Source organism: Apostichopus japonicus, chromosome 16 (assembly GCF_037975245.1).
Source record: "Apostichopus japonicus isolate 1M-3 chromosome 16, ASM3797524v1, whole genome shotgun sequence".
Classification (NCBI taxonomy): Eukaryota; Metazoa; Echinodermata; class Holothuroidea; order Aspidochirotida; family Stichopodidae; genus Apostichopus; species Apostichopus japonicus.
Genome location: NC_092576.1, coordinates 4,605,812 through 4,667,791, shown reverse-complemented (window position 1 = coordinate 4,667,791; position 61,980 = coordinate 4,605,812). Strand labels below are relative to the sequence as shown.

Here is a 61,980-nt window from a genome sequence, read left to right as displayed (position 1 = left end):
TTTTGATATCAAGGCATTAGACAACAGTGGTAAATAGAAAACAGTAAGCACCCTCGATTTACTGTCACAGAGTCACAAAATTGACTGTTTTTGTTTTTTTCTCCTTGCCTGCACAATAGTTTTACTCCAAAATAATGAATATCAAGTCTTCACATAGATACCAAAAGGATTACTGAATTTTCCTTTTCAGAAGATATTCAAATTTTGCAGAAAATCACCCTTTACGAATGTCACGCGAGTCACGTCACGCGAGTCACGTCAAATCAAGATAGTGTTTCTACCTATTTACTGTGTGAAAATTATAGGGATGTTATATTTTGATGAATGAATCACTGATTAAAGATATCATATATGCTTTCCCCTTTAATTAGGCAACTTGAATAATATGGGCACACATAATGCAACTAATCATTTGAAATATCAGAATTTAAAATCATGAATATTTATTCGCAATATAATGCCTATTTTATCACCAAATTTGGAAAGTTAGCACATGTCATTGATATTTTAGTATTATACTAAAACATAATCTCTATTTGTATCTGGCAATGCCATGTGCTATGACTTGACAACCTTAAGGTCTTAACTGCTCAATCATTCCCAAAATCCTATGAGCGAATGTATCTTCTCAAATATTACAATTTTGGTTTATTCAAATATGACAAATGAGAATGGTAATTTGAATCACATTTTGATAGATCTGTTTCTTCTATAACTTTCAAATGAGTGACTTCAACAGACTAAATATTGTTATAAATATTAATTGACAAAATATATTGCCTGAACAACTGTACTACCCATACAGTTTATTACCTACTGTCTGCAGTCATGAAGGAAACTCGGGGACATTAATATCATCTGGACATTCCCAAGGGAAGTACCTTTTGGACACTTTCTAGACCAATGAATCTTATATTTCACTATGCAAGATCTGTACCTTCAATTCACTACTGCATTTGGTCTAGAACTATCCGAAAAGTGAACTTGTCACGCGAGTCACGTTTTCTTGTCACACGAGTCACAATACATCTTCATCGTTATTTTCATGCGTTACAACTTTTTTTCAAAGTTGCATAGCAATTGAGGTAGAGGTATTTTTCAACTTCGGTATGATTATAAAAAGTGATTGGAAAAATTTTAATAAGACATAAGAAATCAAACATTTGTGTGTGCATTCTGATTTTTGCTAATGGTAACTGTGACGCGAGTCACGTTTACTTTTTCGCCAATTTCACCCCCAATACTTGAGGTATAAATATTTTTTCTCTACTGTTGTAAGCATTAAGGCGTACATTCACTGCTACATTAATGCTTTTCTCCCAGGTAATTTCTTTATTTGTTTAATGATATCAAATAGAGAGGAATTTTAGTAAAAATGTCACGCGAGTCACCATGGAATTGACCATATATATATATATATATATATATATATATATATATATATATATATATATATATATATATGTGTGTGTATATATATATATATATATATATATATATATATATATATATATATATATATATATATATATATATATATTCAAGGTTTGTCAGCTTAAAATTGAAGTGGATATTACTTGAAAAGTGCAGCTGATATTTTGACTTTTCAACGACCGTCTTATTCAGAATTTCATACTCTTCTTTATGAATGGGACCTGTCTGTATACCTTTAAATTCCCACTTTTTTCTATTCTTCATCAACAAGTTTGATAGTTTTAAGAAGCAAGTGAAGGCTTCTTGTATTCATTAAGTACTGCTATGTTGGTATTTAAAAGGTTTAAATTAAACTGTAATGGATGATTCATTCTTGATATAGGATTATTCAATAGCATATTATTGACTCGAAATTTAAACCACTTGACTTACTTTCTATTTTAATATATATTTTTCATTTATCATTATTACTTTACATGGTCCCAATTATTTTGAACTCATTAAACTCTCTTATGAGAACCCTATAGTACGAAATTTGTTTAGGAGGGTATTGTTTTGAGGGTCTGATCAGATTACAAGTTAGTTTGGTGTGCCACAGGAATCTGTATTGGGTCCGGTCTTATTTAACATCTATATTCGTTCACGTTACGATGAAGTTTCTAGACTGGGTTTTAATACTCATGGTTTCGCAGATGATCACCAGGTTTATAAACACTTCAGGCACCGTAATCAAGGATCAGTTCTGGTTGACTCTCTGCAATCCTCCTTTGGTTGTATCCAACGTTGAATGCGCAAATATTATTTGCAACTCAACCCTGCCAAGACCCAAATAATTGTAGTTGGTCTCCCTTCTATACTTAAACTGATTCACATCAAGGGTGTTATTCTTAACTCTGTTGATTGTGTAGGTTTTGACCAAATTGTTCGTAACCTTGAAGTTCATTTTGACGATTTCATGTCGTTTCGCCAGGTGCTTTCAGAATCTTAGAAAAAATTTTAAAACGCGGTTCTATCTTACTAAGTCCATGGTAATTTCGCATATTGATTATTGTAACTCACGTTATTTTGGCATCAACCAACATTTATATGATCAACTCCAATCTGTTCAAAATGCTGCTGCAAGAATGATATATGGTAGAAGTAGATATGCTCATGTGACTGATCTATTCCATCATCTTCATTGGCTTATAATCAAGGAGAGGGTGTACTTTAAAATAATATTGATTGCGTTTAAGTCTGTAAAAGGTCTGGGTCCTAAATATATTCATGATATGTTGGTTACCTCTGGCCGTAGCAGAAATACGTTATTGATAGAGCCTCGAGTGAAATCCTCGTATGGGTATCGCTCGTTTGCAAATCTGCTACTTTTAAGAGGCAATTAAAACACTACTTATTTGTCAATGGTTCTGATTTCAGCCAGAATCTCGACCAGGTTTAACTTTTGTATCGTTACTTTGAGATTTATTTAGTTGTTTTCCAGCACAGCAGTGCACACAGTTTTCTGTAGTAGTTGTGCTTATAAGCCTTTCTTATTATTATTATTATTATTATTGTTAGCGAAATCAAATTGAATTGCTCTGATCCAATTCACATAGTTAAAAATATTTAAAAAAAATACATATATATACTAGTGCTTTAATATGTACTGAGGGAATTTCCTTTCAAATGTTTGCATAAATTACTACTTTCAAACTTAATTGTTTTGCCATCCAGAGGGTTGACCGGTTTAGATGTACATAGGATGGAGCGTTTAATTTCTATCTGCCAGTAATTTACCATTTTAATGTTATATATCTGTTTCACTTCATTGTTTATAGCAAATTGAAATTGTAATATTGGGTTATTTGCAAAATCATTTTTAAGGTATTGCCAGCACACTCTGATACATGTTTCATGAACATAACTAGAACAATTTTTAATTATTAGAGAATCACATTTGTATGAGGGGAACATACAAGGGGGGTGAATTAATCATTCATTGCATATTTTTGTGCCTTTAGTTTGTAATTTTTAGTGTTGCTACGATAATCGTTTTCAATATCGGTATCGGCCGATATTTGCAATATCGGCAGCATATCGGTATCGGTAAAATTTTGCCTAATTGCCGATAACAGCAAACCGATATTGAACTTTTCTTTTTAACAGCAGAACTACTTCTTTATACTTGCAATGATCTGTTAATCTGCCCAAGACGATCCATTTCTTTAGCGTCAGTTAAACTCAGATTCATTTTCGATTAATATCCATGGAAATCTGACCCTCCGTAACCTCTAAAAACATGTCTACGGCGCGCGAATATAACCAATGACCTTCGTGAACCTTGGCCTACACACAGCTTTAGTGCAGCATATATTCACTGTACTAACCATTCATTTTCTCAAAGGCCTCCGTGAAAACCTTGAACATGATGTATAACTGCACAGTTCAGCAGTGTTGGAAAACCTTGTTCAATTTCCCACGAACACAAAATACTGAAAACTTTTTTAATTTAAATTTTCACGAAACTGATAAATTTTAAAATGACAAGTTAGAGTACCTATATAATTTTATAAAACAAAAAGAGATTTAATCTGTCTTTCAATCTTTAAAAAGTGCAACTTGCAAAACTTCCGATATTATGAAACAAACAACGTTCAGCAAAGCCCTGTTTCTAGACTGCCTAACAATGAATAACGTGCACTATGCGTACATTTTTACAACTGCAGTGTTTAACCCTGTACCCAACTACCACGGTGCATGTGCTGCGAATTTGCCCAGGTACCTTCCCAAAGTAACTGTCAGCTCACCCCCTGTGTAACACCTGCTTGTTAACATTTTTTGGCACGTTGCCAGGGAACTTTTTAGTTACGTGAGATCCGTAACCGCCGAGGTGGTTAGGCTATTTGCTATACACTTAACTATGGTAGGATATTATTTTTTCCGTTTTTTTTTTGGGAATTTTAGAAAATACTTTCTTTTTCCCCCGCTTAACAACAGATGTGTTCTTACGGTATATTCATAAATGGATGCACTAGAGCCTTGTTTACATGACATTAGTTGCATTTAGAACGATATGCCAGTTTTGCGTGAATTTTTCGAAAGTGTTTTGCATGATCTTTCGTAATATGTGAAAAGGTGTACCACCTTACTTTCCGTACACAATTGGTCATTTCTCTACTGATTTTCAGTTTTTTTTCTCTATACGGTCAAGCGAATAAGTTGTACATTGAGTATAAACTCAATAAATTATAACTTTTACACTGTGATCGACAGTTCGTAACCTAATTAAGATGCAATTTTGCAAGCATACGTTAACACTGTAAGCAACTTGTAAGTCTTTACGATGTTAAGGCTCACATTTACTGCGTCCAGTTTATTTGTCTGTTAAAAAATATCGGTATCGTATCGGTATCGGACCGATATTGGGATGATAATATCGGATATCGGCCAAAACCGATATTGGTGATATCGGCGCAACACTAGTAATTTTGCTTAAGTCAATGTTTGTATATGAAACTTGGTATCATTTTCACGGTTTAATATATATTTAATACCATAAATTGTTGTCTTTGTCATTTTTTAACATTTTTAACACTGTCCAAATCTAGTAAATCGTCTTATCATCAGTGTAGTAGCCCACTCCATTGTCTTGATCTTTGGATGCATCCTTGTACAATAGCCATATTTCTGTGAATAGATCGTGACTTTCTATTGAGTCACAAACTCATTATATCAATCCCGTTCCTCAAAATCAGCTGTAAAATTCATTAAATTTCTAGAGAGTGTAAAGCTCACTCTTTTAAGAAGTGAACATTCTCACTCTTTTTAGAGGGTGAATTTCACTCTTCATGGAGTGATCACTCACTACACTCTCAGAAAGAGTGAGAATTTACTCCAAACGAGTGAAAATTTACTCTTTTGTTTCTAGAGTGTATATACAACCGAAATCGTAATGAGTTTGAAAATCAAGAACAGTGACAAAAAAATCCAGCCTCCGCCAGGATTCGAACCCGGGCCTCCTGCTTTATATGCGGACACCCTAACCATTAATCTATGGACGCTGATTGTATGTCCAGAGGTTCGAAACCGGTAAGGAAGGTCGTAATTCCACTGTAGGCGTTTGTCACCTGTATCGAACAATACTGATTCTGTTTTTGGTGACATATTTTGCTTTACTATAGAGATCAAACATGATGCTAACCAACTCGAAATCATCTGTGATTCCTAAAGCCGTATCTCGAAAGAGATACCCTGAACACGCGGTTTGGGACGAGACTTCAATGCCTTTAAGCTTACTTGCAAATAAGAACCTTTGTAATTATGCACAGCCATATTAGGAAATAGAGACCGTTGTTCAATATAATATCATTTCCTATAGTTCTTCTCACTCTTGTATTTTTTTTCTGGAGATTCTGTTTCCATGGCCAAACTCTACCATCGATGTAGCGTTCAACCCAGGTACATTAAAGACTTTTAACAAAGTAATATTCATCATATTAAATCCCACATTAGCTATCCCGGATGTGAGAGTTGTAATTTATTAATATAGTCAACTTTATTGTCCTAATAAAATTATAACACCCCTCTTCTAAATCCTCAAACAAATGAGAGGATCGGGTAAAACAGTAACTACAAAATACTGCGAAATAGCCAACCGTTTAACAATAATAAGTGTTTACCCGGGAGGAGTCAGATCTATGGAAGATCACATTCCAAACATCTCATTGGAAGGAAATTAAAACTGAAAAATGTCATCTTCGTATGTAGAAATGTCTCCAAGATATCTATATAATAGGAATAAAAGAAATATTAACAATAAAAGTAGAGGCATGCCCGGGTGGATTTAAAATGCTTTTACCTAAAGGCATAATAAAAGGCGTATCATAGTTTACTACCGAAACCCGAGCAAATATCCCAATATTTTTAATGCACTCCGTTGATGATACAATTGAAACCATCATAAATTGAAACAGTGTCATCTGCGAATTGAGAATATTTAAGCTCAACATACATCAAATATGAAAATACCTTGTATATTATCACCGCTCTTGCTCTTATGATTAAACATTGTAGTACAGATAATTAAATGATAAAGTAATGAGCTGACAGTATTGGAGACCACCTCTTGTAATTTTAATACAACGGGAAAGATAATCATTAGATTGAACATTAATAAATGATTTTAACCCACATGATAAGATCGGAACCAAAGTTGAACGAACGAAGAGAGACTGTTATAAACTCCCATGCAAGTTAATCAAATGCCTTCACAAAATCGAGCAAAAATAAGAGTTCCACGAATATCAATCTTGTTTGTATAATCTATAGTGTGAAGCATAGTACGGATGTTTTTACTGACCGATGAACCGACCATTAAAGAAAGCCAATTTGCTCATAAGTAATCAAATCAGTTTAAACCCTCTTCATATATGTAGAAAGACAATTTGCTATAACTTGATTATCGGTACTTAACGAGTTATGTATCTTTTGATAGTTTTAAAGTAAGGTGTCATAACTGCCCGACCATGTTCATCAGACATACCGTTGTACCGTTGTTATTGAAGGCCGTATTCAGCGAATAGACAACTTGGTCGCCAATGTCGTCCCATAAAATTTCAATTCGACGGGAATGACATCCAGAGCCAGGTGTTGTGTGTTTGGAGAAGAGCTACTATGCATTTCTGTGTTGATATTTTACCTTCGCAACACTACCGATCATATTTGGTTGTATCTAAATTTAAACGAAATTCTTACTTACCAGATCGTTCTAGCACAGCAATGGTAAAAAAAAAATCCGCTGCGTCGGTCCGTTGTGAATGAACTTTATAGAAACAGTCAATTAAAATATGTTGTGAAATAAGATAGTTCACCAAATTCGAACAAAGTTTAGATCGTCCGAAATAAAGAAATGCGGTTCCAATATAAACTTGTCCCAATAAATCGATAGCGGTCGAGTAGAAACGTTTCAAACTTGATGGCATTATCCGATCGAAATCAATATGGCGATTTATGTTGGAGTTGTTAGATCGTGGTGTTGAGGGGTCGAAGTGTATAAGTTTAGCAATGCTGCTATAAAGTTATACTACAAAGGTAATTGAGGGCGCTATTAGTTGATGAAAACACTAGTGGTGTTCAATTACGCCGCTGCACATTGAACGATTATTGAGAACATGAAAGTATATATATTCACAGAACCCAGGAGGCGAACGACTAAGACGAGAAGAACAGACGTTTCTATAAACAATAAAGAATTTCTATACTGTTAATTAGAAATTTTCCCGTCATTAGAGACACTTTAAGAAATACAGTTTACTGTATTTCTGCGGTTAAAAGAAATAGATTTACATTTATCGTGCTCGTACCAACGATCCCTAGAACTGGACATAATTGAACTTGCAGGTAAGTACATCGAAGCCCAGTATATATGTTAATTTGGCTATCAGTTTTAAATTACCCAATAGTGACGTCATTGTTGGGACGTTGAAATTGTCCAGGAAGTTTAGTCAGTCATACAGGGCAGTCAGTCCATTTTTTAACGTACTTTCAAGTTCATCCGATTTGAAATGTTCTATAGTTAGTGGCAGCAGATATGCGGTGCTCGTAAGAGGAATTTAAAATAGCGATCATCATTCTTCGTAGGCAAAGTTCGATGTTCGTCTCTGCCTGATTGTCCCGAGTCACTATTTTGGAAATCTTAATGTACCATTTGGAGTATGGATCTTGTGAATTAGTAATATAGTTAATAAGAGGAATTAAACTGGCCAAATCATCCTTCCCTCTTCCTAATTACAATAGTGGACAGAATGGAACTCATGTTGATTACATAATTCATAGTTTGATATTTAATTGTTCAGATTTAAGGTTGATTACTTATGCGTGAAATCTTTTTCTTCGCATCGTGAGAGTGATAATAAAGATAGGCCTTTGTCATTTCTTGTTGGGACTGGTGGGTTGCAGAGGGGATATTGAGAATTTAGTGATGGGATCGGTTCGAAAAATCGGAACTGGGTACCCGTATCCACGGTTCGGTCGGTTCCCGGGTACCCACCCGCTCAATATACGTAATCAACCTAAACCCAACTCGGCCTATGCTATAACATATGCCTAATGTTACAACGTATATAGGCTATGCAGGCCTTCAGTCACATAACGGTAAAACTGTAATCAGCGTACCAAGAAAATTTTCGCAAAAAGAACCCACCCGGATTGCCGAAAATGGCACTCCCCATGCCTTGTAAGTTGTACTTCAACATTTCGCAAACCCTACTGAAATAACTTTTTTAACTGCCCAGGCGTCCACATTATCGTATGCTTTACGTTAATTTAGGAATTTGAAATCTCAGAGGGAAGCTGCTCCCCCCCCCCCCCCTCCTCCTCCTTCAGGCTACGGCCCTGTTCTTGTCCTTAGGGGAAAACAACAATAACAATCAAACATTTGAAGTTCGTGGTTCCAATAACCTGATTCATCCTCTGATGTTTCCGAGAGACTGTAGGATCGCATCATTGCCAGAGTGTGAACCTTACCTTGGTTCTAGCGCCTTAGAAGAAAGAGCTTACTATTTGGACCGTTTTCGCTTTCCCACAAAGACAATGTTGTTCATATTATCAGTTATCTGTCAACTTTACATGTAGCAGCTTTAACGCTATTATTTTGTCCTGGTAGAACGAAATCGGCTTCAATAAGTGTCTGTTATACTCACCGATGACCTTCCAGTCCTTATTTTTACGTCGGGAACACCAACGAGATGCATTCCACCTTTGGCAACTTCCAGATTTTCAATCCTCTGAAACTGATAACCATCGATCCGAATATTGTTTCGACGTTCCAGCGAATTAGATATTACAGCTTGCTGTTTGTTATCTTGTTCATCAAAGATACTTTCCCTCTACCATCAGAAGACGTTCTAATTTATTTGTCGCCTTCTTTCCCAGATCTGCAACTCGACCAGCAAGCATTTATTGACCTCTGTAAAGTTATTTTCAACTTTTTTGATTGTTCCATGAAATCCATTAACATCTTCGGCTATTATCTGCAAGGAAGTCGTCACAGTACCTGTAATATGTTCCATATAGGTGACTGAACATCGATGGCATCTTCTCACAGGCTACGTAATCTATCAACATGGTCTGAATGACTTAAGAATCATGTGGCGAAAGCCTCCCTTCTTTTGTTTTTGATCCCTCTTTATCGTCCCGTGGGGGGGGGGCAGGATTGTCAGGCAATGGGCAAATGCCAGAGCTTATAAATCACAGATAAAGCTCAGAAACGAGCCAAAAGACGTACAAAATACAATAGTTTCACGGAAAGCGGTAACAACATTTCTAGTAGACAGTCACACTTGTTGTCAGATCTTTATCACAAAGGAAACTGATTCAGAATCGCTATTACTTTAGAGGCCAACTTTTTGGAGTGTTTTGGTTCATAAAATTTCATACGTTTCAATAAAACATTATTTCCAACACCGTCGACAAGTCCTTGTCTGATGACTGGAGATTTTAGTCACACCGATATCACTTTTGTGCACTTGTTTTGAATATAGTGATCAGATGTGCTCCCTTCATGTCCTTAACACTAACATATAACACCCTGTAATCATTCCTGTTGTATATTAAAACTTGATTTTGTCTGTAATTTTCTGAACGAACAGGCAAGTTTGTTCCCCCATATGTTAAGTAGAATAAATACCTTTACATCAGTCTTGTAGTTGAAATCCACACATCAGCTTTTTCAAATTAAATTTGCTGTCAAATGATGACTTTAGGTAGAACGTTGAACAATATTTAGGGGGATCTTTTGCGTTCAAGTTTCAAGTTTTAGGTTAACAGTCTCGTTTCAGGGCCAAGGCCTTCTCACACGACTTTACAACTTAACCCTGGTCATTGGTAACTTGTCACACCAACACACCAAAGTGGGCACAATCCAATCAATCTCTCTTGGGGCACCACAGTGCACCACAACCACGTGTCCCCCGGGGGACTTCCCATAGGGTGCAGCCACAAACCGGCGCAAACAACTATATTTACAAGTTACCTCGCAAGTCCTCGTTTATACACCTGAGTGAAGAGAGGCAATGGAGATAAAGCGCCTTGCCCAAGGACACAACGTAATGATCTGGCCAGGGCTCGAACCTGTAATCCTTAGATCACAAGTCCACTGCCTTAATCACTTGACCACAACGCCCTCACGTTTGTTGATTTAAGTATGGCAAAGCTGGAAATATGCTTTGCAAAGTTTCACCCTAAAACGGATGCATTCATTTCTGAAGGTCGTATTTGAGTGGATTTCGCAATAAGTATTATTTAGTTTGGTTACGATCTACTTGCACACTATTATATATCACTTATCATATCCTCTTTGATATATGACTAATTCTAGACAATGTTAACTTTTCTATTTAAATTGTTTGTCGAATAGTATGAATGCAAAGGAGGCAACTGGATGGGTGATGAAGACGTAGTATAATAGTTCATTGAGATAATGAGGAAAGGAGAAAAAATTATAAATACAACCTTAAAAATAAATCTCTTCCCCAAAAGAGAAGCTGGTGGAATATGCAGCTAATTCTTGAATCAGAAGCCTAGAAAATAAAATATATATACAACTCTAACCCCATCATAGAAATACAAACTGCTAACAATTTCCTGCTTGCTTCTGTCGTTTGTGTTCTATAAATAAAAGCATATTGTTTCTATTTATAAGGAAGTTCACTTTTGGGGTTTGCAGTGTATTGAGAAGTGTTGTATAAATTTTGAGAGATTGCTTATAATTTTTGATAGGTTACGAATTAGTAAACGGTTTCTCTCTCGCTGTGTTACAACTGCGTTCTTCCTCTGTTAAACTTCAATCTCTTTGTGAATCAGGTGATTGAGCAGGGTTTCTGGGTGAAAAATGGCATCATTTTTGGAAGAAAAGATGATATTCTTATATTTCTTGTTTTGTACTTTACAAAGGATTGGAGCTTTTCAATGCAAGACAAATCCTGTATCTGTAGTAATTATCGAATTTGATTCTGTGATCTTGAAATGTGATGGATCCACTCTCAGAGGTAGAAGGTGGTATGCGAATGATACACTTCTTTATACTAACCAATACGCAATACACACGATCCCTGTTGGTGTCAAGCTGTTAGAGAATAAACATTATGCTCTGTCTATCGCAAAAGTGTCTGTTCATCACGAAGGAATTTATTGTTGTCATCGTAACATGACAACTGTAGTGACTTATAACGTTACAACTCAAGGTAAGTCAAGAAAGGAGTTGTACAATGAACTCACACTTCGTTTATAGAATGACCAATTCTGGAGTTTGTGATAAGTCTTTCCCACCAGGCCACTTTAGTCGATTGCCAAAAAAGATGTTTGCAACGTTTCTGTTACACGAGATTTACATATAATTTTGTTTAGTTCTAGTAAGAGAATGCATGCCCAGCAATCTGTGAAATCCAAGAGTAGCTGGATAAGTGTGACCAAATGTTCAATGACGTTTTAGTTTATTAAGGCAATGAAGAAAGTGTGTATAGTTGATTCCTACGAAGCTAAGCCCTTCTGTGCTGTAACTTGTGTCAGAGCTTTCCACTAATTACTGTTATGTAATGGTGTCAGAGGTGGGATTCGAAACCACATGCCATCGAATTGATTGTGTTCCTTCATATAAGCAAAGGCCTACACATATATATAGATAACAAGAACGCTTCTCAAATGCTCTGTGCAAGGAATACCATGTCAAGTATATAACAATTCTTTCATATCTTTCTTTTGCAAAGTTTCTCTTTATTTTAGTTTTCCCAGATTTATCCCTCTATTACAATAATTACAAACTGGAAAATCCAACGAATTCATTTGACCTACTAAGCAAACGGAACAGGCAACTAGAGTTAAAGTGTACTGCAGTTAATTCCAGGCCGGCTGCGAAATTAACATGGTTTATCAATAAAGTGGAAGTTGAACACTTCATGGTACATAATCTCATGGAGAGAGGAAATGAAGACAAACTTAATACCTTCGATTCTGAATCTACTTTACGATTCACACCGTATCTCAATCAGGTCAACATATCGTGTGTCTATATCAGTTTGAAGCCAATCAGTATAAATCTAACATTGAATATAGAATACACCGGACCACACGGTAAGTATTGCCACATCCCTCCTTTACCTCAGACTATATGCTTTCGAGGTTTCAAATCTTCAACAGTATCGATAAGTATTATTTTAATTTAAGTCCTTGTTCAATCAATTGCAGCGGTGTCGTGTATTTCGCGGATGTTGTGTCGAATACTTTAAGCTTTCATACAATAATGAGTAATGGCTGGCTGAAACAAAAGTGGTCTGACTAAAGTGATATCGTGTTTGCGTCACGCACAGTCCATACTTCAATAAATAATTAGCATGGCAGATGTATCCGAAAGAGCAAAACAAACGAAACAAAAACGCACGACTGTGATGATCTCTTGACCCTTGTATTGAACGCACTGTCCACTGATATTAATTTGACGGTGACAGGTGGCAATAATGATGGCGTAACGTAAAACCTGGTATAACATATATACGTAGTGTAGTACGGTATATAGGTATGGTGAGGTGGTGATGGTGGTTCAATCTATACATAAAATAGACAAATTTGTATCTTAAATTTCTACACCAACATGGCTCATAACTACTTAAACAACAAAGGAAATAATACACATGGGAAAGAATATGTCTTAACCTAGATCCTCCAGGTTCGAAGTGACTAGACAGTTAAAATTCCAGAATATTTTACGAGAAATCTGACGCTTAATATACGGAATTATGTTATTCAGTAACTTATAGACACATATTAAACCAATGGTGACGGAGAAATATGACTGTGTAAAATCTAACATAATCTCGGCGAATATGGCTTATCGAACACTACATTAAAATATAGGTTTCCCTTAAACATTAATGCAACTGATCTTACATTTAATACATGCAATATATAATGATAAAAGGTAAAACTTACGACATTGGGCCTCAAAAATGCGATTTCGAAATCGACGATTGAAATGACGTGTGACGAATGCCGGAAGCCGTAGCAAAGGGGCAAATTATAACTGAACAAGGAAGACGCCCTCAATTTTAAAGTATATGCTACTATTCCGAGTTTACATGTATACTTAATTAATAACCTGTCAATCATTATAGAGAAACAAGAGAGCAAACATGAATTGAAAAAAAGTGGATATAAAATTAGTAACCGCAATATCCCTTGAGTGTTTACAAGGGCATGGAAAACTCCATACCATAATGATATCGAAAACAAAATTCTATTTTTATGTTATATCCAATGATTAGACTGACTTGTTCCATTTTATATCTTACACTTCATCGATCAACTTTATACCTTTAAAATGCAATATTGCTCGCTGTCATTGCTTACTGCAATATTTGTCATGGTTAACATGCTAGAAATTACACATATACAGACCATGCTTAAAGGTATATGTTGTGTAACGTTACTACGACGACTACACTATTCCTTGATGCTGGTCATGATAGGCTCTGTTAATAAGTGCAATCTACCAAATTTTATTTTAATGTGTTGATTAACTACAAATCTGCAAGAAAAATTGAAATAAAAGTGAATAAAAGGTGAGGGTTTCAGGTCCTGGCACCGCCTTCTATCACGACTTTACAATGACTTACCCCTGGTCATTGTTAACTTTACATACCCTTACACCTAAATAGGCGCAACTCAGAAAGATATTACTGGAGCACGACAGTGCGCCCCATAGAAACTTCCTCTGGAGGACTTCCCAAAGAGTGTAACCGCAAACCGGCGCACGCCACTATATCAGCAAGTTACCTCGCAGGTCTGCAATTATACTCACCTTGGTGATTATAGTGTCTTGCCCATGGACGAAACGTTATGATTTGGCCAAAATCTGTAAGCAATAATCTTAAGATTACATGCCTATTGCCTCTCTATTTGACCACATTATCATTTATGGCATAATGGTGTCAGAATATGGCTTGGTCAATCATGGATACCGCATTTGATGAAGTAATTCAAGAACTGGTTGCATTGCTATTTAGCTATACACAATTTCTTCATGCATTCATTCAGTTATGTATTTCCAGCAAGACAAACAGTTTTACAGAATTATCATAGAAAAAGTACATTGTGTTTAATTACAGATAATAGTTACGTGCTACTGTTATCTTAACTTATCCAGTAAATATTTTTCACCAGCAGTTACTTCTTTTTAATGACCCTTCAATAATCATTTCATTTAATATGCTCATCCAAATGGTTGTAAAAAGACTTAGTAGACGTACATTTTATGATCGCCAGTATCATTAAAGGGAATACTAACATGTCCTCTTCAAATGTAAAATGAATGTCAAAAATTAAAGCTTCATTGACGAGATAAATGACTCTTTCAATATAGTAAAAGCTCACGTGACGAGACAGTTACCCGTTCCAAGCATGATCACTTTCCATTATAATAATAATAAACATCATATTAATGTAATACATGATATCTATAACATACTTTTAAGTGTCTGCACATGTACTGTAAGTTTGTGGTAAGGAAGTTTTTGTTGAGAATAGCTACGTATACAATATAAAAACATTGTTCGAAGGTTTTGATACATTTTTACCGACATTAGCGTTCATCAAAACAATCATTCGAGATAATTACATAGTGGGAATCTTCAGCCATGTCATAAATCAAAAGATTGGCGCGGTCCTATTTGTCCTATCTTGTTCCTCGAAACTTGACATGCTGCAGTCTCTAAAATTACTGAATTCCTTTGTATAAATCTCTGACTAAAACTTCTGTCCATGGTAATATCTGAATGCCAGCGTAACACCCTATCGGCGAGTTTTGATTGATATATTTTGCCGTACTTCATAAGTAACATATCAGTTAAACGAATCATTTTGCAAAAATAGTTATATGTGACCGTAGAATAAAAATATATATCTAGGGTCTCCATAACAGCAAAGTTGACCCTTGGGTCTCCAAAACAATATTTGTTACCTAGATTTGGAATTATCTTCATTGTGGATGTATGCATCTAGGCATATACGAATTTCAAAAGTCATCACGTCATGTTTCTTTAATATCACCGAAAGTGATATATCGACATAAATAACGGTACTTGTAATGGCTTAAACATCATGACGGATATCAAAATCGAAAGTATCAAATAGTACAATGCGAAGTTAATTTTCTAACAGTAGGCAATGTCATCATTTGGGAATGAATTACAACAAACATCCATTCAGCCATTGTAAAACCTATCAAATTTTGAACAGATAATAATCTCCTTTTCATGCGACGAACTAAAAGAGCATAGTTTCCTCCTTCTAATCTGAAGTTAAAGAGAGTGTTGCGAACGTTTGAGGATCCTTTTTGAAAAGTTACAAGATCAGTTCTGTACTGCTGCACCTTTAGACGAAGAATAACATCATGTGATTTTACTGTCTTGATTGCAGACACAGCTTTATATACGATGGGTGAGGCAACGGTAGTTGTCTTGGTTATTGTCATCGTACTTATTCTCTTAGTATTAATTGGTGTTGGATATTGGAGATACCTCAAAATACAAGGTGAGTTTTCCATTTATTTACCCTATATCTTAAATCTCTTTTGTGCTTTTCAGTCAAATCTACCCGCTGAATACTATTACTTAAAAGCAAAAGAAAATATTGGATATGTTCCAACTCAAATACACAGTTCGCTAGATATTTCGACTAAGTGGAAGTTAATGAGTATAACTAGACTAAGTAATTAACACGTTTTCTCAATAAGTCGAAACATAGAAACTTCTCCATATGTGAATTTATCAAATGGACAAAAAGAAATGTAATCTGGAAATTTCCAAACATTTTGACATTACTTCGTTACTTACAATGAAACTTGAGAGGTCAAGATTATGATCTACTTGGATATGAGCATTTAGTTGTGGATAACATAGAGTTATATATCAAAATAGCAAGTTGTCTTGCAACTGTTTATGTTTTACAATTGTTAAAGTTACAGAGAGTTTATAGTTAACAACGTAGACTAGATCACAATTAATTTAATAATAACACATAACCTGTGTCACAGATAAACGTAGTCTTCTTATAAGTAGAGTGTGTAATTCTCAATTTAGTTTGTTTTCTTCATTCTGAGTTAATCCTGTTTCAAGAAGCTGGATATTATTTCCTGTAACATACAGTCTATTATTGTATCTATTTTGCATGTTTTTGCAATTTTGCTTAATTTACCAATTTATATTGTTTAAACTATAAGTAACATCTGATTTTATGTTTTTTCTGTCTGTTCACCTTTGTTGATCTCTTACCATTGGTCATGTTTTTGTGTTGTTTTCTTCACAGAGTCAAGGGGGGTTCTGACTTTAAGGTAACTTTAATATAAAATACTACCGTCAATTCCATATTTCCTTAATAATTCAAAACTTCTGTAATAACTAACCAACTTAAAGGTCATACGAATAGGACATACACAAACCAACAAGTTCGTTTTGAGCAGTGTTTTGCTGTCATATGTTCTATTGTCATAATTTGTACGTGTTTATTCCACAAAACTGTCAAAAATTACCTCTTAAGCACAGCAATTGTTGCAATGGTTCATTTGGTGACTATACAGCTGATTGCTAAGCATAGCTGATGACAAGTTTCTTCTTCCTTAGATTGAAAAAAATCATCGTAGCATCTTTTTTTACCCCAACAATATGCATCTTTACAACAAAATGGATAGTTTCAAATATATTTAGCCCCAGTAGTGTAAATGGTGTCATGAGGACAATAAGTAAGTAGTTTTTTTTTTTCATAGTTCTTTACAAACACTATCCACAGTGGGAATAATATTTCTGCAAACTTGTTACATTATGATGAAATTCTCACTATAGAGAATAATAATTGTTAAGCAAACATTAAATTGTCTCTGGTTTAAATGACCCCAATGATATGCATCTTTACAAACAAAATGGATAGTTTTAAGTAGATTTAGCCGTATTAGTAAAAATGATGTCATGAGGACCATTAGCTGAAATAGTTTTTTTTTCATAATTCTTCACAAACATTATCCACAGTGGGAAAAATATTTCTGCAAAATTGTTACATTATGATGAAATTCTCACTATACAGAATATTAATTGTTAAGCAAACATTAAATTGTATCTGGTTTAAATGACAAAACAGCAGGAAGATTGTAATAACTTAGGTAAAGGTTGTGGAGAACAACAACCTAGACATCACATATCACACTTTGTGAGCCACTGCCTGGCGTAAGCGTAGCATTAGCTTTATTAGTTTAGCCACAGTGTTGCTCAAATTAGGAAGCAACTTATCAAAACTCTCTGTCATTCATATATTAACTGTACGTCTACTGTTCTCATGTCAAAGACATATGGTTTGTTGTCATGCATTAGCATTACTGTTAATATGATAAAACCCTAATACTATATATCAAGTGGTGTTTCCTGGATTATACAATACGACTATAGATAAAAATGTGACCTTACTGGGTTTTATATGATTATTTCGTACAATTTAATGTATCATTGTAAGTAGTTTGTACAAGGGTTTTGTCATTCAAGAATAGAACTACATTTAAAAGCACAGCCCAATTCGAATATTTCGAATTAGTCTTGTGAGTGTTATCTATACTCTTATTAGGAATTCTACTGTGAGCAGAAGGTCAACGCTTTTTGGACAAAGGGGTAGTTTTACCGGAGCAATTCGTAAGTTACTTGAACCGTTTTCGAAACCCCCCCCCCCCCCACACCACAAGGCGTATTATATATGTATATATATATATATATATATATACATATATTCCGAGAGAGAAGAGAGGAGAGAGAGAGATACGGCTGTAAGATTTACAAGTGATTTCGAGTTGGTTAGCATCATGATTATTCTCTAGAGTCAAGTCTCGGTCACACCTAAGCGATAACGAAATGAAATTTAAGTTCCGTGGGTCACACATTAACATTAACTATAACGATATATGATATATTATCCTCCAAAAACTATACAATAATATGTAAGGACCAATCAGGACAATGTTTACATCTGACGTGAATGCAGGGTACATTTTCTCGCAAAAATGGATGACCTCGGAGAAATGCTTATCAACAAAGTGCAGAATAATGACTCATTGTATGACAAGAAGAACCCCATGTCCATGGACAATGTGTGACCTTCCTCTGTAGATATCCTACCAGTTCCAAAATCTGCAGGAACTGGGGTTTCAGACATCCTGAAGTAATCGAAGAGTTTGTCTTCATGGGAAGATAGTTGCTGACCAGCCGGTGGAATTCACCGAGCTCCTCTGTTCCTTGTAAGGTTTCGTTGACCAAGATTCTTCTTTGCCTTTTTCTCTTCATCCTTCTGCACATCAAAAGCATCAGCAGCCACTCTTCATCACTGTCTGTCATTGTTGTTGATTGAGGAGCTATGTGTACTCCTAAGACTGCGTATGTGACACAAACACTATATACAATTTGACAGTATAAAACCAGGCTAGCAGAGCTAAAGGACGTTACATGGTTTTCCCGCGCAACATAAATGTATACATGCAACGATTAGCTATAAATACAACTCATTTACGTAAGTGTCATCGATATCGTAGCTGGGTGTCGTTGTAGTGTGGCTGCTACATTAGGAACGATTCTATAGTTATCGCTGTAGTTTATCATTATTGCTTAGGTGTGACCGAGGCTGTAAGGCAAATATGTCACCAAAACAGGACTAGCATTGTTCTAAACAGGTGGCAAAAAGCCTACAGTGGACTAACAACTCCTTCCTTATGACTGTTTTCGAACCTCTGGACAGACAATCAGTTTCCATGGCCTAGGTGGCTAGGGTGTCCAAATATTAAGCGGAAGGCCCGGGTTCGAATTTTCACTGTTTTGGGGAGGATTTAGAGGCATTTTTCAACTCATTACAAATTCATATATAAATATATATATATATATATATATATATATATATATATATATATATATATAGCCTATGCGAGTGTATCTGTGTCAGTGTAACCTTATGTCTGCTTTCCGCCATCCTGTGGATACTTTCGTTTACTAGCTAGATAGTTATGGCTAATTACCTGTAAATAATTTGTATTACTTTTGACGAGGAAACGAAACAGTTCTGAACCAGAGCAACAATCTATGTATACGTTAAACATGCATTCAAATTCATTTGAGTATACGTGTCAAGAGAAGTATAAAATGGTTTAGTAAATGTTACACTATGTAATGAAAGACAAAAGTTAATCACATAAGCCTATATCACTGAATTCTCTTTGCTGTTACTAAATGTATTAACTTTCAGAGAGAATACATCTTGGAGATACTAAAAGGCGAAGCATTGCAAACCATAAGAAGAGATCTCCCAAAGATGTGACACTGATTGCTAAACTCGCTGGTGATGGTATCATTACGACATGGACAGCGAAAGCTGTATCAACTCCGTCTAATGATCCACAGTTTGTTGCCAGAACCGTCACGGGTATGTTATAGTCTTTGAGAGAATTAATTAGTCTCATTATCCATCAGGGACAATCGCATCATTCTTTGGTTGCCTTCCGTCTCGGGCATTTCCAGAAGGAGAAAGCCATATCGCAGATAACTAAGTGCCAGGTTATCAAAAATACATATAGGGAAATGTCTATGGTCTGCTAATAGGGCCACTGGGTTGCAGATGACAAGGGCCTCCAAAAGGGCTATGGCTTTTCGTGAACATATCTGGTCGAGAAAAACCAACTTTCTAACTTGTGGTAGAGCCTGCATAACCTAATTAATGGGACGGTTGATAAGTATGAAGCTTCTTAAAAAGCTTGTCAGGATTCTTATCTAACATTGAGATAAGGAGCTAGCTCTCACACCATGGAGGCCTCAATGAAGAATAATTAAAGTGTTGGGTGTTATTTTAGTCTACAAATATCTGAAATATTCCATCGTATTATTTTCGCCATGACCAGATTTTATCCTTCTATCTTTCTATTTATGTTAAATACACGCTCATTATATGTTTATTGTTCTATCCATACCTTTTTCTTTAAGTTATTCTTGTAATCAATTGTCTGTGCTGATCTATTAAACTCTTTCTTTCTAGTGGTGTACGTCACTGATCGATACTATAATTAATTAACTTTTGTGGTTTAAATCATGGAGACTGATTAGCGGTTATGTTTCATTGATTTTGAAAGCGATTGTTTACATGTTAGAAAAATCTATTCCAAGTACACAAAACTGTAGATAATTAGCTCGACTTCACTCACTTGCAGTTTACAATCTAAACGTACACATATACAGTTGTAAATGAGCTAACCTGTAACTCACAAAAGCCTTGTTGCAATGTTTCAATGCAAATCTTGCAGACACTTCTGTTTCAGTCTGTTTTAAGTCGAAATAAATAAGAGCCACACACATCATTAAATGTTATGTTTAACTGCGCTGGAAATTTGATTTATATTCATGTTTATGAAAAGTCATGTTTTCTTGGGGTTCTTTTTTGGTTTAACAGACAGTGCGCAAATGACTGACTTGTATAACTTCCAGTCCTGTGCAGCCTATCTCAGCAGTTTGGAGAAAAACACAAATCTGGTGAACTTCTTTGGAGCTGCCGTTGATAATGGTAAAAGTGAAAGTTTTAACAAATTGAGCGCCTGTTTGTAACTGCATTCAATATGATATGTTACAAGTTTCACACCTCTTTCAGGAATACCATATTTACTTCCCGTAAAGCGTTCATGCGTAAACATACGCTTTTACCACGTTTCATAACGAACCCTCCTTTTTCGGAGAACTTAAGTTACATTTTTACTTTCGGTTGGGTGAATGCCCTGTACTAGGCAAGCAAAAATTCAATATTTATAATCTCAATTTAAAAAATTTCCATCTATAGTAACACAAGTACTGACTGTTGTAAGAAAAATAGTAGTATATGGAAAATAGTTTGCGCTAAGTAGCTAAACATTTCCATCTATGGTAACACAAGTACTGACTGTTGTAAGGAAAAGAGTAGTATATGTAAAATATTTTGCACTAAGTTATGACCAAATACAAAGATTTTTTTATTTTAGAAAAACATTACCTTTTCATTTAACAACAAACAAACATCTAACAAGTGAACTATCTACCGAGTTATACCTACTTATATAAAATCCATTAGAAGTGTAGATCCCACCAGAGCAAACACTGTTACGGTTTAAGAGAGCTTCCTATCCCAAATTTATATCATAGATATGTCAATTTGTTTCGTGTGGGTTTGTTTTCGTGTAGCTTTTTACTGAAAAACTAATTGTTAGGCCAACTTTTGTAATTGCTATTTCAAACACAGTTCCATACTACATATACCAAGAGCACGTGCAATGTGGATCAATGAGAGATTATCTTATGATGACATATCGACAAGAGCGTTCATCGCGTTGTGATATTTTTGCTGATGATCAGAGGATTTTCCGGACAAGGGACCGACGTTCATTGTTAATTTCATTCGCTAAAAGGGTAGCTAATGGTATGGCGTTCCTCGAGAGCAAGAAAGTAAGTGATCATCGGTGTAGCAATTTATATTATCAACTCTAGTTTCTCTTTTGACAAAAACAAAATTATGGAGTTTTATTTTGTACGTTTAATAAGTCGTAATCTTGCTTAATATTGCCAATTGATCAGTGTACAGTTAGGCTATTGATATGTGTACAGTTAGGCTGTTTATATGTGCACAGTTAGTCTACTGATCTGTGTACAGTTAGGCTATTGATTTCAGTTATAAGCTCTACTATATGTAATCCTCAAGTTTTGTCTAACTTAATTGAAACATTAACATTTTGGGTTTCAGCTGTATGTAGAATTCTTGCAACTATCTGGGCTCTCTTAATTCAACTCTTGGATATCCCTTAAATGATGTGTTTATTGTGGAAAGACACATTGATTTGAATCCATGTTGTTTTTAATGTATTTTCTTTGATCAACAGAAACATTTACAAACATTTACAAAATGTACTTTCTTGTGCTTATTTAAGACAGGTAGAACAACAGTAGTATAAATATTAGTGGAACCAGTTAACTTAACAAAATGTTACAATGTTTACATAACGTTTCTATTGATCCCACGTCCAAATAAAAAACTGTTTTCACTTCTAAAATAATTTTGAAATGGAAACTTAGAAGAAAGACTGGAGATAAAGAATTGTCGACCAAATATATAAGGTTCCGCATTCAAATATGAATGATTTACTAATATATCAAATCACAAATAAATGCTCTCTGATCACAACAGATTAATTACAGAAAACAAAAAAAAGATTATATATCATTTCATATATTGTAGATGGACAAAATTACCTTTCAAGAAATTATATTATTTGTTATTGTTTTGAAGCAATCATATTACTTTCAATTCTTGCCGAAACTGTATTTTTCAGTTTAGACACCCTGGACTTTCTGCTCGAAAAGTACTGTTAACTCCCGCTGGAAATTGCAAACTCTACGACTTTTGGCCGAGACGTCTAACATCCCACAGGGTTAAACAGATTCTCTGCAAGGTAAGTAACACAAACGGCAGTGAATAACATTAACATTATTTCAAGGGGCACTTAAATGAGCTTTTAGCATTTACCTACATCTTTGAATGATGTAATGGTATACTTTTTTATACGTGCGTTGTGATAAAAAACTTTCCCTCTGATACTTAAATTGCAACAACAAAATCGATATTTTCTACCATAGTTATTGTCTGGTACAGTGCTAGTGCCTTCCTTCTGTATAAAACCGCCCCATTGAGTGAAATGTATTTTGTCTCAGAGTGTATCACCATAGCTGGTATCTTTTGTCCAATAGCTGAGCACAGATTTATTGACAAATAATTTGTTTTTTCCCAGATCTCATACAAATTATCCCAGACGTTTGTCAAATGGGATGGGGGTTTTAATTCAGATTACATAATTGTGCATGGTTTTTATAATTTGTCTTTGCCCACAACATGTAAACTCCCATAAACCATCTCAGACGTTTGGCAAATGGGATGGGGGATTGAATTTAGATTTATATAATTGTGGATGGAACTGATAATTGTTCGTTTTGGTCATTTCTTTCAGCTGTTCCAATTAAATTTATGATCACGCTACAAGTTTTTACAGTCTGCATCAAATATTCTTAAGAATTCTTTCTTCAGAAAGCTTTGAGAGTTCAATTGATTGCATGTGGCAAACATTGTGTTATTAAAAATTGCGTCAGTGGAATTAGCCATGCTTTAGTCATTAGGTTAGTTGAAACTATTACACAATCGTTCGATTGGAGGTTTATGAGTTGTTTAGGTTTTTGTTTTCTCTGAGAGCCCTTTTCTTTTCTGTTTCGACTCAGATAATCTAACATAATGTAAATGTTTTGTAGGCCTAGGGTAAGGCGTGGATTTTGTTTTTGCAGTAACGCTTAACGCTAGTATTAATTTCTGTAATCTACCGGGAATTAGGATACAGTAATTAAAGTCCATTCAGGAGGAGTTCGCTAAGCAGGAGGGAAAGGGATTATCACATTGATCAAGCTCTTCTTACATGTAAGGATAAAATGCACCCACTCATCATTATTCATATACAGTTTCTACTGTCATTTATAAAGAAGAAGAAGACAGAACTGCCTTATTTTATCTGAATGGAATCGAATCCCTTTACGGATATACTAAGGAAACTAATATTCTTGAAAGATAATGTGTTCAACTTTCAAACAATATGATTAGCAACAAAAAACAAAGAATAAACAAACACGATGCTGAAACTCATACCACCAACAACCACCAACAATGCAAGGAGGAGTAGGAATAACACCTGCAGTAGAAACAATATGATTAGCAACAACAAAGAAGAATAAACAATAAAGATGATGGAACTAATAACACCACCAACTACCAACAATTCAATGAGTAGGAAGAACAATATCATTATAAACAATATGATTAGCAACAACAAACAAAAATGAACAATAAAGATGATGGAACCAATAACACCAACAACCACCAACAATGCAATGAGTAGGAAGAACAATATCATTATAAACAATATGATTAGCAACAACAAACAGGAATGAACAATAAAGATGATGGAACCAATAACAACAGCAACCACCAACAATGCAATGAGTAGGAAGAACAACAGCATTATAAACAATATGATTAGCAACAGCAAACAAGAATTAACAATAAAGATGATGGAACCAATAACACCAACAACCACCAACAATGCAAGGAGGAGTAGGAAAATCACATGCAGTAGAAACAATATGATTAACAACAGCAAACAAGAATAAACAATAAAATGATGGAACTAATAATACCATCAACACCAACAATGCAAGGAGGAGTAGGTAAATCACCTGCAGTAGAAACAATATGAGTAGCAAAAACTTACAAGAATAAACAATTAAGATGATGGAACCAATAACACCAACAACCACCAACAATGCAAGGAGGAGTAGGTAAAACACCTGCAGTAGAAACAATATGATTAGCAACAACGCCTAACAGCAATATTCATCATCAAAGCAATGAGAGTAGTATGAACAAAAACCAATATTGTTGTCAAGCGATCTGCAAAACCCAGCTTCCATAAGCCTAATAAAAGGAAACGTTCAGGAAATTGTTAACTTTTTGTATGTAGAGGAAATGAAGCCAAGCTCTTCATTGCACATATCAAGTGTTGTTATAGTAAAGGATTTGACCTTCGTTACCGTAATAGAGAAACTGAAAGTATAGTTATAAAACAAGTTATCATACACAACTTTAGGCGAGTTGTAATAAACAAGTTTTTTTGAAGTAAGTTTCCTTAATGAGGCTCCAAACTAAGAGCACACTTGATTTAAGAATGAAAGCTGTGTCACTACAAATAATCGACATAATGGTAATTAACAGAGCGTGTGGCGTTATCTATGCACTAATCGTACGCAATACAATACATCGTTTGAGAATTTCTCTCTTTATTGGTCGGGCTATCTCTTCAGCTATATCTGTTACCAATTAGATGTTTCAAAGTGACATAATTAAAAATCATATATTTTTTAAGTGATTAAACCACAGAGAGGACAAGTAGTAAATGCAACTTTTAAGACAAACGGATGATGGCTACAGGTCAAGTAACACCATCAACTTAACATAACGTAACAATAATACAGTTGGGGTGGGGAAGGGGGTAGGAGTGGGTTCAAACCTTAACTTGAAATGGCTTAATATAATTTGTTAAACAACTTACATAAGATTGTACCACATGCAGTTTCAATGCACTAATTTACGTTCCATGTATATAACATTATCAATAAGTCTTAAGAGAGAGAGAGGAGAAGGTGGAGAGAGGTGGAGAGAGGTGCAGACAGACAGGTGGGTAGAGAGAGGGGGCAGATAGAGAGAGAAAGCGGTTTGGATGTGGTTGCTTCTATCAATGAACATTAGCACTACCGCCTCCGAATACAGCTGAAATATTTCTTAAGAAACGTCACCACAGATAGAGCAAAGAAAGAACAAGCAAACACATATAAACAAACTTTATCGACTCTCTTCCCTAGTCTAATACATTTTCATTGTAATATAATACCGATTACTGTTTATCTTCAAATATGGTATGAGCGCCACCATTTCATACTTAGTCCAATACATTTTCACCGTAGCCATGTAGTGATGACTTCAAGGGAAGTATCACGATCGTTAATTCGTAAGAGAAATTAGGTACTGCACATGTTTCGGTTGAAGTTATTGGGCGATTCATGTATTATGTACAGATATTACACATGATCTTAGCCTATAGTCCCCCTTTGCCCTTAAACATAAATAATTAAATTCCTTTTTGCGGTTCTGACTGTCCAAGTATTTTTTCTAGACAGAGAGGAATGTTTCAATTTCACAATAAAGAAAGTGGATTGATTCTGGTTTAAGCTTGATATTTTGGCAGTTTTTTTTAATTTATTTTTTAACGTATTTCTGAACAAGATATGATGGAGTTTTATATCAAAACACTGTTTTTGCTTGGACTGCAACCGTGAAGTGAAATCATATGTGTATATTTAATAATAAAATACCGATTACTTTTTATTTTTAAATATGGGAATGAGCGCCACCATTTAAATACAAATGGAAACAATTTATGTTTGAAAAGCATTCCAAATTAATTACACTTAATGACATTTTTTCGATTTCTTTATGATTGTTTATTCATTGTTTTAATTTATCTATTTATTTCCTTTTGGCCTCCAAGAAACCAAAACCAGTGGCATGGCTCGCACCGGAAATACTTTTCCTAGATGAATACGTCGATCGTTCTGATTCGTGGTCATACGGTGTCCTTCTCTGGGAAATATTTTCTCTCGGTTAGTCAAATACGTTTCTGTATACAGGGACGGATCCATAGTTTAACAAATGAGGGGTGTGATCCTTGGGTCGTTGAACCGACTTCCCACTTGGTCGAGTGGGGTGGGGGCGAGAAGAACATCCTCAACCTAGTCTGAATGCAAGTTTGTGTTATTTACTGTCTTCCGAATTTGAAAGTGAGGTTGAAAAAGAGGAGAACATGTAAGCATATCAAGAGCATTTAAATTTACCTCCAAACCCGTCCTAGAATGGAGAGGGCGGTATACAAACATCACATAACAATCTGCCCCAAGAAATCATTAGAGCAAATACTATTTTCAAAATGACATATTTTCTATCATAGGTGAGACACCTCATGTGGGTAAAACGTGCGATGAGATTGAGGCATTCTTACGAGCTAATGATAACCTTAGTCAGCCTCTCTCTTGTCCAGAAGGATGGTGAGTTTAGCAAGTGAATTTATATCTTAAACATTTGATATCTTGTTGAGACGTAAACCTTTATTATGTTTGGTTAGATATTGAAATTGAGATTCATAAAAACGCACATCACCTTTTAGTGTTGTATAGCACGATAATACTTGAACCATTTGTAGTGTAGATACCGCCCCATCTAAGATTAAGCTTAATTTACATGTTAGGGTCGATTGAAAATTACGATTGCAACTGAGGCATTTGAAAGACTGGTCCAATTTTTAACTCGGTTCAACCCCTCCAAGACCCCATCCTCATTCTCCCACCCCCTCTCCCCATTCCCCGTGAATGTACCAACAGTTATGGTTTTCGTATGTCACAAATATGATACATAAAGTAGGCATGATTCTCAATATTGATAATGCGTGAACGTTTTATTAAACAAAACTCATTGAGACGGCGTTCAAAAATGTTTTGATAAACTTTGCCTTGTCAGTGTTCGATTGATGGTTTCGCTCACAATATAGATGTTTGATTTTTCTTTTCTTTTTCTGTTTGATACAGGTACGGATTGATGTTGTCAGCTTGGGACAGACGTCCTAGAAATAGACCATCATTTCAACAAATTAAAGAAGACATTGTTTCTATTGCAGGACATGCGGTAGGTCAGGTTTGTTGAAGTAAACATTAATGTGTCATTGAAAACATCGCAATAGTTCATGTATTATGAGAGAAGAGCCACCAGCATTGTGACTAACGAGACTGTAAATATATTGATTTTGATTCTAGAAATTGGTAGCTGGCAGGAGCGATCCGGGACATATAAAGAGTGTGTGTGGTTTTTGAGTTATTGAAACCTTTCAAGGGGAGGTCTGCGGGTCCGCGAGAAAAAAAAATTTTGGCATGAAATAATTCATTCTGATTCATATCTAAGACTATTCTTTACGTCAATAATTAGGTCTACACAAAAGGTTGCTCGGGGGGGGGTTACAAATCGGGGCACCATGTGCCAATTGGGGGACGGGTATAAATACGGAATAAAGAAGAAGTATTCTCATTTTCATAACAGTTTGAGACTGATAATTGTCCACGGGTCCCTGACTGGCTTTCAACGCAGTTAATTTTACAGATTTACAATAATTTCCACATTTTCATCAACAATAAAAGCTTTTGTGGACAACTTTACATATGAACCCACTCCTAATGATCCACAATTTAATTCATTCTTTCTGTCTTTAAAATGTTTTTGCTTTCAGGATGGCAACGGGGAAAATTTGACAGTTGAAGACGAAACTGGCAACTACATCGAAGTACGTCCATTTTGATCTGGAGAAATACAATAAAAAAAAAAGAAAGAATGCATAACACGTAACAGATGAATGAAAATCCAGCTGACTGATCAACTCTGTTTAGGTAAAGTCTAGCTAGGACGTTTAATGTTTAGGAGGCGCCGCCTACCTAAGCCCACGTCTTTAATATTCAAGTAATGCGCATGAGCAGTAGCAGCGTGATGCTGCTCGCCATATAGTACCATGTGGTGATGACACACATCGAACACACTGTTAATTATCACTGCAGAAAAGGGTACCAATGCCGTAAAGAGATCCAGATTCTCTTGAACATGTGATAATTTTATTTTTTATGAAGTTTTCCATTTTGAAATTGAAGTATTAAGTTAGAGTAGTCCTTACATATGTTTTTCAATTACATAAATTAACACTTCATTTGTATTGTAACCTTTCACTTTATCTTCTTTGATGGTGCGTTGAAACACTGTCACACCAAATCTGTGCATTCTTCTAACACCATCGCAGATATAAAAGAAGTCTTATTTTTCTCACTACATTGACACATGGGTAGAGGTTCTATCCTTTTGTTTTCATTATGTTTCAGAGTAGCTCTATGTATAATAATTTTTTTTTTAATTAGACAATTTTCCAATTCACATTCAATTTCCAATTCCTCATATCATTGCGAAGTCAAACCTTGTCGATTCCTGTGTGAGATGTTTTATAACACCAATTATTTCTTGTTACCCTTTCAATGTAACAAAAAATTTCAAAATGAAATTATCTGAAACAACATGGATCGAAGACAATGCGAAGATCGAAGACAAGTACACAATATGATTTGTTTATCATTTTATTTGCTTTTAGCAAACTAAAAATGAAATAAAGAATAGAAAGAAAGTAAGTAAGAAAAAATTGAGGGAAAAGTACAAAAGATGGTCATAATGTTTCCCACTCACATCAATTTACAAATTTACAAAAAATGTATAATACCAAAGAATAACTAATGGTTAGCTTTTGAGGTCGAAATTTCGACTGATATTTCCAGAAAATTTATGTGGAGGAGTACGTGGGAGGGGGGGGTCAGTAACACATGGGGAAATATATTCATGTAAAATAACACAAATAGAGATAATGTGGCTGTTTACAAGTTCAATTACCTTCTCCTTTGTCAAAACATTCCATTTTTGTTTGGCTAAAGAAATAAACTCGAGAGGGCTAAAGTAATTGATGAACAGAGATTCGGAGACAGAAATGCTGTTTCAATTAGGATAACATAATTAAGCTTTCATTTCAAATAATGAAGAGAAAAGTAACAAATAATGAGATCCGTAGTTTGCATATAATTAATAATAATTAATTAGTTAGTAAGAGGGATATTCTTAATTAACAATAGTCATTATTAAACTTCCTTTGTAATAAATGTATAAAGGTAACAGCAGAACCTAACATGAGTGTCTTTGTTGTGGTCAATTTTTCAATTTGCATAAGACTCTGTATTTGGGTGGTAAAATTCCTGCATATTTGTAACCAAATGCAAAAAGCTGCTTTCAGAGAAATCAAACATTCTTGATGGACCAGCATGATGTTCCGGGCAATGATATTTCTCTCCTATTCCAGATCATTATTAGAGGTTCTACCCTTATCAGTGTAGCTTATCTGACCATGATTAGTAGTAAGTTAACTTAAAACAAAAGACATATGCCTTCAGACAGAGGCAGGGGTTCTCAAATAAATTTCTCCAAGGACCAGAAGAAACAAAAACATTGGTGGGAGCGCATGACTAGAGAGAGCCAATGTCTCACTGTCTCAATGCCATGAGTTACTGTAAACCACATGGTCCACAAATCCAATGAGTGCAGGATTGAGCATTGCACAAGTTAGGCCGGTAGTTACTGTAAACCACACGGTCCACATATCCAATGAGTGCAGGATTGTGCAATGTATAAGTACGGTCGGTAGTCAAATGTAAACCACACTGTCTACATATCCAATGAGTGCAGGATTGTGTAATGTATAAGTTAGGCTCGTAGTTACTGTAAGCCACACGGTCCATATATCCAATGAGTGCAGGATTGAGCATTGCACAAATTAGGCCAGTAGTTACTGTAAACCACACGGTCCACATATCCAATGAGTGCAGGATTTTGGGTCGTATTCCCCTTTTCTTTATGACCAGATTTTAAGTTGTTTGGCAGCCTATTTAAGCCAGCAGGCCACACACCTATTGGAGACCTCTTAAATAGAGTTAAACGCCTGGATGGGATATTTATTTTATTTTCTGGGAGTAACATCTTCACCTTTCATACAAATGACACAATTAGGATACATTCTTTCGAACATACTTTAAAAAAAGAAATCAGTTTTAAATAATTGTATTTCATACAATTTCTGTATTTGCCAGTGATTCGCTTAACATGCAATACGCAATATAGATTACCTATCTTTTAATCATTATCATTTGAGTGTCTAAGCACCATTAACTTCTGTAGTGAGAGTGAGTCAGCATGGCATGATTCCCTCAACGTGTAAAGAGCCTTTCTGTGTTATGGTAACGAGCAAAGAGATTTATTATAGCATTTTATGCTGTAACTTTACTACAAAGTCTTGTTAACCTCCTCTTTGTCCTCAGAAATTCTCCACTGCTACAGCTTTTATTCTCAATTTACATCTAACTTCCACAATTTCAGGAGCTGTTGGTAATGTCCCATGATCACTATCATACAGTAATATGAAAAGACTGCCTTAAAAGTCAGCTTGACATCCCTACTGTATCTTGTTGTGGCGGTTTCTGCTGCACTTTTTAAGTTTGCATATCTGTATGCTTGTAAAAACATCAGTCTGTGCATCTTTTTCCGTAAAATTCTCCTCTATTTGACCCTACTGCCTCCTGATAGCAAGCTCCACCATCTCCTCCGAGACTCGTCTGGCCTCCTCCTGGTATTCCTGCATCATACTGTTCAACGTCTGGTATATCTATGACATGAGAGGAACACAGATCTTTTCAAGATGATTGTTATAAACCGTATTTTTCATTGAAACTTTCACACAATCTCCTGTTACCATTTCTGAATTGCTTAAGAAAATCAAAGTTACATGAAAAACATAGTAGGTTTACAAATTATGACACAGAACTAAAGAAGAAAAAAACATAGAAATATGAGATTTGAATTGCTGATCCATAATTATATTCCAGATCATAGTTTTTTAAATTTTTTGACATCATCCATATTGTTTGTTTGGATTTTTTTATCAATATCGACTACCCAAAAAATTGATATAAAGCTTTAAATAAAACTTAAAATGCCTACTAATTCCTTACCTCTAACAAGCCATGGTCTTTGGTATGTTGCAGAGCTAGTAGTATATGATCAAGAGAACTGTACGGAAGCCAAACACTAGGCTCGGTCGATCTCAACGGCGCCTGAAAACAGACATAAAAAATGGCATAAACATCTATCAAATGATGAGCAGATACCATTGTAAGAGAGTTACTTGAATCCATGGACCAGATTTGTAACAGGGTCACTTAAATTTAATGTGGAGTCATAGCCTGTGACTTGCCTGACAAGAATCTAATGAACGTAGGCAGTATCAGGTCAGGCAGCCCAGGGCCAATTGTAAATAGTGCCAGGTTTAATCCAATTAACAGCTTCTGCTCAGATTCGGTTTTCTTTTAAAACCTGAAAGACTTTCACTGCAAAAGGGAGAATTCTTGGCTTGCTCCTACATGAACAGTTTCAGTTTATTTATTTCCAGTATAAATATAAATATTTATATATATATATATATATATATATATATACTATTTACTATATACAAGCAAGTTACTAACAATGCCATAGCTACAGTAGTTAGACATTGAAAACAAAATCTCTCAGATGCTGGGTTTCACAAGATGCCACGTTATATCCCAGAGATCGTTATCTAGATTGTGAGTTTAACACAGGGAACATTTCAATCACTTACAGACACTTTCAACCAGAAAATGTAACCAGGAGAGAATCTTGGTAAAGAACAACTCTTGACTTTAATAAAATTAATAATAAATAAGTTCTTAATATAGTGCCAAATACCAAAAGGCCTCTAGGCGCTTTACAAAACTTTAAAAAAAAATTAAAAAAATAAAAAGACAGAGAAATCAAAGGAATAAAAAGTCTAGAAAACACATTAACGAAAATTAAACAGTATGTAAAATGTATTTACATACTGTACAGTATGTTAAACAGTATTGTAGAATTTTCGACTAGTGTAAGCCCATCTGTATCTGCCACATACACACATATATTTCTACTTGGTGTCACACAATAAATGCCTTGAAGGACCATGATGATATTCATCAGAAGGAAAGGGACATATCAATCACCTACACCTAGCTACAGAGAAATTACTGCAGATAAGAATACAATCTCAAATGGAAGAGAGACTCCCCTTCCCAACACTACCTCCTACTGCTCACACTCTCCCTCCTCCCCCCCCCCTCCCCCAATACAACCTATCCTACATCCTAAGCATTTTTTTATACCCAAAACACTCTAGAAAGTTGACTCACCTTTAGGCCAAAATCTTGGAATCCATCCCCAAGCTCTCCTCTGACTGCTTGGATGAGCTCAATGGCTAAAAGAGCCGCCTCTTCCAGTTTATCGTACGAGATGTAAAGACGGAGGAGAGCGGGATAATCAATTTGCTGCGAGGAAAAAATGATACCAAAAGAAAAGCTGAGTAATGTGTATCAAGAAGAACATTTCAGGGGTTAGAAAGGAGGGTGCTGTGTTTGCTGCGTCATGAGAGGTAAGTTTATGATATCATATTAGAAATGAAACCAGCTACTATACTTGTAGAGTTCTCAGCCCCTCCTAATGGATTAATTGACACTGATGATGGAGACGTCCCTCCCATATCCTAGGCTACTTCCAACTACCTAGTAGGCCATCTCCTATGCTTCATCCAACTACCCAGCCGGCCCATCTCCTAGGCTACATCCAACTACCTAGCCGGCCCATCTCCTAGGCTACATCCTACTACCGAGCCCTCCCATATCCTAGGCTACTTCCAACTACCTAGTAGGCCATCTCCTATGCTTCATCCAACTACCTAGCCGGCCCATCTCCTAGGCTACATCCAACTACCTAGCCGGCCCATCTCCTAGGCTACATCTAACTACCTAGCCGGCCCATCTCCTAGGCTACATCCAACTACCTACCCGGCCCATCTCTTAGGCTACATCCAACTACCTACCCGGCCCATCTCTTAGGCTACATCCAACTACCTAGCAGGCCCATCTCCTAGGCTACATCCAACTACCTAGCCGGCCTATCTCCTAGGCTACATCCAACTACCTAGCCGGCCCATCTCCTAGGCTACATCAAACTACCTAGCCGGCCCATCTCCTAAGCTTCATCCAACTACCCAGCCGGCCCATCTCCTAGGCTACCTCCAACTACCTAGCCGGCCCATCTCCTAGGTTACATCCAACTACCTAGCAGGCCAATTTCCTAGGCTCCATCCTACTACCTAGCCTGCCCATCTCCTAGGCTACATCAAACTACCTAGCCGGCCCATCTCCTAAGCTTCATCCAACTACCCAGCCGGCCCATCTCCTAGGTTACATCCAACTACCTAGCTGGCCCATCTCCTAGGCTACATCCTACTACCGAGCCCTCCCATCTCCTAGGCTACATCCAACTAGCCAGACGGCCCATCTCCTAGGCTACATCCAACTACCCAGCCGGCCCATCTCCTAGGTTACATCCAACTACCTAGCCGGCCCATCTCCTAGGCTACATCCTACTACCGAGCCCTCCCATCTCCTAGGCTACATCCAACTAGCCAGACGGCCCATCTCCTAGGCTACATCAAACTACCTAGCCGGCCCATCTCCTAAGCTTCATCCAACTACCCAGCCGGCCCATCTCCTAGGCTACATCCAACTACCTAGCCGGCCCATCTCCTAGGCTACATCCTACTACCGAGCCCTCCCATCTCCTAGGCTACATCCAACTAGCCAGACGGCCCATCTCCTAGGCTACATCAAACTACCTAGCCGGCCCATCTCCTAAGCTTCATCCAACTACCCAGCCGGCCAATTTCCTAGGCTACATCCAGATACCCAGCCGGCCCATCTCCTAGGCTACATAAAACTACCTAGCCGGCCCATCTCCTAGGCTACATCCAACTACCTAGCCGGCCCATCTCCTAAGCTTCATCCAACTACCCAGCCGGCCCATCTCCTAGGCTACATCCAACTACCTAGCCGGCCCATCTCCTAGGTTACATCCAACTACCTAGCAGGCCAATTTCCTAGGCTCCATCCTACTACCTAGCCTGCCCATCTCCTAGGCTACATCAAACTACCTAGCCGGCCCATCTCCTAAGCTTCATCCAACTACCCAGCCGGCCCATCTCCTAGGTTACATCCAACTACCTAGCCGGCCCATCTCCTAGGCTACATCCTACTACCGAGCCCTCCCATCTCCTAGGCTACATCCAACTAGCCAGACGGCCCATCTCCTAGGCTACATCAAACTACCTAGCCGGCCCATCTCCTAAGCTTCATCCAACTACCCAGCCGGCCCATCTCCTAGGCTACATCCAACTACCTAGCCGGCCCATCTCCTAGGCTACATCCTACTACCGAGCCCTCCCATCTCCTAGGCTACATCCAACTAGCCAGACGGCCCATCTCCTAGGCTACATCAAACTACCTAGCCGGCCCATCTCCTAAGCTTCATCCAACTACCCAGCCGGCCAATTTCCTAGGCTACATCCTACTACCGAGCCCTCCCATCTCCTAGGCTACATCCAACTAGCCAGACGGCCCATCTCCTAGGCTACATCAAACTACCTAGCCGGCCCATCTCCTAAGCTTCATCCAACTACCCAGCCGGCCAATTTCCTAGGCTACATCCAGATACCCAGCCGGCCCATCTCCTAGGCTACATAAAACTACCTAGCCGGCCCATCTCCTAGGCTACATCCAACTACCTAGCCGGCCCATCTCCTAAGCTTCATCCAACTACCCAGCCGGCCCATCTCCTAGGCTACATCCAACTACCTAGCCGGCCCATCTCCTAGGTTACATCCAACTACCTAGCAGGCCAATTTCCTAGGCTCCATCCTACTACCTAGCCTGCCCATCTCCTAGGCTACATCAAACTACCTAGCCGGCCCATCTCCTAAGCTTCATCCAACTACCCAGCCGGCCCATCTCCTAGGTTACATCCAACTACCTAGCCGGCCCATCTCCTAGGCTACATCCTACTACCGAGCCCTCCCATCTCCTAGGCTACATCCAACTAGCCAGACGGCCCATCTCCTAGGCTACATCAAACTACCTAGCCGGCCCATCTCCTAAGCTTCATCCAACTACCCAGCCGGCCCATCTCCTAGGCTACATCCAACTACCTAGCCGGCCCATCTCCTAGGCTACATCCTACTACCGAGCCCTCCCATCTCCTAGGCTACATCCAACTAGCCAGACGGCCCATCTCCTAGGCTACATCAAACTACCTAGCCGGCCCATCTCCTAAGCTTCATCCAACTACCCAGCCGGCCAATTTCCTAGGCTACATCCAGATACCCAGCCGGCCCATCTCCTAGGCTACATAAAACTACCCAGACGGCCCATCTCCTAGGCTACATCCTACTACCGAGCCCTCCCATCTCCTAGGCTACATCCAACTACCTAGCCCGCCCATCTCCTAGGCTACATCCAACTACCTAGCTAGCCCATCTCCTAGGCTACATCCTACAACCTAGTCAGGTGATTTGTGTTTCATAGCAGAGATTTGCCTGCCAATCCCACTTGATGTATGATTAAGGAATCCTAACATTTACCTCTTCAAGTTCAACATGCATGATGCAAACCACTGGTAAACTAGGTTTTAATTGTTTACTTTACATAACACAAGTTTCTAAAAGTAATTTCTCTTGCTACTAAAATAAAGCTCCAAACAACAATATTTAAATATTTACAATCACCGGCAGAGAAAAAACAGATACTAAAAGTGAGTGATAGAAGAAATTAAAATCAGGGAATTGAATTATCTTAAAAACCCATGGAAATAACTCAGAGGACAAACCTTCAAGCTTTTGATTAGCCACTGAGGGAGGCTGAAGCCGAGCGACAGCAACTTGGATGTAACCACTTTGTAATACGCGCTGTCACCGGGACGATGGTGTCTGGTCAGGTAGACCTTTAGCAGATCCCAAGCTAAATCTGCTGGACTGGAAAATATAAAACAATTATAAAATGGTCACGTGAATCTTACTCCGTCAGAGTAATTAACAAACAGAAAAGGTAGAGAAAAGCAAAAGTAAGAATTTAAAATGAACAATGAGGTGTTCAGCGCAACTTCATGCTAACGAGCGAGGAGCGACGTAAGAGTGGACAAGGTGATTGAATATCTGATGCAGTAGGATGTGGCATATGAGATTTGGAGGGGTTTAGATTGTAACTGTAAACATAACATTGTTTACACCCTTTCTTCTTATCTTCCTATTTTTGTTACCTTATTGTTCATGTATGAACTGTCAATGGTTTTCGTATCTTAAACTGTCTTCATAAAATTGTAATGTAGATTCAAAATGATTTTGACTGAAACTGGACACAGTTGTGACCAATGTTGTAGGCAAACCTGCAAAAGTGGCTGTTTTAAGGCTATATATAAATCAGCTGCCTTTCGGGCTATTTATTCATTAGATCTCCACATAACTACAAATAATGATGATGGAACATAATATTCTTTTAGTATAGCTAGACGAGGTGTCACACACTGAATCGTCATTTAGAAAAGTTGATAATACTGTAATACTTAAATAATTTAGACTGATAAAAACAGGGTGGAGATATGTAAATGATGAAACTCAAGTTACCTGGATTCTTTAGAACAGTGCAGTTTCGCTGGAGTGTTTGCAGACAACCACCTCCATGTCTTACTGTTAGCTCCTGACCGAGAAACTCTAACACATCTGGACAAACATGGACAAAGAAGTAGGTTGAAATTAACGATATGAAAATATTAATATGGAAATACTGTAACACATCTGGACAAACATGGACAAAGAAGTAGGTTGAAATTAACGATTTGAAAATATTAATATGGAAATACTGTAACACATCTGGACAAACATGGACAAAGAAGTAGGTTGAAATTAACGATTTGAAAATATTAATATGGAAATACTGTAACACATCTGGACAAACATGGACAAAGAAGAAGGTTAAAATTAATGGTATGAAAATATTCATATCGATAAACTCTAACACATCTGGACAAACATGGACAAAGAAGAAGGTTATACTATATTAAAATATTAATGTTGAACATAAAACCCACAGATATAATGTGCAACAAGAACATGAGCTACATCATTGGTCAGTTCACCTATCCATAGTGACTTTATATCTGAAAGTTTCCAGATATTGTTACCTGTCACCGAAAGCAAAAACTGGCTTTTACTGACTGTGGACAGATTTGTTTTTCTGGCACTCAACTAATCCATCACCCTACCTTTAATCCTTCAACATTTATGCTGGTAACACCCTGTCAAAGTTTGCGGTATTTATTTAGCCGACAGCTATGCGATATTTAACATAGCATTAAATGTATACACAACACCATCCAGCATACACCAGCAAACAGTCACCATGTCTAACAGGTTATGAGATGACACTTACTTTGAGGCAAGACTCTCAAAAACTGGTGTCAACTTCAGCTTGAAGCTTTGACAGACTTCAATAGCACAGTCAAAGAGACCGGCTCGGACAAGGTTTGCCACAGTTTCATCGACTGTCATGGCCGTAGCTAGAAAAGGATATAGAGTAAAAACTTAAAGAAGTGGGCCAGTTTAAAGTATTCGCACTCACAGCATTGGACAAATTATTTCTGAACTAACTGTATTACAAACATAATGACCATAAATGTAGACCATACAAGCAGGAAAGCAATGGGATAACCACAACCTCCCTTTGCTGGTTTTGATCCACTGCAGGTAACATGATCCATGACCCTGTTTTGTTCATACCTCGTCCGCGTGCATTGCTGGAGGCCCAGGTTCGAATCCTGGCGGATTATTGAAGTTGTTCCACTGTCTAGATGTTTCTTTCATATATATATATATGTTTGTGCCAAATTCTCAATTACTCTTCCCTACTGTTTTTGAAGAAGTGGCATTAAGAAGACAACAAAAAACATGTATAGAGCAGGTGTAGGTAAATGTAAACTAGTGATGAGGCCTGACATTGGGTCGTAAAGGGATCTTAATATCTTCAGAGGCCAAGCAAAACCAGGACATAGGAAAAATGCTTTCTCTTTGTTTTTCTTGTTTTTATTAATTCCTTTGTTTCTCAAGAACATGCTGTTGGTATAGAAATGTAAGGCTCTCTGAGTTGTAGACAGATTCAGCATTATAAATGAATATATAGACAGTTTTGGTGACCTGTAGTTTAAGTCCTCTGTTAACAGATTCTAAATACTATATCACTAAATCACCATATCACTATATCACTAAATCAGGGTGTGTTCACAAAAGATTGTTGACAAGACGGTGAAAGTATATCTCTTACCTGAGATGAAATCAAACTCAGAGTCAAAGTTAGCTAGCTTCCGTCTAGCGGACACCAGAAGATATTCGTTCTCAATATCGGCTAGCTCCAACACTTGAACTTCTCTGCGTGTTACTGTACATGAGGAAACACATTACGGAAAATAAATTGTATCATAACCACCAGCCACTTAATTTGCATATCATTAGCATATATAAAAGTAAACCAAAGATTTAGACTACTACAATAGTGTTTTAATCAGTTTATTGAAAATTTATTTCACTGTGAAAATGATGGAGCATCATTACAAAACCTAAAACACACTTATCCATATAGGTAGGGTACTACGGTCAATAAAACATTACACAGATGTTTCAACGGTCACTTCAATTTGCAGCTCTGTGTTGTGTGACTCTCCCCTACCATTAACTCTTGTCTTTTACACTACCACACTACTCTATAGTACTATCTATCCTAAGCTGTTCAATTCTTAAAATTAAACAAATGCCATCAAGACCTTTGAAGAAGGGATGGTTAGTACTTCAAACAGCCGTTAAAAAAATGAAGAAAAATAAAAAAGCTGTAAGAGACATGCATTACTTAAACCAGTTTAATCAGTCCAAGCTTACCCGGCATATTCCGTAAGTCACCGTCATAATCTCGTTTTGGAGAAGCGCCAGCCAGGTCTTCGGCTTTCTGCACGTGTATCAAGAATAGGGTACAATGTTTCATCCATACATATTGATGAGTTAATGGCACAGAAGATAATCAGCAAGTGTAACAAGACTAGGGGATAATGTTTCATCCATACATATTCATATTTGTGAGCATTTAGAGATTACCATTCGAAGGTAACTTCTCTGATGCCATACATGGGCCCAACATAACAGTGCAGCTGGCCAGCTTTGAAATTCCAAGTTTCCAACAAGTTGGCCTCATAATTCCTCCCCCCGTCAACCCCCCATCCCCCAACCCACTCCTTCCATTAATGTTCTGCATACACCAGAACTACAAGGTGAGTATTCTAAAATACTCACTGCTTCCACCAAGATGGCTACCGGCTTGACGATCCACTGGTACTTGGGATCAACAATCCGCAGAGTGTTGAGGGTGGCCAGATAACAGTTACACTGCTGTTGCAAGCTGTTGATTCCGGGCAGTTCAACAGCTAACCTTGAAGCATGCTCGTACATCGCACTGGCAGCTGCAAGAAAGAAACAAAAAGGTAAATGGGCTGGTTTTGAATAAAGAATGGAAGATTGCATTCAACATCTTATGCTTAGAAAACATTTTTCTTAACTATATACTAAGTTAAAGTAATAATGAAATACGGCTATATAGTGATAATCAAATCACACTTAATGATATACCTTCAACTTGACAAGACTGTGAACAATCCCAACATCACAATCTTACAATAAATTATGAAAATACTACCACAAAGATGTTTGATCAAAATAGGAAAGCAAACATATAAATCTTGTGACATGGTTATGGTTTATGGCTTAGAAATAACAATCAAACAAAACAGGCACACAAAGGAAACAGAGCAGTAATGGTTACATATTAAGAGAGCAGCCTGAGCTGGATTCAAAATGGCAGCCTTTCCTGTGAAACTCTAGAGAAGTATTAGTTGCTGTTGGCTTAGTATATTAATGGGAGGAGGGTGGGGTAGGGGGGGGGGGGGGTAATTCTGGGGCCATCTTGTTGGAAACTAGGAATTTCAAAGCTTGCCAGCTGTATTGTTATTTTAAGCCCAGGTATGGCATCAGAGAAGTTACCTTCGAGTAGTAATCTCTAAATGTATTTGTCAACGCTTAACAGTTCCCCTGTGCTTCCCACACTCAGACAGAAAGACCAACATGTAAGTTGGACAGCATGGTGGTCACACAGACATGCAGACAGACTGATAGATAGACAGACATGCTGACAGACAGACATACTGACAGATAGATAGACAGACTGACAGACAGACAGACAGAGACTGACGGACAGACTGATAGATAGACAGACTGATAGATAAACAGACAGACAGACAGACATTAGACATGTTAATTTAGTTGTTAGTGCTATTACAGTGTGGCTTTTCTTTTCATTTATCATTTATCTTACAACAAACCTTTTCTATAATTTCCTCGATGAATGTGAAATGAGTAGAGTAAGTCGTAGTAGCTGTTTCTCGTCAGGTCTACAGACCTTGCTCTCTCTTCTAAGATGGCGACCATCTTATTGCATAAAAAAATTATCATCACAATGTAAGTGTATAAAATACAGCCATTCTCGTCATATTGTTACAACGAACTGTCACAATAAGTGCTCTGTTTTTCTGATGATTAAATTCAAATCGTTTGGAAAGAGCGAACTATTATGAGACCGATGCTGACCAACACATCTAAAAGATGAACTATGAAGATATGAAAAAGTTGGACATTTGAAATGCCAATTACTGGTGTTGTGAACAAATGCCTGTAATTAACTTAAGATGAGCTATATATGATAGTGGAATAGTTGCTACTATACGATAGTTACTACTATAGGATAGTAGGATAGTTACTACTATAGGATAGTTACTACTATGGGATAGTTACAACTACAAGATAGTTACTACTACAAGATAGTTACTACCATAGGATAGTTACTACCTTAGGATAGTTGCTACTATACAATAGTTACTACTATAGGATAGTTACTACTACAAGATAGTTACAACCATAGGATAGTTACTACTACAAGATAGTTACTACTACAAGATAGTTACTACCATAGGATAGTTATACCTTAGGATATTTGCTACTATACAATAGTTACTACTATAGGATAGTTACTACTACAAGATAGTCACTACCATAGGATAGTTACTACTACAAGATAGTTACTACTACAAGATAGTTACTACCATAGGATAGTTACTACCTTAGGATAGTTGCTACTATACAATAGTTACTACTATAGGATAGTTACTACTACAAGATAGTTCCTACCATAGGATAGTTACTACCATAGGATAGTTCCTACCATAAGATAGTTGCTACTATACGATAGTTACTACTATGATCATAAAATGTAAGATCTAAAATCAACTGTTCACTTCATATCTTGAGACAATCAGCTGAGTGGTAATGATATATTAAGGATATATGCTAACATTACTCTTGACCAAGAGTTTCCAGTGAATTTGATTTTCAATAATACCAAGAAACCTCACAAGCTTCTTACCTCATCGTGAAGATCAATGTATGGCAATTCTACCAGATCCTTAGACTGTCCTCTCTCACACAGGATGACCACGAACTGACGTAAGCAGTCACGACGTCTGTAAGGAAAGAATGAAGACACAACATAACCGCATAGTGATACAGGTGAACCACAGAGGATCTGTACAATGGTTTCTGGTCATAATGTTAAATCAGGCTTAAGTAAGACAAAGTCATTTTGTGACCATAGCAACAGTTGTCTGTTTCAATCATAAGTGACATGACCATCGAGCATTAAAAGCCCTTGGACTACAATATTGCCCAAAGGCTGTGAGCTTCCTACTGTATCTTCTTCTTTCTTGTTGGAACAAGCATTTCTGCATCAGAGGGCAAGAGTACGAGAAAGAGTGTGGACAGGTATACTGTCTCCCTTCAACACCGCCCTCACAGATGTAACAAGGATACTTAACTTGTAGGGTTCTGGGTTAGCTGTCTTAGCCACAAAGGTCTTGAGAAGGTTGTCAATATGTATATCATCCATGGGTCAAACTCCATACATTCTCCCACTTCTCACCTACCCCCTACCCCCCCTCCCCCCCCCATATATTCTCCATCAGGAGAAAGGATAATTATCTTTCAGGGTCTGGGTTAGCTGCCTTGGCCAAAAAAGGCCCTGAGTGGTTGTGACTTTACGTATATCCAAGGGTCCAGGCTATATCCCCTTCTCCCAATTTTTATCCCTCACCCCTCCCATCCCCTCCTCGTCCATTCTCCAGAAGGAGTAAGGATACTTACATTTCAGGGTCTGGGTTAGCTGTAATGGCTGCATAGGCTTTGTCTTGATGTCCCAACTCCAACTCATGTTTGAATATTTTGGTCCATAATGTTGGCTGGAGGAGGAAACAAACCAAGATTTGTCAGACTAGTTGTCAGTGGGTTACATTCATATTACCATAAAAAGGGTTCATTAAACAAATAAGGGGGCCACTCTGGAGGTATTATTTGTGTACCTGTTACACAAAAACTATAAACTAACAACAATGCTACTACATTGTTTCTAGATCATGCAGATTTTTTTATGCTGAATCACACTTATTTTACCTAAGTTCATTACTTTATAATTCAACTTCAAGAGTGATCGATCTAATAATAATACTGAGGATTTATAAAGCGCAGACATATCCACTGATAAGGTGGATATGCTCAAGGCGCTTAACAATATTACCCTGGGCAACAATAACCTGTCAAACATAGAGTCAATCCCTTCACATGGCAGCAGCTAAACAGCGCCCAACTGACAGTTTATCTCACAGGTCTCCATTTATACACCTGGGTGAAATGATAAAGTGCCTTACCCGAGGACACAACGTTATGATCTGGCTAGGACTCGAACCTGCACCTAGTAAAAATTAAGGACTCGAACCTGCACCTAGTAGAATTTAATGACTCGAATCTGCACCTAGTAGCAATTACTTTGCAAAAGAAACCAACTTGAAGAATATTGAAGTCTTAAATAACCAATATTTCTTTTTCACTTACGATATTTTTATCTCCTTGCACTGCGAAGCTGAGTGCTGATTGTGAATATTCTATCACCAGGTCTGGAATAGAAAACTGCTCCAAGAGACGGATAACCTAAACACAGAGGAGGAAAAGAAGATGTCTCAAAGGTAATTAAAGGCTTCTGTAAGTTACCAGAAAAGTCATAATTGATATATTTATTTTGATGTTTCATGATATATACATTCTTTTCGATTAGTCCAAGAGATAACAGTTTACTCTGTCATCAGTCTTATATGGTTTCCCATTTTCCTGCCAGTTTTCTGTTGATTCTGGCCTTCTATAATTTTCGTTACCTTTAAATGATAAACAGTGTCCTCTCTTTTCCCCTCCAGCTCATCCGTGGGTAATATCTTCCTCATCAGAAAATCCTCTTTCGTTGCACGGTGAGCGGCCTGGGTGAAGCAGGCGACAGCTTTTTCCGGAGCTCCGAGATTCAGGTAGCTGTGACCCAGCATGAACCGTCTCGAGGCCGCATTCCATTCACACCATCTGTCTAACAGCTTGACATATTTCTAGGAGAAAGTGATACATGGGGATAAAAAACTATAAAAGCAAATGGGTGGATATGGACTTGCAAGACAGGTTTAATATAAAACTTGCTGAGAAATGTAGTCAGTAGGAACAACAAATATGGTGCTGACTGAATAGAAAACCATTTAACATCACAATGCATAAACCATACTTGCAGTAAAATTTCTCTCATGAACTTGATATTACAAAATCCCATACAAGTGGCATATGACACATAATGCGCCATTCATTACAACTGTCCATGCATCCCCAATATGTGTCATGCTCTATAAAGGCTGGACAAGATCTTTACTCACCTCAACATTTGTGTACTGGCATTTGTTCATCAGGAATTCAGGGAAAATAAAACTGGCACTTATAGGCCACCTTAGAGTAGTAAAAAGAAAACATCAGTTTAAGGAAAACATTTTTTTTTTCATTTTTTTTTTTTTTTTTTTCATTTTTTTTTTTTGAACGATGGAAATTGTGTACATCGTATATACTTAAAACAACAGCATCATAATTTTGGTAAAAGTTCCAATTTTTTTCATATTTGCCATCAGGGCAATTCAGCCAATATTTAAATCATCTATCAACAGATGAAAATAATTTTTCTACTAAACATTTTTGCATACTGATGAAATTTTAAGCACAGAGAAAATTGGCAACTATTAGTAAACATTAAATATACATCAAGTTTCAAGGATATTTCAACAGGAGGATGATAACAGCCTTAACAAGTCATTTGAAACACATCTCCGTCTGTGTGAGCATATCACAGAGCACCTACTATGACCTACGTCCTGGAGCACTTGAAGGTTAAGTGGATCAAAATATACCATCTCTGAGCCAAAACGTAGTAATGCAACTAAAAAAAATAATAATCTCAGCTAAACATATTATCGACTTTCAAACTAAAGGATACATCAGTTTGGCTAGGGTGATGATAGCGTGGTATGACAAAGAATTCCATTCTCTAAGTTGACCCTCTCCTTGTCCCAGGATAGCCCTCATATATACCCCTCCAGACCCTGCAATAAACAGCTCCACTACAGTAAGATTGTTAGCATCGCCAGGGTTGGCTCCAACTGCAGACTCTTCATAGTTAAATTCGGATATTTCAAGGGCTGCCATCTGACGAATGCTCGATTCTCTGTTTGAAGAAAGTAAAACAACAGGATTTGGAGGGACTAAACACCTCTGCAGACTAAAATAAGGTGGAAATATTAAATTTTTTCCTCCTTACATTCTGCATAGACCCCCACCCCCTCTCCCAATCCACCTCATTCTCTGGATGAAAAAAGTAAACGAGGGGAAATTGGAGGGAAGAAAAGAATAAGGTGGAATTATTAGATTTCTTCTGAAGCTCTACATAAAGCCCCTCGCCCAACCCCCTCCCCATTCACTTTATGGAAGAAAGTACACAAATCTGGTATTCGAGGGATTGCACACCACTAAAGACAATGACAAGGTGGAAATATACAATTTTCCCTCCGTGGGCTCTGTATACAACACCCCTTCCCCCCCCCCCCTCCCAATCTCACTATTGGCTGAATTCAGGTACTAGACACTTACATTGATCCTGACTGTATTGTAGTAGCTTCTCATAGGCTCCATAGGCTTAGTATACTAATGTATTGTTATCTACCTATTGGCTGAATTCAGGTACTAGACACTTACATTGATCCTGACTGTATTGTAGTAGCTTCCCACTGACTGAATCTATGCAGACTCAGGTAAGCTTGCATCAGTTTCGCTGTTTCTGGGATGAGAGTCTCCTCCAATGCTGACTGTAATTTTTTGTCACTGGACGGCTGGAACAAAAACATCATCAAACATTAAAACAAAATCCTGGTTTCACCTGACAGCTAGAACAAAACATAATGAAATATTTAAAACAAATTCCTGGTTTCACCTGGACAGCTAGAACAAAAGCATCATGAAACATTTAAACAAAATCCTGGTTTCACCTGGACGGCTAGAACAACAACATCGTGAAACATTAAAACAAAATCCTGGTTTCACCTGACAGCTAGAACAAAAAAAATTGTGTAACATTAAAACAAAATCCTGGTTTCACCTGACAGCTAGAACAAAAAAAATCGTGTAACATTAAAACAAAATCCTGGTTCACTTTCAGAAGTCTCTGAATGTAAAGCCCCCCCCCCCAAAAAAAAAAACAGCCTAGAAGGTATCAATGTTTGTGACGTAATAACATTTCTTGGCCATCGCATTTTACCTGTACATATATCTTGCTCTTCTCTTACAATGATAACAAAGTTACAGTCTCGATGTAGGGGGGACTGGGGCATGAGAGCGATCAATCATTTGGTTATTTGGGGGTTTTTTCGTGCTCAGGTTATTTCTTGGGTGAATTTTCTTAAAATGTACCATGGCTTTCAACATGAAAACTTATGTTGTCACAAGAAATAATACATATTTTCCCTATAAACCAGACCTGTGCTGACTAATACTAAGCTCCCTTGTGCAACATTTATAATATATTGACCTAATCTATTGATAGTAGGAGCTGATGAATTCAGAATGAACTGAGGTCTTTGGTCATCCATCTGGCCCCTGCAAGGAATTGGTGACATCAAAATCATTATAAAGTTCATCCCTACCCCTCAGTCTCCACAAAGATGTCTGCTTGAGAACTTGGACATGATGGATAAACAAGGAAAGTGTCTTTATTATTGATTGAATAATCGTTTACCCTCATCGCCAGTTTGTCCATAATGCTCTCCAAGAGCAGTAAGTCCACCAAGAAATGGAAGCGAGAAGCAACCAAGGAGGAAAAACCAGCTGCCAGCATCCTGGTGCTGATGTCACCAAACAGTCTCATGTCCGGCTCAGAGGAGTAAATAAAATCTATGATACATAAGAAGAAAAAACATTAAATTTGAATATCAGATTTAGGCCATGGCATCAAGCAACAATGATAATAGGAGGGGGGTGGGACACAATGTCTTGAACGCAGCCACAAGAAAATTCCAAAGGGTTTCAGATTTTAACGTGCAATATGATAATGTGAATGTTTCTTTTTATAAGAATGTATATACAATGCTGTCAGGCGATGAATTTTATTGAGTTTTTCTTTAGGGTTTGTTTCTTACCATCACTTGGTAAAAGTCCATCTGGTTTGCCTTCAGCCAAGTCTAACATTTCAAGAACGGTCTTCAGAGCTCTGCTCGGTTTGTGGAGATTTTCTAACAACAGAACTAGCTCACTCACATCAGGACTGTAATAGAGGAAAGGTTAAAGAATGGTCTAACAGCAATAACATAAACACAGAGATGTGTGAAGGCAATAACAAAACACACGGCTGTTTGAAGGCAATAACAAAACACACAGTTGTTTGAAGGCAATAACAAAACACACAGTTGTTTGAAGGCAATAACAAAACACACAGCTGTTTGAAGGCAATAACAAAACACACAGCTGTCTTAAGGCAATAACAAAACACACAGCTGTGTGCAGGCAGTAACAAAACACACAGCTGTGTACAGGCAGTAACAAAACACACAGCTGTGTACAGGCAGTAACAAAACACACAGCTGTGTGAAGGCAATAACAAAACACACAGCTGTGTGAAGGCAGTAACAAAACACACAGTTGTGTGAAGGCAGTAACAAAACACACAGCTGTGTGAAGGCAGTAACAAATCACACAGCTGTGTACAGGCAATAACAAACACACAGCTGTTTGAAGGGAATAACAAAACACACAGCTGTGTGAAGGCAGTAACAAAACACACAGCTGTGTGAAGGCAGTAACAAAACACACAGTTGTGTACAGGCAATAACAAAACACACAGCTGTTTGAAGGTAATAACATAAACTTACAGCTGTGTGCAGGCAATAACAAAACACACAGCTGTTTGAAGGCAATAACAAAACACACAGCTGTTTGTAGGTAATAACAAAAGCGCACAGCTGTGTGAAGGCATTTGGTTCATATCAGGGTCTAACAGCAATAACAAAAGCTCACAGCTGTTTTGAAGACATTCGGTTTAAATCAGGGTCTAACAGCAATAACCAAAGCTCACAGCTGTTTGAATGCATTTGGTTTAAATCAGGGTCTAACAGCAATAACCAAAGCTCACAGCTGTTTGAAGGCATTCGGTTTAAATCAGGGTCTAACAGCAATAACCAAAGCTCACAGCTGTTTGAAGACATTCGGTTTGAATCAGGGTCTACCAGCAATTACAAAAGTTCACAGCTGTTTGAAGGCATTCGGTTAATATCAGGGTCTACCAGCAATAACAAAAGCTCACAGCTGTTCGAAGACATGCGGTTTAAATCAGGGCTTCTTAATTGACTTTCCACGAGGGCCAGAAAGAAAATTATTGGGATGGAGCAAAGTGCCAGGCAGAGTCAAACTATCATGGTTACTTAGATTTTAGTAATGTGTAGGATATATAGGTACGGTGAGCAAGTCTAAGCACTAAACAGACTGCTCACCCAACTAGTGCAACATTGTGGGACATTTTGTTATTCTTTTCAATGTTTTTTTTGGGGGGAGGGAGGCAGGAGGGTGGGATTAAGATCTTCTGTGGCCTGGATTTGGCTGCCTTCACACATTAACCTGCACATTTTTTAATTGTTCTCAACTAAGTCACATTCCCATCACAGACCTGCATATCTTTCCATTGTTATCATTAAGTCACATTCATGTCACATTTACCTGCATATCTTTCCATTGTTCTCAATTAAATCACCATTTTACCTGCAGATGACTATTAATTTATCATTTAAAGAATAAATAATAAAAATAAATCATCCTTTTACCTGCAGATGATGTCTTCTGCTATACTTTTAGCAGTAACTTGTGCCAAATCTTCACTAGCAACAAGATCCTCATAGTGGTTGCCATGGCATAGTTTCCGTAGCGACCGAACACAGTTGTACAACTGCCAAACATCGTGCACCAATACAGTATCTGTCACAGAAAAAAAAAAATCCATAGACGGTGAGATGTAGCTGTTATTTGAAACACTTAGCTTTTTAACTTTAACCTTTGTTTTGGTTGTGACTTTCTGATCTGTGAAAGTTCCGGGATTATCAATGTATAACTGACCTCTACTAAACCAGTATTTTACAGATTTGAGAAATTGCTTTCTTGAACCTTTAAGAATATCTGTTTGTAAAGACACCTTCTGTGTTCATTATTTGATGTCTCAAGGGGTAGAACTATAACACAGTTAGACAGAAATTCCCGGTTGAAGTTACGATACCGGGATTCAAGTTGCAACACTACCGGTTGTGTGAAATTTGCACTACTACACAACGCTAGTTGCTAACTGCTTTTTTTTTCATTTCTATATTTTTATTTTTTATTTTCATCTTATCATTCCACACAACTGTGGTAGTCGAACACCTATTTCTTAACTACATACCAATCTACCACTGGCGAAAAATATTTGATTTATTAATATTGATATCACGATGCTGACAAGTTATATTTGTCTTTTCAAGAAGGAAAAGGAATCATCGACAAAAACGAAATTGAGTTCTTAGAGATTCTTACCATCCTCTTGGATCCAGCCATTTTCGCAGAGGTCCTCCGGTCTGCTGCCCTCTGACAGGTTTACGACATGATCGGACGGTACCAGGACAGAGACTGCATCCTACACAGACGGTAAAAATGTAGAGAGAGAGAAAGAAATACTACCTGACAGGCTGTCAACGAAAATAATTAAATCTCAAGAATTTAGAAGGATACACTCGGAGGAAGATTTGTTTAAGAGAAACACCTTTTGTTTTTGTGGATTGTGGTGGTCGAATGGAAAGACAATGTGGTTGAGATTTAAGGACTGCAGCCTGTTCGAGTTCTGGCCAGATTATTATGTTGTATCCCTGAGAAAGGCACTTTATCTCCACTGTGCCTTTCTTCGTCTAGTTATATGAATTGGGACTTGTGAGGTTGCTTGTAAATATACTTGTGTGCAGGTTTTGTTGTCCCCAACCTATGGGAAGTCCTCCGGGGAACATGTACATGTGGCGCACTGTAGCGCCATGGAGGCGACCATTTGAGCTGTGCACACCTAGGTGTGTGGGTGTGACCAGGGGTTAACTTTAGTAAAGTTGTTTGAGATGGCCTTGCCTTGTGCAAGACTGTAGGACCATTACTAAATAACAGTTTCAACTCTGCGTTGCCATGACGATAACATGGTACTTTCCAATATATTACAACAAATCAAGCTTTACAAACACTCTAGACATGATACTCTACTCAAAACAGGAAATGTACTGAACATCACAGAAGTTATTCAGGGTAAAAGTGATGTTACTGTCATGTATGGATGTATGGCCATCCGTTCCAAATTTGCTGTAAGGTTTTTTCTTCACAAAAGAGTCACAGTAACATACAAAAAATGGTGTGTGGGGGTGCTGCAAATGGAATTTGTAAACTTGGTAACTTAAATTTCTCTTTTCAAAGCCGAAGGCTGTCTTTCTCTTCTAAACTATGTACGAATTTTAATTTTACCTAAGATACAGACTTATCTGCGATCTACGATGTAACTCTAAGTATGTTAATGTCATACAGAGAACTCCATCGCCCTGTTTCATCTTGCAGCAATTATTTATCTTTAGTTTAATATAATAACTGACACGTACCTTTTTCACAATGTAAGTCAATCCTGTCGCTACATCTAACACAAGACCGCCAGGTTTATCTGCGACCTGTGGCAAAACAAAGACAAAAGTTGAAAAATGAACACAACAGGTAGAAAAATCTGTGTGTTAATACCTAGCCCTTTACTGCAACACATGTAATTTACAATCCACATTTACATCATTTACTCCCTAGATACAGTTTTTATATTACGGCCAGCTCACTGTAAGATGTCATCATTGTCATGTCTTAATCTCTTGATCAGTGAACTTTATTAAACCAATTTGAAAAGAAAATAAAACATTCCACAACATGACATACACTCATTCATAAATCTCATTGTATTTCATTGCCTTTCACAAACAGCCAACTCACAATTCCTAGCCCTCTTCTGAAGTTTTGTCAGCATCAAAAATTAGGAATGAACGATATATTTTGTTCTTGCATACTATCTAGGTATGTATTGCTAACTTTTTACTGACGTCTATTATGCATTGCTGCTTCAGTAGTAATTTCTGCAAAGATTTACACCCCTCCCCCACCACCAACCTCCCCCCCTCAACTTTAAAATGCTAAATCCACCTAAATGGATGTGGATCATCATCCAAAAGATATCCCTGAAAATGCATTCATTAGAGGGTTTGCTTACTCTCTGGTATTCCAGACAACAGGAGTAGAATCGCGCCAAGCTCTGTTCTAAGAGTTGTCTGTAATCTTCCTGGCTGACAATACCGCCCCCTATCTTCTGTTGGATTTCATTTTCAATAACTGCAGACACCTCTGCTCTGAGAGAGTTGACATCGTTGTACCAGTTACTAGCGACCGACAGCGGCAGTCCAACCGCACGACTGTAAGTCTGAGAAGAAAAGACCGTACTGACTCAAAAAAACGTGCCAATCGTGCGATCTATAATTATAGGATCAGGGAATCATTTATTCTGTCTATGAACTACATTAAAACCTAGGCCCTTTCAAGAGAGTAACAGAAATTGTTGCAGTCTTGAAAATATCTCATGATGCTTGGGCAAGAGATCATTAACATACTGTGATTCAGTTGCAGTATTAACTTAGATATGCCCTACTGTTACTGGGAGAGACCAATAACATACTCTGTTTATGTGAAGTATTAAAGACATGCCCTGATACTAGTGGCAGAGAAAACAGCATACTGTGGTTCAGTTGCAGTATTAAAGATATGCCATGATGTTACTGGGAGAGACCAATAACATACTGTGTTGATTTGTAGTATTAAAGATATCCCCCGATTCCATTCTAATACTTCAGCACCACACTACGTTCCTTCAATTCATTATTTTGAGTAGTTACTTTTAGTATTCGTAACCAGATGATTGTCCTGTGACTTGGAAGGGTTAGAGATTTTACTTACATTTAAAGCCTTAGAAATACAACTTCTTGAAAAATTTCCCGGTCTGAAGATGACATCCATATAAGCCTCCTGCAGAAAAAAGACAAAGTATTCAAAAAATGTTGTCAGAGTAATAAAAGAATTGTTATTTTTCCGAGAGTTCAACAATAAATCCCCCCCCCCCTCCCTCTTAGTTACTGGCAGCTGTAGCATGTGAACATGTAGACATACCTCAGATCTATAGCATTAGTAGAGCTAACATTTTTTTAAGGTGCTAACATTTCTACAGCATGTTCCAGTTGTATAAAGCATCATAATAATAATAATAATATCTGTAAATGTCCTACAAGAAATAAAACTGATTAATCCGTAGCATTTTGCTTCCTCTACCAGACTACCATCATCAAGCTTTATGAATTAGTAGTAAAAGTAAAGTGTAAAAGTAAGTTGGCCTGGAGTTTCTATCCTAGCAGGATCTTATTCAAAGGCTAATGACAAATTACTTGTCATTTAGCCTTTGAATAAGATCCTGCTAGTGTCAAAACATCAGACCAACTTATATGTATGTATTTTAGATCCTCCTGCAAGCAGGAACTCGCGAAGAAGCCTCATTGGCTTATCAAAGCCGCAAGCTGACCAAAGTCAGTCTCTTAGATTCATATTTAACGTCCATGATTATGAATTGTCAATTGTCAACAACTCTGTTACTGGGTGACATACATTAATCTTGGAGTGACTCAAACTGGAGACCTTATGATTGGAAGGCTTACTTTTACTTACTTTACCTTAACACATTTATATTATATTTACATATTCTCTCACACAGGCTCTTTAGTGGATAAGCAGTTTGCTAACAGTTTTGTTTCATTTTGACGAACACATTTGAGCGGAGAACACCTGCCTCTTCCGAGAGTGAAAGTATCTTCTCTTTGACATCAGCAATGTAAAGCAGCAGTCTATGACCTGGGATTATTTAGAAGTTCTCTGATGCCATCCATGTCCATTATCCATGACTTTACCATGATTGGAAGTTATGTCTCATTTTATTACATGATTATTTCAGCTTCCAATAACTGGGGATAATATGAGTGTTGTCTGAGGTAACATAACTTTCCCAGGAATGTAGACAAATGATTTAATTTGTACGACAGTCCCAGACTTTAAAGACAATGGAAAGAACCAATGCATCTTTCAGGATTGTGGTTTAACCACATGACTTACCCTTGGTTCCATCATTTGAGGTATCTGTACTTCACTGGGGGGAGGAGTTTCACCTGCAACAATGGTCCATCTACCTTTGCTGCCCTTCCTGTAGAAGGATTAGAGAAACAATGATTATATTGCAGGCTCAGTTTGATGGAGACTAGAATGATGAACTCAGTATTGTGTTTATATGTGATAGTACTACTATAACGCTGTCTATTGAGTTTGATGGAGACTAGAATGATCAACTTAGTAATGTGTTTATATATCATAGTACTACTATGAAGCTGTATATTGAGTGTGCAGGAGACTAGAACGATTAAATCAGCATTATGTTTATATGTGATAGTATTACTGTACTATAAAGCTGTATATTGTGATCAATGGAGACTAGAATGATGAACTCAGCATTGTATTTATATGTGATAGTGTTACTATAAAGCTGTATAAAACTGAGTTCAAAGAAGTGTACATTTTGTGCACAGATTAAAACTTACCCATCATAGGGGTATCTTTGAGTAAGGGTGTCACCCATCGGCAAACTCCAAACAACAATGAGGTCGGAGTTGCTTAATGTAAAATCTACAAGAGTTCGACCTTTCACGCCGTAAATGGTCGCCAAATGTTGAATTTGATATTGCCCGGACTGCAGGAATGGTTGCAAGATTAAAAACTGTTGGATTTAAAGAAAAAAATAAAGATAATGAAACTGCAGATACAACAACCATAGTCATTAATCCTCTTCAAACAGAAGCCTTTTATTGCTGCTTAGTTACAGAAATTATTCTTGGGCTCCTTGCATAATCCTGGATAGTAATTGATATAAGCTGCAATTTAAGAGTATTGCGGATATTCTACTTTGAAATAGGGTTGGTTGAATAAAACTACATGGACATTCATCATCCCCGTCGCCATCACCACCAACACCACCATCATAACCACCACCATCACCATTACCACCACCATCACCACCACCATCACCACCATCACCACCATCATCACCACCATCACCACCATCACCACCATCATCACCACCATCACCACCACCATCACCATCATACTTTGATGATTGCCAGTACTATAGATGCTTTAGGCACTTGCAGTTTTTAGGAAGTTGCTACAATTGTAAATAGCTTGGCCTGGACTTACTAATCACATCTAGCCAATTCAGAGTCTGGTCATCGGAATGTTAACTCACCACGTTTGATTTGGACAAGCTCAGGAAAACGCCGAGGATGGGGCTTTTTAGAGGGGCGCCTTCGGCTGCTCGGATCATATGATGGAGAAGAGGGGGCTCATCAGACATCTCTGAGCCAGTCGAAAGCAGCTCTAATAGGTTGAACGATACGATGCATTCCTGATTCTAAGAATGACAAAAAACAAGGACAATGAAAGTAGTGTGATATTACATTTGCACTGAAGTCGTTCGTATGGCTAGATAAATTATTCCTTGGATCGGCCCAAAAAACTATAATAAAAGATGAAGCAATGTAAGCCTTTAAATTTCAGAATCAACAGTCACAAGAATAGTTTATACTGACCGAACATGACCACGCTCGAAGTCGATGATCCCTACAGACTGTGAAAGCAGCAGTCACCTGACCGAATGGACGAACCACCACCGAATCTGCAGTGTCCGAGGCTTCTTGACCACGTCTTGAACAAAAGAACATAAAGACATTGAAAAAGAAACCAGCACACTTGGTGAAGACTGCTACAAGGAATGAAAACATGTATTGACATGCTGGAGGATTTAAGGGCTGTCCAGGCTTGGTTTGAAATTAATTACCGATTTACGCTGATTTTTACAATTACGTGATGTTTTAAACTAATTTACAGATCTGAATCAAAATGTAATCTTTTTTGTAATTTTAACTGAAAATTTTTTGTCCCTTAATTTGTCAGGAGACCATTTCTCTTTCTTTGAAATATGTATAAGTACCAACTACACCATACATTTGAAACAGAACTACCTTTAACTGACAAAGGCCATACAAATGAATGATTTACATCATACAAGAAGATAAGAGAAGCGTTGTCTTACCTCATAGCGCCCGGTACGATGCCAGACCAAATTCTCTGCATAATGGAGGCTTCCCTGACTTCCTCTTGGAAGGAGACACCTTGTTGAGTGACAAAGGACAAGAAAACCTAGGTTAAGTATCGTATATACATAGACAATCTTGCTTGACTATAGAACATGTACATATATAGAGGGGAGTACAGCATTAACTTAACAGCAGGTCAAAGCATGTACTCCTGCATGTGCGTTTTGATATTTACTTTCAAACCTAACTGATCAGCCAGTGTGGATGTCGACTTTATTAAGTCGGGCATTCTTTGCTAAAGGTATTATTCCTTAGGAAGAGAAGACTGTCAACATAAAACTGGCTGGAAAATTATGACTTCATAACAGTCATCATTTTCCATCTGAATTTAGCTTTAAAAAAAAAGAAAATGGGGTTGATACAAACCTTTCAAACCTATAGGTGTCAGACAAATCAAGAGTAGACTGCCACCTTTTGTCCCCAGGGCAAACCATGCTTTTGCTTCAGGAGTAAGCCATGCAGAAGTACACTGGAGGTCAAAGGTCACTGATCCTCCATGGTTAAATTCGTGGAAATTGGAAGGATCTCTGAACTGAGTGACTGAGGTATTGGCAAAGATTGACGGAACAGAAGCGGACGAATGTTGGGTATCCTGAACAAGAAAATAGTTCCAGCGAGATCAAATACAAAGAAGGGGTATATAAATACAAAGGGGTATATAAATACAAAGTAGCTGTATCAAATACAAAGAAGCTATATCAAATACAAAGAAGCAGTATCAAATACAAAGAGGTGGTATATATATACAAAGTAGCAGTATCAAATACATATAAGTCATATCAAATACAAAGAAGCAGGGAGAGTCTGTGTTGATATATCAAGTTGCATCATTACAGACAAAGCTAGAGTAGTGCCATGCAATAACATAGAATGTATTGCCAAATTCTCACTTTTAATAAAGCAACAGTTCCAACATACACTGTCATATATCTTATAGATTATGTTACACTATGTAGATCTTAGCAGCATAAAAGATATCTTAATACATGAAAAGTGACAGGGCTATACCATCCGTGCACACTGAAGACCATGTGACACTGAATGTTGTAAAGTAACATAGTAGTGACACTGCAAATGGCAGACTTAGAATGTCATATTGTTTAAATATTAACGGAGATGCAAACGCCACACTTTGAAATCAGCAATCTTAATTATCTTGAGGAGTGCAATTTTTGGTGCACCGACAGTACCCCCAAAGATTTCTTGAGGAGTATGAGTTTTAGCACGGCTGGAATTCTTAAGAGACAAATGCCTGTAGAAGCTTGAAGCCAGCAAACAATAAATACACTATCTCTATGATTTTCGTAGCGATGCATTGTGTTGCAATAAACTATAAATACATGTATGAATACATGTACATTAAAACTTTTTGTACCTTTCAAAATGTAAACTGTCTTTTCTCTTAACTATGTCATACTGTCTAGAAATCCGTCATATAAAATATCGTCTCACCTTTCTGTGCATTTTACTAGGGTGAGGGAACAGTAGCCTGTAGACACCATTGATGGTCGTTACCAGGACGACCACCTCCGAGAATGTTTCCTGGATGCACACTCTTGGCACTATGGGTGTGTCTTGAAAGGTTAACCGTAGGGCATTGCCAATTAAGTTTTGAGACGTGGAGACTTCAAGAAGCTCCAAGGTGGACTGCGATGTTCGCCTGGAAAGAAAATCGTAGAATCTTTTGAAAATATCCGCCGAACTACTCTGGGAGTTCTGTCACTATCTGTGATCTGAGAGAATCTTTCAAGAGAGTTTTCCAGTCCTCTGATACTCTATGTTTGGTTTTAGCGTTTTTTGGGTTTCTCCGACATGGTCAGTGATAATTTGTGAGCAAGTAGCAGAAAAAGGTGAAAAACTTCCGATATAAGAATTAATTGTACTACCACAGGGCAAGTTTGTAAGGATTTTTGTCATTGTCCCTCGAACAACCAGGTCTTACTGTACTTTATCAGGGAATAATTTAGTGTTTAACTTTTGTGTTGCATTTTCGTAGGCTTTGAATATTTCCTCTCATTGAATACTTTAGCAACAATAACGTCACACTTGTTTGCTCCAAGTTTACTTTTGGTATGAAAGGCGGCAACTTCAACTGTCAATATCTCAAAAACTGTAAAAAGGAATATGCTAATTTCATCGAACTGCTTAGATTAGGTTCCTCTTTAACATATCAACAAGAAATTTTGACCTGGACTATTCTTTTAACAATACTCGGAGGAAGCGGGAATATGACTTGACTCCTGTAATGACTGTGGTTCAATCCTCTGCCTACGATTTGTAAACACTAATCATTGGTTATGATTATATGCACAAATTCTTTGGAGCTTTTCATATTCAGTAATTTCACTTACCAAAGAACAGATCTAAAAGTTTTGCAGTCAGAACCTCGTGAGGTGATGTTCTGTCGATACGTGAAACCACCACTGCATTCTGGGTAATTGACATCTTGAAGAACGGGTTGTGATGCACCTGAAGGTAACAAGCAAGCATACAATACTTGCTCACTCATTGCAAATTACAGTAGTAATAAAGAATGACGTGAAACCAAATTTAAAGGACATTCATTGACACGGTCAGAAAAAATGTTTTTTTCCCGGGAACATAAATCCGACGAAGTCGGATTTCCCGCCGCGGAACGCAGTGTAGGGGGTGTCTGAAGCTTTTGAAAATTTAAGACCCAATTGACGCGATTTGGTGGACCATTTTTACAGTGATTGCCAGTGTACTACAAATGTGTTAAACCATGTTACGGTAGCACATGAGTCGTTTTGTTGCAACATGAAATCCCGGTATCGTAACTACAACCGGTATTTTCCTCAACTTTCATCTATGGTTCAAAGCACTTAGTTCCGAGACTGTCAATGCCATACATTCAATATGCATAGCCTAGGCTACAGTATGTACATACTCTTACACGCACGGTTATAAAAAAAATATAAAAAATAACACGCTATATTAGGGCCTTTGTTTTTTATCATACACTTCCAAAAGAAAAGCACAAACCTTGGAAAAAAGCAACCGACACCATCCTTCATTCATACTCGACGTACGATATTAGATTATCACGTTCGCACATGGATTAAACTAGTAATCCGTTCTAGGGATCAAACGATTATGCATAACAGAAAATATCGATTATTTTTTCATAATCGTACCGATTCCGATTATTTCAAAAAGAGAAAATATCCCGTTTATACGAAATCAGCAATAAAATATGTGATAGAAAAAATTATTGTTGTGATTTTCCTGTTTCCTTTTGCTTTCGTTGTAATACAAAGGCTCTTAGTTATCCTTTTGTTTGTATCAAACAACCTCTGGAGTTTCTCGGGATTTTTTTTTTTTTTTACAAATTTCCAAAATACGAAAATATGACATCCTACCTAGTCAGCACTGTGCTCAGCGAATGGCCTAACTACCTCGACGTGTATGTCACCTATTAATGGCTTGAAATGGGCTAAGAATAGTTACTCAAAATATCCATCTCAAAAAGCACCTCAGACAAACCATCCATCTTCAGTCTTTACCAAAGTGTAAATTTTATTTACATATTGGCTACATTCCGACTTTATTTTGTACTTATTTTCAGTATTATACCGTTTATGAACAAATAGAAATGTTACAAACTTGAAGTTAAACATACCTATTCGTTACCTATTTAACTCCGTTCGAGTTCGATTAGAAAATGTATGCTCAGGCCAATCAACTGAAAAGCAAATTGTACCATCGTAACTTGTTTAAAATTACTCTAGAATGTTACCAGATTGATGTAAAGAAATAATAACAACTAGAAACTACTCCAATATAAAATACAATTTTCCCTATTTAAGACATAGCACACACCTTCCAAACAAATGCCGATTTCCAGCAAATTGAAAGTTGTAAACTAAGCTACGTATTTTTTTTTTTTTGGCAAACCAATGGTTAGGCTACATTTCCCATTGACTTAGTGTGGTTGTTAGGCTAACATGCTTGTTGCAGTATTTCATGGATATTTTAGTTTTAGCTAACTGCGTCACAATTTCAGCGAATAAAGAGATGCTAAGGCTAGATTTTCCCGTTGACTACGTGTGGTGTTCGGGTACCATGCGCGACGATAGCAGCCTGGAAAGTATGTAAAAAAGCTACGCAAAGTATTGTTTTTTTTTTGGCGAAACGATCGTTGGGCTACATTTCCCATTGACTTAGTGTGGTTGTTAGGCTAACATGCTTGTTGCAGTATTTCATGGATATTTTAGTTTTAGCTAACTGCGTCACAATTTCAGCGAATAAAGAGATGCTAAGGCTAGATTTTCCCGTTGACTACGTGTGGTGTTCGGGTACCATGCGCGACGATAGCAGCCTGGAAAGTATGTAAAAAAGCTACGCAAAGTATTGTTTTTTTTTTGGCGAAACGATCGTTGGGCTACATTTCCCATTGACTTAGTGTGGTTGTTAGGCTAACATGTGGTCGAAGATTGCAGTTTCCATGTATATTATTATATATTAAAATATTTTTTATTTACGACACAACTAGAGCGAATAAACAGATCGCTAGGTTAGATTTCCACGTTGACTTAGTGTGAAGTAAGGCTACCATGTGGTCGGAGATTTGTGTGGATGTTAGGTTATTGTCGCTGGTACTGAAATTGCTTCGTGGAAGCCGTAATTTGCCAGTGACTTTGCGGGAAGTTCCCGGTAATTGTGCTCGACCCTCCCGAACTGCTTCAAATTTGATGCGAGATTGTGAGAACTTATCGCGCTGCTAAAGCAAACGCATGTCACTATTAATTTTACACAGACACCTGATATAACGAGGGCGATTTTTTTTTTTTTTTTATAGTTCTCTGTTTTTGCTGTCTTGTTTTTTTTCATTTTTTTTTTATCTCTGCTCCAAAATTTCCCGCGAGTGACTAAAATTTCCCGGGAACCAGGTTCCCGTGTTACCTCTTTTTTCCTGGCCTGTTCATTGAAATTACCTACAGTGAGACAAACACTTATGTTAAACAGTAGGTTGTGCTTTTTGCATAATAAATGAGAAACGAGAAATGGGAAAAGAAATGCATAGAAAGGGCTTTATTTGAGGCAGATACAACGACATAAGTTTGCAAATTATCATGCTATCTGGATGCAATGATAAGTAGGCATTCTTTCTTAAAACTAATTACACTGTAACAAGTTCTAACTTCTAGATCACAGTACGCACAGATCTGACAATAATTTGAATCCAAGTTCTGGCAACTTAAGGTATGACACGTAGTACAGTTAGCTAGATATGACAATAATGTGAAAAAATTCTGATAACTTAATGAGTCGACTGAGCATCAGTACATCTGGATGCTAGGCAATAGGTTGATCAAGCAGTCTCAGGACCTGTGGACATGAACTTTCACTACGTCTAGGTATAAGGCCTTGACCTAGGTGTTAAGTCCTGCTTCTAGTCTTGGTATAGTTGATGTCTGCCACAGTTTGTTGGTAATGGTTCAGTTTGGCTTCGCAGAACCATTCTACTGTACTCAAAGTGAATGCAGTCACAATATAACATTGGCCTAAGTTACTGTAGTGTACATACACTGTCAGAGTAACGTTCCTACAGTAGGCTAGCCTCTGCAATATCTTTGCTAGAAGTAGCTCTTAATTCCCACATTTGATTTTCCTCCTTCAATTAAATTTCACGATGTATTAGGTATGTATATTCTTATATCATACAAACCGGTGTTTATGGTTAATTCTTTCCAGTGACAGTTTTCTCCTTTCAAAATTGGTGCCTCACGGTGCGCATTGTAAAGCGCCATTTTAATCATGGATTGAAGCGAGAGGCGAACAGTAATTCATTACAGACTACAATTCAACAAACGGTTCCCGTGTAAGTGTTACATCCTCATTACACGATGCAGTTGACAGGTATTCAAAATTTTGTTGCTTTTGAAGTTCTTGGCGGAAAGTTGTGGCCTGGGAAATGGACTACCGAGAAACGGTATCCCTTTCCCCTTTGAGAATTTAAATAAAAATTAACGGTGCTTGGTCGCAAAATGGTGCAACATTTAGTAACTTTTTAAATAAATAAAGTGTTCAAGATTTCTCCGCTATATTTCTTCAACAGATATCGACAATTTTATTTTTCGTCTGAATATTTTGTCAAGACCAAAACTGTTGGGAGACCCTGGAAAAGGGTCACCACCCCCCCCCCTCCCGCCGGCCCCACTTTGAATACGACTGGGATGTGTAGTTGACATGTGTAGTGTTGTAAATGTACCGAGGTGTACTCTAGCATTATAAGGACAGGCACAAGTTTCTCATCATAATGCATTCTTGTCATGTATGCTGTTACTGTATGACTTGTTACAAGTTATATCATGTTCCAGTATAGTACAAGGATGGATTTTGGGTTTTTAAAGGAGGGGGTGTCGCCATGAGATCGTTGAAGTGAACTACCACGTAAAATAAATG

At 37.4% G+C, this 61,980-nt stretch overlaps 2 protein-coding genes across 4 annotated transcripts; one reads left to right on the top strand and one right to left on the bottom strand.

Moving 5' to 3' along the window:
• The first annotated feature begins 11,064 nt into the window (after positions 1 to 11,064).
• Positions 11,065 to 29,077, top strand: LOC139982579 (fibroblast growth factor receptor 4-like). 3 transcript variants are annotated; one of them, XM_071995493.1, is made up of 13 exons: positions 11,065 to 11,654; positions 12,193 to 12,540; positions 15,880 to 15,993; positions 16,768 to 16,792; positions 18,070 to 18,134; positions 19,729 to 19,905; positions 20,923 to 21,033; positions 21,739 to 21,941; positions 22,823 to 22,942; positions 26,633 to 26,744; positions 27,089 to 27,185; positions 27,723 to 27,828; positions 28,415 to 29,077. In XM_071995493.1, exons 1-13 carry the CDS (start codon positions 11,303 to 11,305, stop codon positions 28,481 to 28,483), a joined length of 1,899 nt encoding a protein of 632 aa, XP_071851594.1. In that variant the 5' UTR covers positions 11,065 to 11,302; the 3' UTR covers positions 28,484 to 29,077. The 3 variants fall into 3 exon arrangements, with proteins under 3 accessions (XP_071851594.1, XP_071851595.1, XP_071851596.1); XM_071995494.1 differs by having other exon boundaries at positions 11,082 to 11,654; positions 27,723 to 27,819; XM_071995495.1 differs by lacking the exon at positions 12,193 to 12,540 and having other exon boundaries at positions 11,106 to 11,654.
• On the bottom strand, positions 28,805 to 61,398 carry LOC139982577 (nuclear pore complex protein Nup160-like). The gene is made up of 33 exons (XM_071995492.1): positions 61,244 to 61,398; positions 57,906 to 58,023; positions 57,007 to 57,214; positions 55,921 to 56,146; positions 55,491 to 55,569; positions 54,988 to 55,102; positions 54,645 to 54,809; positions 53,944 to 54,119; positions 53,465 to 53,552; positions 52,265 to 52,333; positions 51,528 to 51,734; positions 50,881 to 50,946; positions 49,790 to 49,889; positions 49,051 to 49,201; positions 47,377 to 47,501; positions 46,977 to 47,131; positions 45,941 to 46,074; positions 45,186 to 45,413; positions 44,578 to 44,647; positions 44,044 to 44,262; positions 43,727 to 43,822; positions 42,983 to 43,077; positions 42,210 to 42,306; positions 41,113 to 41,218; positions 40,031 to 40,197; positions 39,623 to 39,689; positions 39,015 to 39,128; positions 38,127 to 38,253; positions 37,322 to 37,417; positions 36,529 to 36,673; positions 33,000 to 33,134; positions 31,770 to 31,871; positions 28,805 to 31,423 (listed from the first exon to the last, which is right to left on the bottom strand). Exons 1-33 carry the CDS (start codon positions 61,332 to 61,334, stop codon positions 31,328 to 31,330), a joined length of 4,233 nt encoding a protein of 1,410 aa, XP_071851593.1. The 5' UTR covers positions 61,335 to 61,398; the 3' UTR covers positions 28,805 to 31,327.
• Between the last annotated feature and the right edge of the window lie 582 nt (positions 61,399 to 61,980).

Bases quoted from the DNA above. Each gene is read 5' to 3' on its own strand.
- LOC139982577 (XM_071995492.1), bottom strand. From the start codon at position 61,334: ATGATTAAAATGGCGCTTTACAATGCGCACCGTGAGGCACCAATTTTG. The intron at 44,648-45,185 runs GTATCCTTTAGT...TACTACTCTAAG, and splicing joins ATCACCCTAGCCAAACTGAT to GTGGCCTATAAGTGCCAGTT. The intron at 33,135-36,528 runs GTTTGTCCTCTG...TTTTCCTCGCAG, and splicing joins GGCTAATCAAAAGCTTGAAG to CAAATTGATTATCCCGCTCT.
- LOC139982579 (XM_071995493.1), top strand. From the start codon at position 11,303: ATGGCATCATTTTTGGAAGAAAAGATGATATTCTTATATTTCTTGTTT. The intron at 12,541-15,879 runs GTAAGTATTGCC...TCTTGATTGCAG, and splicing joins AGAATACACCGGACCACACG to ACACAGCTTTATATACGATG. The intron at 16,793-18,069 runs GTAACTTTAATA...TACTCTTATTAG, and splicing joins AGGGGGGTTCTGACTTTAAG to GAATTCTACTGTGAGCAGAA.